At 44.5% G+C, this 72089-nt stretch overlaps 1 protein-coding gene and 1 pseudogene across 1 annotated transcript; one reads left to right on the top strand and one right to left on the bottom strand.

Moving 5' to 3' along the window:
• Positions 1-15301: 15301 nt before the first annotated feature.
• LOC120836855 lies at positions 15302-40706 on the bottom strand (annotated as a pseudogene).
• Positions 40707-40948: 242 nt separating this feature from the next.
• On the top strand, positions 40949-56645 carry LOC115314366 (gastrula zinc finger protein XlCGF71.1). Its single transcript, XM_042294468.1, has 3 exons — positions 40949-41064; positions 49117-49232; positions 54861-56645. Exons 2-3 carry the CDS (start codon positions 49205-49207, stop codon positions 55664-55666), a joined length of 834 nt encoding a protein of 277 aa, XP_042150402.1. The 5' UTR covers positions 40949-41064; positions 49117-49204; the 3' UTR covers positions 55667-56645.
• Positions 56646-72089: the final 15444 nt, after the last annotated feature.

The following is a 72089-nucleotide window of genomic DNA, read 5'->3' as shown; positions in this document are numbered from 1 at the left end:
CGCTCATTTTTCGCCGAAAGGTAGAGCTAGAGGTCACAACCAGATGCCAAAGTTTCAGCCCGATCCGATACGTTATTAAAAAGTTATAAGTGATTTTCTGAAAATTTCAATGGGAAAATGGAGCCCATTTTTGCCCGTTGTCGGTTTTTGGTACCATAGAGTTCCATGTATTGGAAAACTCCATCGGCGCCATTTTCCCATTGAAATTTTCAGAAGATAACTTATAACTTTTGATTAAGTTATCGGATCGGGCTGAAACTTTGGTATCTGGTTGTGACTTCTAGCGCTACCTTTGGGCGGAGAATGAGCGTCGGGATGCCTAGTTTATTTTTGCAATAAAAAAAAATACCTGTAATTTTTTTTTTTTTTTGTGACACCCTGTATATCGAGATATAGCTCTAGGCTTCTACAATGAAATATAAAGATATAGAAAGGTACCTTTTTAAATGTAAGACATTGTTGTTTTTTTCCGGACAGTCGGACGTGATTTGGCGTAGCGCTTTTGAGCAGGCTAGCGGCATGACGAAAAAAACAACGAGCGAACGCATTTGAAGTGAAGAGCATAATACTACGAATCGTAGCGAGCACCAATTACAAGTCATTTTATTGATGTTTACAACATCAACAGTGATGCGTTACAATAATAAAACCTTTACCGTTCATTTTCGCTCGGTAAAGTAGACTGAGGATCCGATGGGAGCACCAGCTGGTATTCCGCATACCGAAACTAAATTTTTAAGAATTTCTTAGGACATAATTGGTCTTAACAGTCCCAAGGCGAATAGAATGTAAAGAAAAGTGTTCCCAGGCTTTATTTAAATTAATGCACGCCACGAGTAACAAAGACTTGCAGGTAGAGGAATTTGTTTACGAAAGGGCAAGCTAAATTTTTAGCAGACATCAGTTCTTGGATGTCTGATAAAAATGGGAGCGAGGAAACGTGCATCTTTCAAAAGAATCACTGTCAAGTGAAATGCGAGGAAGAAAACACGCATCATTCAAAAGCACTGTAAAGTGAAAAAATATTGATCTTGATTTTAACAAGATGCCACGGTCAAACAGATGTGCTGATCCGTTTCGTTTACACAAGAAGTTCTGTTGTAGAATGAGTGTGATCCCCCAAAAGTTGCATCCGCAGTTCACTATTTGAAGCTAATAGGTGGAAACTACCTATGCGTGAAATGCAACGTAAGTGTGCACAACGAAATAAAGAACATTCAGGCTCCAAGTGCACAGCTCTCACTAGGTCAGATGAGTGAACACGAGGAGAACTTTTCTACAGATGGAACGCTGCCTGAGCCCGATGTAAACTTTGAATCTTTGAATACTTCGTTGTCTACCGTATGGGGCAAACAACGGAAAAGCTATGACGATAATGCGGTTAAATGCAAAGGTGCAAGTGAACTGGACAAGAATGACGAAAATGATCCCTGGAGAAGGATAACAAGGGGGACAAAGGACAAACACAAATCTCCAAACACAGCTAGCTGAGTGGTGCGTTTGGAGATTTGTGTTCGTCCCCCTTGCTCCCCTTCTCCAGGGATTATTTTCGGCAGAGCTGCGCGAAGAAAAAGCTAAAAAGCGTGCAAAATACTTTTTCTGTAAAGCTGTACAGAAGCTTAAAGGCGCCCTTCAATCGCATTTCAGCGTCTGACTTTTTTGCGGTTTCCACGTCTCTTGGGGTTCGGGCAAGTCAACGAGCACGGAGATATACTAAGTATCAGTTCGTAATATTTTAACAGGATGACGCGGAAACCTCCACGTACAAGGGCGACCCGCGGTGCCGAAAGCGCGCGAAATGCGAGGTCCTGGACTTACTACTGGTCAGAGCCGCTAAAAGCTTCTTTTTAGTCGAAATTAGGGATGCCGCGAACTTTTTTCGAACCGAAGTTTTGATGATCGAATCAAGCGGTTCGAAAGGTTCCAAAGATGTATCTACGGGCAATCATGCCCTAAACTTGGTATTTTTTTTTCGTCTAAGTTGTTTGAGGTATCGCATTTAAATTAACACTACAGACAGTACATATCATTGCCATCTGCAGAATACAAAATAATGTATTTGTTTTTGTTTTTTTTTTTCACGTTAAGGAATAGATTAACTTATGGGAGAAAATATCTAATATTGTTCAAGTTCAGCACGTCATTAAAAAAAACATTTGTTTTTCCGCTTCACGTTTTTTGGGACGTGTTTCTTTTCGCCTGTACACATTTTGGTAGGAGAAACTTGTTTCGAAGTTCTGAGCCTTTGAATACGCAAGAATACAACACTTCCGGCGAATTCTTGATTGTTTTTTTTTTCTCCGGCTTTTTATCCCCACATTTATTGTTGTGTTTATTTTTATTTATGTAATTTTTTTTTTATATCAATGGCACAGTTATTTACGTCGAAAAGGCATAGCTTTGAACTTCCTGACAACGAGTTTCCGACAATAACCATATCTACGCGATCGCCCGCCCGCCCGCCCGCTTTTCACCTCTCGCTTCTTTTGATCGGTGACGTCAAAAATCATGAAATTTAGAAGCTTCCTAGGCGTCAATCGTAAAACATGTCTTTTTTAACGCAATTGCGAACGCACTACGGCCCCTCTTTTTGAAGCATCAAAAATTAGAGTCCGGTGTGATGTCGCTTCCTGGATTTGTATCCTCCCTCGGAAAACTTGGCGGCGCTCGAGAAGAGGATGATCGGTGAGTCGGAGGAAAAAACCGGTTTTTTCCCGGTCCGCCGGCGCTTCGGGTCGCGGTGGCAATGGCGTTTTGCTTTGTAGTGCGGAGCGGAGGTCCGAGAGAAAGTCGACTCGTAGGAGACCGCAAAATTTGACATTACTGCACTGGCGCGGATCGCGCGGGAACTATAAATTCGGCATTTGGAAATTGTTTTTTTACTTCACAAATACTGAATTCCCAATTTTCGAATTTTGAGGGTAATGTCTCGGTAATGTTTTCAATCGTTTCGGATAATAAAAAAAAATGATTTTGATGTGTCAGTGCCCCTTTAAAGGGGTAGTGAAACGAAATTTTAGCGCCGATCTTGTTGCATAAATATGGGCTAGGGACAGGCACCACCTCGGAAATATAAATATTGCGCTGTAAAAAAAAGGAGAACTAATTTTAAACATAATTAAACGATTTCAAATTCTCATCTGGTGGATGGGGGGAAGTTCTCGTGACATCACTTGTGCCAAAATAGCAGCGCCGTTCTGCGGCAATACGGCGTGCCGGCAGAATTCGCCTAGGCCTGAACGCGTTCGCAAAGCCTTGGCGGAGAAAGCCAAAGCGTAGTTGGCCACAGTGAGCTCGTTCTCGTTGCGGCTCTTTGCACGACACGGCCCGAGCATGCTTCTGGCACGGCCGTTATTAGTTGCTGCGAGTCGCGAGCTGCAAGCCGACGTTAAAAAGGATATGTTTGAACTACGAGGGTGTCAGCAAGAGCCACGCAAATGCCAAATACCTGTTCACACTCGGAGCGGACACGTGCGTTTGATCGAAGTGGTGGATTCGCTCTGTTAGACCGCGTTTCGGTAAGTGCTTCTGGACCGATCTTTTACGATTGCAACTCGATACTGACATGACACTCGGCAAAGAAAGGTTAGACCGACATCGCGTAGCTCAGAATAAAAATGGCATACTAATAACAGAGTGTACATACCGAGTTGCCAAGGTAATCCGTATGGCGTTTATTTGAGCTCTATATCACACAAAACAAGGAGATATAATCAATGAGAGTCCCTTTTCGACGACAGCGTTCGTCACCGCTGTCTCGGAAAACAAGGAGATCGAGATGACAAGGGGGAAATATTGACCTCTGAAATTTAGTTCAGGGATCAAACTACTCATCCGGTAAGGGTCCACAAGGGTCGCGCGGGCATATTACATTCAGCAGGCCAGCCGGTCATGGACAGACGGTTTTGGCCAAGGACCGCCGGAGCAACGGTGCGCCGAGTCGATGTTGCTGCTAGGCCTACTATATTCTGCCGAGCTCGCTCGGTCGGCAGAATCGTGGCTGTTGTAGCTCTTCTCGTGTGTTTGTGGATCCTGCGTTCTTGATCGTGGTCTGTTTTAAGTACTCCTTCCTTTTTTCTTGCTGGTTGAAGTCGGGACGCGCGAGAAGAGCACGAAGAAAAATAAATGTTCGTTAGTGGCCGATACCAAGTAACTGAGCGACGCTGTCGGCCTTGTTGATTTGATCGTAAAAAGCGCGTAAGACAGCTTCGGAGCTGTCGTAGGATTCTGTCATAACCTGCGCAAAGGTTACGACAATTTCGTTTCGAGAGCACGGGTTTTCTCTCAAATTTGTCGTACGCACTTTTTTCGTCGTGAATTCGCTTTGAGAATCCGGCCTCAGAGCTGGTTTTGTGAGTGCTGCCGTGGTTGCCGACTTGCCGTGGTCCCGTGGTGCAGCGTGCGTGCAGCCCTTGCATATCTCAAACGGCCACGTTGTCACAGTCGTAAATCGTCGACGCGCCACCAAGTGGCAACGCTCGTAACCACAACATTCACGCCGTAGCCTTTCCCGACCGGCACAAGTGACGTCACGAATGCGCCCAATATCCCAAGACGCATCGCGCTCTCCGATGGCCGATTTTTGAGCGCGCGCCCAATCGGGCCCATCAGGGTGAAAAATATAGCCATCCGTTCAAAATACAAACGCGCGATTATGATTTATGATTATCATTGACCATATTGAACCTATTTCTGACCATAATAAATGTATTTCAAGTTTCGCTTCAGTATCCCTTTAAAGTTTTAAAATAAAGTAAAATTCGAAGAAAGAAAAGTTTCATTAAGTTACTACGTTCAGTGCGCTCAGGTTCGGTGCAAATTAAGAACCAGCAGAAAAGTCCTTGCAGGGCCCCTTTGAACGTTCGTGTCCCAAGTACAACTTATGCTGAGACCCTTTTAGGACGACTACCTAGGTCTTCTCTGCGAGTTGAAACAAAATTCAGGAATGAAACCTCAAGGGCTAAAAATATATATATTTTGACGTTAGTACCGGCATCATGGAGTATGTTGCAAGTGGCCCGATTTCTTTGGTGCAACAAAATGGATGGTGCGCGAAGCTAGGAAGCTCGCAAGAATGGCGGAGTACTTTCTGAACCGGACGCCAAAAACATACCGCGTCTTCTAAAGAGCATTAAGTCCTCCATTAAAAAGTTATTTGAGGACGACACAGTAAGCTAATGCATGCCAGGAAAAAAAAAGATGTCATTTGCGGAAAACAAAAACGGTTAATGCCAATTAGCCTGAAGGAGGCTTTTCCACAGTGCGGATTTTCCAGTTTCTCCTCGTTGCAACCACGGTGGTGGTTGTTAGCAAGAGCACCCGGCACGCACACAGTTTGCGTTTGCTCCTATCACCAGAACATAAAGCTCCTACTAAACGCTGCAGGAGTAAACATCACCTTCAAGGAGCTACTACGTTCTGCTGTATGCAGTATGGAGAACGAAGACTGCATGTTTGGCAGATGCCTTTCCTGTCCAGGCGTGGAAAGACTTAGAACTTCATTGGGTGACAACCTTCGTAGACTGCAAGCCGCCGGCACCATAACATTGAAAAGGTGGATCTCCAGAAACCGTGCTACACTTGACGCGGTGGAGCTTCCATCTGAAGAGTTTGTGGACAACCTCACCAGTCATGCTGTCTCTAAAGCCGCATCACTTCGTTGCCATAGAGCAGTAGAGTTCTTTTACGGAAATAGAAGAAGAATTTACTCGAAAATTAAGCTATCATTCTAAAGAATTTTGCTGAAAATTACAACTTTCTTGTGCAAGATTCTCCCCAGTCCTACTGGAGAGAAACTCAAACGACCATTGACCCCGTCGTTGTATATTACCGGGCGCAAGGCGAAAAGAAAATTCGGCACCAAACCTTCAGAATACTTTCTGATGACTAGCACACGATAATGCAGCCATGCATCTGTTTCAAAGGAAGGTGATTGAACTCCTCCAATGCACTCAGAAAGAACTAACGAAAATTCATTACTTCACAGATGGTGCAGCTGCACAGTACAATAGTTAGAAAAAGTTCATCAATCTCTGCCTCCACCTTGAAGATTTTGGCATCGAGGCAGTGTGGCATTTCCGTGCCACATCAGATGGAAAGGGTCTATGCGATGGGGGTAAGAGGAACCTGAAAGAGACTGGTTGCCAAAGCAAGCCTCCAATGCCCCTTCGATACCAGACTTGCACGCCCCGAGAGTTGTACGCATGGCCAGTGGGAAGCCTTTGCAGCGGTGGCCTAGTCAAACTGGCTGATGAGATCGGTCTATCGGCAGGGGTGACATCATCAGCGAGAAACAAACTATAATATTTTGTGAACGAAATATGAGTCCCGTCTAACTCAAGATCCTGACGTGTGTTAATGATGATGAATGTCTGAAGGAGAAATAAACGAAATGTAACCTACAACATGGAAAGTGTCAAAGACCAAAAGCGGCGGTGCACGAGGTGCGAGAGAGAGAATAAACATCTTTATTGAGCAAAAGAAGCTTCGGGAGGCGTCCTTAGTCCAGGATGCCTCGAGCTCGGGCCGCGTCTTGGGCCCTCGCGACCAATCGTAGCTGATCGTCGAGGTCGGAGCTGGCCAAGGCTCTCTCCCAAAGCTCGGTGGTGGGGAAGAGGATGAGGGGGTGTAGTGATGTTTGGGAGCAGTCTCCTACGATATGTCGGAGGGACCCGGGTTCTCCGCAGAAGCGGCATTGCGGAGAAAAGTCAATGGGGTCTAGGAGGTGATTTCTGGTGGGGCGGGGGAAAGTATTAACCTGTAGCGCACGGAGTATTCTTTCCTGTTCTCTAGGTAGTGATTTGTGTGCAGGAGGGTAAGTTCTACGGGTTAGCCTGTAATGCTGCGTGATCTCTTGGTAGGAGACGAGAGGGCGCATGCGCTCCGGTTCGGCTTCCTCGGCGTCGGCTCGGCGGGTCAAATCTCGAGCCACGAGGTTAGCAATCTCGTTGCCGGGAATGCCTTGGTGGGCGGGCGCCCAGACAATTCTGACTTGTCTAGCTCGTTGGAGGGTTCTGGTTGATGAGTCGTAGCGTGTAGGCATGGATGCGTCCACTAGCGAAGTTGCGATATGCCTGCTGAGAGTCGGTGACGATGACTTCGGCTTCGGTTTGAGTGAGAGCGAAGGCTATCGCCGCCTCCTCGGCTTGAAGGGGGTCGTTTCGGGGGAGTGATATGCTACTCCGAGGTTTGTTGTTCATGATAACGGTAGCTGTTGTGGCTGCTCTGCCGGGGTATGACGCCGCATCCGTGTAGGCTGTGGAGGGTTGACACCCGTACTGCTTGTGAATAGCCCGTGCCCGGGCCTCCCTTCGCTGCGCGTGGTGCACGGGGTGCATGTTGCGAGGAAGGGGAGGAACTATAATGTTGCTCCGGATGGCATTGGGTAGGCTTGAAATCTGAGGAGGCGGGTGATGGAGCGGGGCCGAGAGCCCCAGGCGTGAGAGGATGGACCTCCCCGTTTCCGTGACCACCAATCTCGCTCGCTGGTTGGAGAGGTGTGCCTCAATCAGCTCCTCAGCCGTATTGTGTACTCCCAGCCGGAGGAGGCGTTCGGTGGAGGTGCTTGTCGGGAGGCCCATGGCTTGCTTATACGCTTTCCTGATCATTATGTCTAGTGTTTTTAGTTCCGTCGGGTTGAGTAAAGCGTAGGGGATAGCGTAAGTGATCCGAGACACGACGAAGGCCTGGACAAGCCGAAGCGTATCCTTCTCCCCCATGCCTCTTGTCTTGGTCGCGATTCGTCGAATCATGTACTTGGTCTATAGTAGTCTCGACCCTCTTCACCGATATAGAGTTGTTGCGATCCGCCTGGAAAATCATTCCCAGTATCTTCACGCTCCGGGATGGGGCGATGGTGTGTCCCTCCAGGTGTATGGTGATAGTGGGCGAGCCGGGAGGGTGCTGCTTTCGTGGTGAAACCAGGAGTAGCTCCGACTTCTGGGGGGCGCAGCTGAGGCCGCAAGACTTAGCATAGGCATTCACCACGTCCGCCGCGTCCTGCAGACGGCTCTCCATTGCCCCGATTGACCCTGTGGAGGACCAGATGGGAATGTCGTCCGCATATAAGCCATGCCGAATCTCTGGGATGTTGTCGAGGAGCGGCGGAAGTCCTATGAGGGCAATATTAAACAGGAGAGGGGATAGCACTGCTCCTTGTGGTGTGCCGCGTCCACCCAGTGGGAAGGGGTCCGTGGCTTGATCCCCGACCTTCAGGATGGCTTTTCTATCCGACAGGAAATCCCTTATGTAGTGCTACGTCCTGGCCCCACATCCCAGGGTGTTCAGCCCTTGTAGGATCGCCGAGTGCTTGACGTTATCGAACGCCCCTTTAACATCCTGGGCGAGGAGGGCGGTGGGAGAGTTGCGCGTCGCTGGTGCCATATTACCTCCTCTTTTATTTGAAGTAAGACGTCCTGGGTTGAGAGGTGCGGGCGGAATCCTACCATTGTTGGCGGAAGTTTGCCCGAGTCTTCCAGGTACGGTTGTAACCTGTTGAGAACGATGTGCTCCAGGAGTTTTCCAACGCAAGAAGTTAAGGAGATGGGGCGTAGGTTCTCAATGGCTCGAGGTGCGAGGCAGGTGGTGCGCGGCAGAAGAACGACGACAGCGGGGCTGCGGAGCATTACGAAAAGACCAGAGGAGACCCCACCGCGGACGACCCGATTACGGAACATCGGGGAAGCCCGGGCCAGCCTGAGACCTAAAGTAAAATGCTTACCCGGTTTGGTCCGATCGTGTGACTTCTTGGGAGAGTGGGCGGAGCAGAGACCAATCGGGTGGCGGTGATTCTAATAAATTCTTAAAAATTTAGTTTCGGTAGCTGGCGCTCCCATCGGATCCACCGTCTGCTTTACGAACGGTAAAGGTTTTATTCTGTTGGGGTTCTGAAGATCAATAAAATAACTTGTAATGGGTGCTCGCTACGATCCGTTGTATTATTGTCTTCGCCACTTAAAATGCGTTCGCACTTTTTTTTTTTTTTGTCGTTATTCAGTTAGTTTGTTTAAAACAGCCACGCCAGATTACGTCCGACCATGAAATGATTTTAAAATCGAATTTCGTCCACCGCACGTCGTAAAAGGTGTGAAAAGAAACACAAAAACACAAAACTAGGGAGCCAAAAAAAATTATTTGCTATAGAACTTTTAAAAGAAAACTGGACTCTTTTGCGACTTCTTTCCTTCGAAAGCTCTGCCTTTTCACTACGATGCATCCGCAGAAATGGAGCACGTCAGCCGAATCCACGTCGCCTATTGGGTAAGAGCTTACCTCACCAGCACCGCGATCGTAAACAATAAATAGCCGGCGAATGTTTCCTAAAAGTTTTGTTAAATAATATTCAGACCCACATTTTGTAGCATAATGAGAGATGTGTGGCGAAAATTGCCAAATTTGATAATGCTTAGGGTGCCTGCATGTCTGTCTGTCTCAGGGTGAAGACATCCATTGTTGCACTGAATGTGCCAGCGCGTGACGCTCTCGCGCACTCGGTGCATGACTTGGGCGGTAAAATGGCGTCTATGCATTAGCCAAAGCTACGCGCTCGAGCTGCGTGACACCGGATTGCGCGCACTTCAAAAGGCATGAAAAACAATTGAGCGGAAAAATGGCTGAGATGTCACCACTCAAGCAAAAGCGCGTGTGTATGAAGGCACTCTAATAATGCTGAGAGCCAAGCGCCATCTATCGTGTGGTAAACGAAGCAACTACTGCGCGTGCGCAGTAGGGCAGGGCTGGCAGGGTCGACTGCTTCAGAACGGTTATTTCCTTTGGTTTCCTTCCTCTCAAAACTCTGACTGACTGAACGTTTATTTTTCTACGTGTTCATCTCGCGCGTGCCGACTTCAAGCAGCAAGAAAAAAATGTACTTAAAACAGACCACGACGAACAAGAACGCTGGATCCACAGACACCCGAGAAGAGCGACAACAGCCGCGAATCGCGCTCCGACGAAGTTCTCAGAATATAGGCCTAGCAGGCACTCCGACTCGGCGCAGCGTTGCTTCGTCGCAAGACCGTCTGTCTGCCTGCGACCGGCTGGCGTGCTGAATAGAATATGCCCGCGCTACCCTTGTGGGGTACCCTTGTGGACCCTTCCCGTATAATAGTTTGATCGCTGACCTCAATTTTACGTTAAGAGGTGAGGTCAATCTCTTCCCCTTGTTTTCCGAGGCAGTGTTGACGAACACTCGTCGAAAAGGGACCCTCGTCGATTCTCTCTTCTTGTTTTGTGTGATATAGAGCTGAAATAAACGCTGTATGGATTACCTTCGTTACACGGTATGTACACTTTGTTATTGGTATGCCATTTTTATCCTGACAGACTGCACGTCACTGTCGAGCTGTAACAGTTCGTGAGAGGTATACGTGCAATACCGGTCCAACCTTTCTTTGCCGAGTGTCGCGTCAGTATCGAGTTGCAATCGTAAAAGATCGGTCCCGAAGCGCTTACCAACAGCGCGAATACAGCACTTCCATCAAACGCGCGCGTCCGCTCCGAGTGTTAACAGGTATTTACGTGGCTCTTGCTGACACTCGTAGTTCAAACGTATCTTGTTTAACGTCGGCTCGCTCCTGCATCTCCGAGACCGCGAAAAACGCCGCGGCAATTTGTTTCCATCTACGTCGCTTTGCAAACGACTGACACTGGCCGCCTTTTGCCAACAATGACAGTTGGGTTGACTTCTGGAGTCTTCACCGGAAGACTCGCTGCACTTCCCAACAGGCATACCGGTGTATGGTCTGTAGCGCAACATATCTCGTTGAATTTCGCTCAGCTGCGATGCGGCGATGAGAGGCGCCGATTCAGAAAATACATCGGTGACATCGGCGCAGTAAAACCTACCGGCGCACCCCAACTCGTCGCCGCTAATGCTCCCATCTCCTACTGCCGAGAGAAGTTCCGGTTCCGGAAATAGCGTACGTCACGGCTTGTTTTGCGGTCAAGAAAAAGTCGATATTTCATTAATTTTTTGTGTAGAAGTTAATAAACCGAGACGAAAACGGATGCCTGTTCGGCATTCAGTGAACATTGACGGTTTAATGTAAAAGTTATCTGGAAAAAGTAAAAAAGTCATTTCATGGTCCCTTTAAAAACATGAATAAAAAAAAAACTACCTTTCTATATTTCATTGTAGAAGCTCCTGCGCCCTTCCCCGGAAGTGGAACGACTTCCACCTTCGCATCTTTAGAATCTCCCACCAACAGCACCCGTCTCTGGTATTCTGGGCTGCGATGTCCTGTGCCTTCAATTCCCTCTGTTGGGTTGTGTCCAGTGGCTCCAGTCCCCATGTGCCCTTCGGTTGTCTGGTTGTCAGTTCTGCAACAACGTTTGTACTTCGCGCAAATACCGCTTAGAATGGATCCCTGACCTATGAGACACACATTTGTTTTTCACCCCACGAAATAGAAGTCCCAGAAAAAAAAAAAAAAATAAAGAAAAACGAGCAGCGTTCACCCCTGCAACTCGCAGCCAGAACAAGTGGCCACGTGATCTGGAGCCGATTATATGCCGCCAATGTTGATCATAGCCACGCGCTGGAATTGGCAAAGCACAGGACACGCGCTGAGTTCCAGACATTGTTATGGCTCGGCTATTGTCGTCGTTGCAGCGATTGGACACGGGCCAGTACCCGAATGCTTTTCGAGCTAGTAATTATCACAAGCCCAAATCGAGTGCCCACGCAATGCTCCGGTCCAATCTATGAACATGTTACGTCATCAAATTTTGCAAAGGAAAGATTGAATGAAAATGATCGCTTTTGTTCTTGGAATTTCAACGCACCAAAGGAGTATCTTGGCCAGTGGCGTTGCGTGCGAATATCCTTGAGTCCCACTAGTGCCAGCAAGCTCGTGTAAAGTGAAAAACATTCCAATTGAATATCGTTAATACTTCTAAGATGTAGTAATTTTTTAACACATAAAATGGAAACTTGTTCATAAAAAGGTTTCAAAGCATTGTCTAAAATTTAAATTGACTTAATTCTATGAATATGGTATGATGTTCGTTAACTTTCTTAGGCCTAAAACTATTTTAAAATATTTTTATTTTGTTATGCTAATAAAAGTACATAAGAGGCATTATAATTCAAGTCTTACGATATAATATTTTGTCGTATTTTTACTTATTTACACGAAAGTTGAAATGTCCTATAGTAAAAACGCTTTTCTCAAAATTTAGAAAGTGGCCACCACAAAACAAACAAATATTTAGAAGACATATTTTGTCCGATTACTTTGGGGAAACTGACAACCACTGCGATTTTTTTGGTGAAGATCTGAGGAGGTTGAGCCACCTCGTTTGGCGTGGAATGACCCAGATATAAGCGATTCTCTAAAAATTTCAATGGGAAAATGGTGCCCATTTTAGCTCGTTTTAGGTGACTGGCACCATTCAGCTTCATGTATTGATTGCCATTTTCCAATGAAAACTTCAGAAATTCACTTACAACTTTTCAATAAGATAACGGCTAGATCTAAAACTTTTCTATGTGGTTCGGACCGCTAGGTCATTTGGGTGGAGAGTGAGCTTCACCTATGCATACCCTAAAATCCAGTCTTGAGTAGTAACGCGTTACTGTAACTTTGTTACTTTTTTGGTAACTTGTAACTGTAACGAGTTTTTTTTTTTTTTTTTTATAATGTAATTTGTAACTGTAGTTCTATTACTTTTTCTCAGGTAACGATGAAAGTAACGACGTCACTTTTGTTGTTACTTTCCTGTTTTTTTATGAATAATATATCATTGAACAAGTACAATCTAGCTATTTCTTGCGCTTTCCAAATTTTCTGTTCCGACATTTCGAGTGTAAACTTCGAGCTGGCCTTGCAGAAACTTGTAAATACGTTCTTTCTCGCGAGTCAGGACCCAAATATAGCCATGTTTAATGTGATGAAAACAAATATAGTTATCTTTATGCACGCGCTTATACTTTGTGACTGAACACTTACATCTTAGTGTCTTGAAGCACTATCTAGGTTGCCGCTGTTCTTTTTTCTGAGCAAACGCTTTTTAATCGCGCGAATCAACCGTGAAATAACAACACACACGGAGGGCATTGCGAAAGTTTCGTATTTTGAGTAGCGCCACTGATCTGCACTGCACACGCTTTCTTTTATTTGTGCCACTACTTCGGCGTGGTGTCAACAGTCGAGGCAAAATTTACTGCTGTTTGCACGGGGTTTGCTCGTTGCTCTGGTTGTGCGGGGTCTGTTCAGCAAGGGCAAAGACATGTTCGCCGTCAAACGAGGGAAACTTTCAGACATCAATTTAGAAAAGGAACTGCAGCTAAGTTACACTATGAAGTAAAAAGCAGACTTTTTAATTTTATGCAATAAAACTTGGTGAGGGTCGTTTTATAGTTTTTTCTAAATCTTTTGTGTTACAGAAAAGTAACTGAAAAGCAATGTCGTTACTTTTTAAAAGTGAAGCGTGAGACAAATGCGCGAAAAATCCATCCGATCCGACGTCCGATCCGGCAGTACGACTGCCTGATCCGAAAAATTTGGTCGCTTCAGACGTCGGATCGGCGATCTGACGTGCGTCCAGATAGTTTCGCACGGCGGACGGATTGTCGGATGCGTCCAGCCAATGACAGCACAGCTAGCGCGAACGACATGATGACGGATTGGGTCTGGCGGGACGAATAAGAAAACGGGACGGGCGACGGGAAGCCGGACGCGTGGAGATCCCACTGACCCATTCGAAATAGATGGCCCCGGCAGAGAATGCACGCGCCAGCGAGAACGAGCTCCTAAGTTCGCTCGTGCAAGCTAAACCGTCAATCTGGGACCAGATGTCTATGAACGCGAACCTCCGCTGGAGTGCTTGGATCTCCTGGGCGGAGCCGAACGGATTGTCGTGTCGCATGCAAGGTTGGAAGCGTGTGTCTCAAACTGTCGCGTGCGGCGATTCGGAGCGGCGTTCGGACTGTCGGATCGGACGATTCTGCCGTCCATGTGTCTCACGCTTAACTAACTGTAACACGTTACTTTTTGTTCCGGTAACTGTAACGGTAACTTTGCTACTTTTTTCTGAAAGTAACTAACTCTATAGCGAATTACTTTTTTAAAAATAACTTACCCAGGACTGGTAAAAACCCGCAAGGGCGCCCTCCCCCGAGAGATCGCCCATCCCGTTTGTCTGGCTAAGTATCTGTAACATAAAAATTCCGAAACATCGCCCATCCCTTGATTCCCGTAAGACGTCGAGCGATGTCCGACAGGAATCGCGCATCAACGGCGCGATCTGCGGTACCGGCGCGTCCGAGAAGAGAGTTCATAGCGGGTTCCCCTGCTTCTGTCTGCGATCTGCACGCATGATATCGGCTCCCGTAACACGCGAGTTGTTCCAGCGTGTACGCATTGTGAAATGCGAATCTGCCGAGTTAGCGATTTGCGGTATCCGTTAACCAAGTTCGTAGCGGATTCCCGTGTTGTTGTCCGCTATCTGCGCGCGCGATATCGAAAGCGCGAATTGTTCCCGCGTGTATATTGCATCGTGGAATGAGATTCTGGTGGTTCCGCGATCTGCGGTACTTGTTTCCGTGACATGCGAGTTTGTAGTGTTTCCCCGCGTTTTTGTCTGCGATCTGCGCGCGCGATATGGGTTTCCGTGACAGGCAAGACTGTAGCGGGTTCCCGCGTCTTTATTACACCATGAAACTTGAATCTGCAGCGTCCGCGACCTGCGGTACCTGTTCCCGTGAGATGCGAGTTCTCGGCGGGTTTCCGCGAGTCCTTCGCACCGTCAAATGCGAATCTGCTGCGTCGGCCACTTGCGGTATCCTTTGCCGTGACACAAGAGTTTGTAGCGAATTCCCGCGCGTTTATCGCATCATCAAACGCGAATTTGCCGTGTCCGCGATCTGCGGTATCAGTTCCCGCCTCACGTGGTTTGTAGCGGGTGCCCTGGCGCTTATCATTAATTTTTTATAAAGTTTTGCTGCGGCATCCTCTAAGATAGCCCACCCCATGTATATCACCATTTATCTCTACATTTTGGGTTGGCGTTATTACGGGATTTTACGGTAGTTTACTTTAATAGTAAAAAAAATGTGATTTTTTTTTTTGTTTGGGGGGGGGGGGGGTGGGGAGGCAGGGTTGCGGGACAGAGCATGAACTCTATTCACCTTAAACAAAGGGAATGGCCACCACAATACAATCCAAAGCTATGTTATGTGGTATGCACATCCACTCGCCAGTCAATTTCATGACAACGAAACTGCCACAGTGAGGTCCCAGCATGGCACAGGATGACAAATTAAAAACTTTCCAGAGGGCTGCTCTGCCAATGGCATTCCTTCAGCTAAGACTGTCTAGCTTTATTTGTGAGGAACATTGATAAAGAAGTCTGACTACACATTTATCATCTGCAGAATTTATTCGAGACAAACGAGAGTAAGAAAAAAAAAATCCACACTGAAGATATATACAAATGCATTACAGAATGCAAAACTAAGCGCACATTGACCAATAATACAGAGGATGCAGTAAACCAAGCAAAATAATGGACGTATTAGTACACAAAAACATTGTCTGGCATACGTGACACATATGGTCTGAGAATTCCGACATACAGGTCCAGGCAACACAAACCATCAGGAACAAGAATACAGAGCAACGGAAAATTGTGATCACCTAAACACAAGAGCGATATTTCAAAGCAGGTGTCATATACTAAATACAATCGCCCTTAGGTTCGTGATCCAGTGCTTTGGCACATGCCCCACGAGGTAGACACATTAAAAAATTTACAGGAACATTGCTGTCATTTGCAAGACACTGAATTCCTGCCACTTTAGGGCACTGCATGCATTTATATATAAAAAATTTACAGGAACATTGCTGTCATTTGCAGGACACTGAATTCCTGCCACTTTAGGGCACTGCATGTATTTATATATTTCAACTGAAATGGTGTATACCTCTGCAAGAGTCAAATGATTCCACATGTTACAAAGCATGGAAGGCTAAACTCGAAGCTGATTCATAAACCTTTCGATGTAAATGCACTCGATTGTGGCAGATCAAAATCTGTCATTTTCGCCCGTGTGCACTCGATTACGGAGCAATACAAAAATTCAGAGATAAGCTTGTACTTGTATATCCTTTCAACTACGGTCGATCAGATTTCAATTCTGAATTAAGACTGGAAAACAGGCTTCTGGCCTGTGTGCCTTTGAATATGGTGGCCCAGATGAGAATTCAAAGCAAAGGTTGGGGAACAAAACTTGTACTTGTATATCTTTTCACCGGTGAGTGCACTGGTGTGGTTCATAAAATTACAATTCCGAGCAGTCATGGGAACACAGCTCACACTATAAGGTTTTTCATAGCTGTGTATGTTTATGCTGGAAAAGATTGGAATGAGCCAAGGCTTGAGGACACAGCTTAAACATGTATGGCTTTTCAGAACTGTGTGTCCAATTATTGCAGATCAGATCACAACTATGAGAAAGGGCCTCGGGGGTACATCTTGCACTAAAATTGCTTTCCATTAGTGTGTTCAATTATTGTGTCTCAGATGTGAATTCCATGTAAAAGCTCGTGGGCAAAGCTAGCACTTAAATGGATTTTCACCACTGTGTTTTATTATGGCAGCTCAGTTCAGAATAGTGAGCAAACACTTGGGAACAAAACTTACACTTGTATGGTTTTTCACCTGTAAGGTTCCAATTATGGCAGATCAGAATAGAATTCCAAGAAAAGGCTTGAGGACAGATATTGCACTTAAATGGCTTTTTACCCGACTGTATTCGAGTATGCCAGATCAGATTGCCCCCGAGAAAAGGCTTGGGGATACACCTTGTGTGTTAGATTATGCCTGCTTAAATTAGAATTCTGAGCAAAGGCTCGGGGGCACAGCTTGCACTTAAATGGCTTTTCACCTGAGTGTGTTCGATTATGGCAGATCAGGTCGCCACTATGAGAAAAGGCTTGGGGGCACAGCTTGCACTTAAATGGCTTTTCGCCTGTGTGGGTTCTATTATGGGAGATCAGAGTGGAATTCCGTAAAAAGGCTTGGGGGCACAGCTTGCACTTAAATGGCTTTTCACCTGCATGTATTCGGTTATGACAGATCAGATAGCCATTCCGTGTAAAGGCTCGGGGGCAAAGCTTGCACTTAAATGGCTTTTCACCACTGTGTGCTCGGTTATGGCAGATCAGGCTGGAATTGTGAGCAAATACTTGGGAACAAAACTCACACTTGTATGGCTTTTCACCTGTATGGGTTCGATTATGGCAGACCAGACTGAAATTCTGAGAAAAGGCTTGGGGGCACAGCTTGCACTTAAATGGCTTTTCCCCACTGTGTGTTCGATTATGGTAGATCAGCTCAGAATTCTGTAAAAAGGTAATGGGGCACATCTTGCACTTGAATAACTTATCACTTTTCTGATTTTGAGTGTTGCTGGGCACTTGGGATCTAGAGGCTGGTGACATGGGAGGGTGCTGGTACTTGTATTGTTCATCACCATGGGCAACCAGGTGGTTTACGATCCCATGCTGATCTCTGGTGACATAGGTGCAAGAACAGCACCCAAACCAGATATCCTCCGTGGCTTTCAATGGGCAGCTGGTCTCTCCCAAAAGTGCAGCCTCCTCTCCTATAAGGCGCATGTGTATTAGGACACACTAGGAAAGCACAATAAAGATAGCCACATGTTTTAGAAATAAGCAGCCATTATTTTAGTTTTGTATCAGCTCAGTGGTTGAATTAATCTTTTTCCAAAGCATTAAAATAGAGTTGGCTGTATTAACTGTTTCATTGGGGTGTGCCAGATAAACCACTTTAAATGGGCCGAAAAACTAATTTTAAGTTGGGATAAAAAGTTAGATTGGCATTTTACTAATAGCATATCATTTCATAGGCCAAAAAAAGATAGAAAGTCAAAAGCCTGCTTTTCAGTACGAAAATCTGTAAACATAGCAGACTATCTCGTACCTTCCTGTCCTTTGACAGATCTCCGCCTTTCATTGTGATAGAACTACGGTACCCAAAACATGTCACCCGGACCCGAATCCGCAAAGCATGTCACACGACACTCGACCTCAATACATACCGTTCACCCCTAAGCGATTCGTCGCCAAAAAGTATACCTACTTGAAAGTTTCTTTGCATGCCATGTTGCCTGGCTCATTTTCTCAATGGCAGTTTGGCAAAATATTTTTTGGAAGTACATAATCAAGTGCGACATGGTCGCCAATATGGTAATGAAAAAAATGAGCTTAAAGCACCAGTCACATTCGTCAAAGCACGGCCCTGCAAGCGGGAAGAGTAGATTTTAAGCATAACTTTGAATCTCAAGATGGATGAATGCACAACTCTGCTCCCGTGGGAACGTATATACAGGAACCCTAGCCCACACTAACATCATTGCACCCTGTCAGTGATCTACCCTAAAGTTCAACCCAAGAAAAATGAATATGGTCAAGCAAAATAATGGTGCGGAAAGTATGTGCTCAGCAGCATAACAAAATTTGTATAAAGAATCCAATGAACTGGCTGCCATGAAAGTTTTCACAAAGTTGTCTTGAGGTGGGGCTTTAATTATATTCAAATTTCATGGGTGTAGATTTTAACTAAGCTAAGACGTAATCTTTTTGCGGAAGTACACAGAACAAAAAGGTTAGAATCACCTGGTTGGAACTACCACTCAAAGAGGGTACCACACACTCAATCTGCTGGGTTTGCTTTTGAATGTTCATCTCAAAGAAACATCCATGTCTTTGCTTTATGTTGTGCCATCTGTCAAAAAGGCATCAACCAGAAGGTTTTGACTCTGTACATAAGAATTTTTCAGCCTACATTTTTTCTCCAAAACCTACACTCACCAAGTAATGCACCACCAAAAGACAGTACAATGTTTTAGCCCTGAATACCCAAGGAGACACCCTCTATATATTCACGTAAATTTAAAAAGAAAATGCCTTGCATGATAGTGTGCAGATTCCAAGCACTTTGGTGACACTGTTGCTGCTTGCTTTCAGAAAGGTATCTGCAAGGCTTACGGAAATGCACACGAGTTTCAGACAACTGAGGCAAAGTTTGCAACCTTGATTTCAAGCAAGATTACCACACAAGATAGTTATTAAGCAGGCGGGCTACTTAACATTACGCAATTTTAAACCGTAGACCAACGGACAACAAGGAGGCGAACGCACATCTCAATGGAACTCTGAAATTGCAAGACACGTGGAAGAGGCAATAATTGTTTGCCTGTATGGGAAACACTGCTAACTAAAGAGAAAAATTTTACAAAGAGGATTTAAGCACAGACCATTAGGATTGGCTCTCTAGGAAATTGTATTCTCACCATCAATCGAACTGGATGGGCAATGCGAAGGTTTTTGACTTTGTAAGGGGTAGGAAAGGGGAAAGAGAAGCATTGTATAAAACATTGTGGTCTTACTTGGCCTTGACAGGGCTTTTGTTAGAGAAGTCCAAATTTTGTACCATTCACAATGTTATGAATGGCATGGTGCTGGCCATGTGCAGTGCCAGATTAAGACTTACAAAGGCCTGGTTCAAGAAGATTAAGGGCAGCCTCCTTTACTTTGTAGCTCGCCACTATCTTGTATTTATGTCGGTGAAAAAAGCACAAATTATTCTTCATGCTGAATTTCTAGTCATTATATTTCATCATTCACAAGATGATGCTAACATAAAGATTTCTGTAAACCTTACCTACTTTTCTATAGCGAAATACTACCACAAATATACCAGAAGTTTTAATTACCCATTGCACTCGGCACGAGAAGCGGCATATTTTTATAGGCAAAAATATATCTTGCTGAGCAGCATTTTCCTTTAAAAAAATGCAATGTACTTATGCTTTTCGCTAGCTCAAGCGCTTTGTATTAGTTTGTCAGATACCTGTAATTATTTTACTAGATAACTGCGAAAATCTTCTTTTCTTCGGAACTCCTTTGCTAATAAAATAATAACATTCAAAATGGTGACATTGTTGTTTGACACTGTGTGCCAGACAATACATTGCCTATTAGACAAAGTATGAAATTAAAAGCTACTGTCAATATTCTAAAATATGCAACCTCGACACCCTACAAAGAGTGCAAGGGTCCGTTAGTGTGGATTAACATATTCACGTTTGATGAATACATCAATTTCCCAAAGAAAACTAGGACCCTACAAACCAAGTTCAGTTTAATCCGACTGCCCAAAAGACGCGCAGCGGTTAAGGGCACAAGGTAAGTCCTATACTCCCCATGCATTTGAGGCCATGTTGAGGAACAGTTTTCTCGGTGACTATTAGGAGTATTTCTGTCATGCATATATCATTTTGTTCGAAATATTGTGTTTTATCCACTGAACTAGAATTATTTGAACCAATCTAAAATAAGTTTTTTTAATATTTTTTTTATTCTGGTACTGAAATTTGTTTTTTTCATCTATTAAAAACTTTATAACTCAAAAACTGCTAGGTGCACATTTTTAATTTTAGTTCAGTATTTTTGAACACCCACGTATGTGGTAGGAATAAAAAATCAACCCTCTATAATGTCAGGTTAAGGAAAAAATGGTACCTATGTTCTAAAAAACACTGTTTTGAGATAATTGAGTTTAAAGTAAAAAAACTGGTGAATAACAAATTTCTATTGGCACCAACAGCCTTACAGTCATTTTTTCAATAGCCGCCAGCTTGAAAGGCATTGCTAAAGTCATATCTTCGCCTTTAGGCTTATCGCATTGCTTGCCGGGCCTCTTTTGTGACCTGCCATGTCGCTTGGTTCGTAAAGTATATTAGAGTGATGTCAACTTCCCTCAGCCACTTGATGGCTTTCCAAACAGGGTTCCATCCACAAAACTTCAAAACATTGGCTTGTGCAATGCTGCCACCATTGAATAAAGGAACAGCATTCAATGGCACCATTTTGTCGTTATGAAAACACAAACACTTGAATGTACACACGTTACACACCTGGGAAAAACGTGCACAGCGTCTCGTGATTGTCTTGGTTGAAAAAAAGCTATGCAATAGTTGCGAAATAATTTTTTTAGATTATCTGTTACTGGACAAGCTTTTAGGTCTTGTGTTGATTTTGTTTTGTTGGAGAATTCATCGATAAACAGGGAGTGTATCCCAAAAGGAGGCATAGTCACCTGCTACTTGCTTTCGGAAGAAGTGATTTTCAGCCCGAAATATAGCTTTCCAAAAACACTGGGACAATGGAAAACGTGCAGAAAGAGCTAAACTTTTCAAATTGCGAAAAAAACTAAAATGATTTTTTTTTTCAATTTTACCTCACCATGTGCCCTTAAATAGCTTAGGTCATAGCCCTATAGGGTAAAAAAACACGTTGAGTCCATTTACTCCCAAGTCACTCCAAGGCGCATAATATGGGGAGATCCACAGCCTTGACACTGTACCACTCAGATCGTGTCAATATAGTAGCAGGGTTTACCGTAAACAAGCTTCTGGCTAGTTGCGTCTAGACGATCGCCACTGCCCCTTTCTCAATGATGTCTATGCTGGCTTGACTCATCAAAACAATGAGCCCTGTGAACAAGCAAGCCATGTGCTACACACGTCACTCCCAATTGCTCAACTAAGTGCATGTGCACTTATTTTAAACATTGTGTTTACTACGACGCGCTGTCTATGAAAAATCTATTCCAATATATTTGCTGACATGATGATCCCTACATAGCCCAAAAACCTATTAGAAACTGAATTTTGTTAACACAGATATATAGTCATATATTTGCTGCCAGCACGTAAAAATTAACTTTACGATGCTCTAAGCCCTTCTACACCACTGTTTGGTCTACAAGGTGATGCAGTGAAGTGCCACTCATGAGTAACACTTTGAGCACCACGCACGCAAATAAAGTAAAAACCATTTCGGCCCATGCGGCAAGCTCTGCCTCTTTATCGCAGTGGCCATCATCCTATGATGGCAGTGTATGTTGTCCTTAGTGTAACGGCTGGTATTAACATTTGGTGAGGGCTACCCAGAGTTTTTGCAGGTGTCAGAAGAAAACAGTTGGAAATGGAAGGCAGCCTTCTGGAAACCAGAAAGACGGCATTGCGCGAAATTTAGATATAAAGATACTTGGCTCGACAATTTTTTAATTCTGGATGGATAGATGGATGAATTAGGTTACGGCACTTGATTTGAGTGAAGACTTGAACACACAATGTCTTTTCTTCAATAGTCTCCTTGGGCCTTTCCCACCAGTCTTACAGCATTCATTAGTTTGCTTCAACCTTTCCGAGATCTGTTCCTTTATTAAATCCTCCCATTCCAAAGCAAGCTTAGGTACGTCGCTTAGGTAGGTATAACACCCCCTAATTTAGCCAAAAAATAAACTTGGAAAAAGCAGAATCCTAGTTAGGTTACATATTAGGTGCCAGTGCACAAAAATAAACTTTACAATGGTCCAAGCCCCTCTACACCATTGTTGGGTCCACACAGTGATGCACTTAAGTGCCACTCATGCAAAACACAGTATATCTGCTTCATTTTGATCCTTTAAACCTGGAACCACTTTGGCCTATTCCTCCTAGAGGTGGCAAGCTTTGCTTTTCTTAAAGTAATGGCCATTACCCCACATTGGCAGTTTACTGTTCTCCCCCGGGAAAAAGTTACCATTATCATTTCGTCGTACTATCCATAGTTTTTGCTAGTCTCAGAGGAAAACGGATGGAAATGGAAGGCAGCCTTCTGGCAATCAGACAGACAACATTGTCTGGAACTTAGATGTAAAGATTCTTGGCTCAAAAATATTTTTTATCCTGGACGGACTGATGAATTGGGGCATGGTACTTTGATTTGAGCAAACCTTTGAGGAACTCTGCCCAAAGTATAACTAAACTTCCTCCTTGGTTTTGTATTCTTTTCTTTAATTGCCCCCTTCAGCCTGTCCCACTATTCTTCCAGCCTTCTCTTAGTTTGCTTAACCCTTTGGAGATCCCCTATTCCTTCATCAGCCCCTCCCATCCCAAAGCAATACAGAAGTCCACCTCGGTTTAGGTATGTACCGGACTTGCCATGCTCACATGCTCTGCTGTTACTTCTGCCTATACCCAGAGTGTCTCCTATCTCTACCTATAACTCATGGTGTTTAGTGCGCCCGTCTTTACCTCAAACGACAAACAACTTCATTTTGAACTGTTAAAAAAGTTCTCCTTTCTCCATCTTAACTTTTATGCGCAGTAGGCTGGTAACAAGAGTTTCGTTCATGCTTTACGTTATGGGCCAAAAAACTGAACCACAAGTCTGGCTTATGCTTGAGTTTGAGAGCTTATTTGTGCACTTTCCAACAGATGGCACTATTCAGAATTTTTTGTAGCTTGTTTCATATTTATCACTAAGCTGCAGTCCCCCCCCCACACACACACACACAACCCCCCGAAAAATCAGATGTCAACAACATGAGAAAAGGTGGCGTGGCCTCAATGCGCATGCTTTTAGCCGATGAAATACTCAAACTATGAAGGTTGCTTACAACCTTCCGTAACATTGAATTAGAGCGCAGCTCTGAGGAGGCAGAGGGAAGGGTACTGAGGAGAGTGTATACCCCTCCTTTTCCCTCCGAGCGGCGTCGCCGTCGGCATAATTGTGACGTCACGTGACGTCATGTGACCCTCGTGACCTCACGGGGGTCATGTGACGTTACCGGGGTCACGCGACCTCACGGGGGTCATGCAACGTCAATGGGGTCACGGGACTCACGGGGGTCGCGTGACGTCACCGGGGTCATGCGACGTCATGGATACGCCGACGCCGCTCATGACGAAAACGAACGCCTAAGAGCTGCGCTCTAATTGTCTGTAAGTGCTTGAAATTCCCCCCCCCCCCCCCCCCCCCGATACCCCTGAACACTTTATTTAAGATCAGAGTTTGCACAAAAATTAAAGGAAACATTCACTTGGTGTTCAGATGCAGTGTGTTGCTCTCTATCTCCCTGAATGTTTTCAACACTACGACATGCTCAACGGCTACTAAATGGACGCACCAGATGGCCAAGAATATATAATGCGAGTGACAAATAACATCAGGAAGACAAGTGAATGTTTTCTCTAATGTTTCCACAAATTATAGATTTTCAATAAAACTTTGTGGTATGTTTTGCGAAGAAAACAAATAGGAAGCAATGGCTGACTTTCTACACTGCTCATTGTTTCCCAATGTTATCCTGGTACCTGGCCAGAAAACCCGCCTCCTCTGTCTCATCTTCACCTTCCCGTATATAGGAACTTTATAATTTACCTTGCCTCATACTCTTTTCCCACTGCCATGAACTTCCCCTAAACTTCAATCCTAGTGCTTGCTTCCCTCCCCTCGAAGCATAATCCTTATCACTCTGCACATTTTTATCTGAGCTCCGAGCACCACCGAGGACGCTTCCCTAGAGGAGGACTTCCAAATCGGCACGGACTGGTAGGAATCTGTGGACACCTGTACAAGAAGTGCTGCTTTGGGCTATAACCAGCTGTCGTCTAAACACAGCCACTGGCCTCTCTTTATGAAAGAGGTTGAAAAGAAAAACTTACCAAGACTTAAGGACTGGACCGGTTCCATTCGAATTGCTGGCTGTGATCAGGCTCGTAAGTAGGCACAGACGATCACGAAGGAGGCACGGGACCACTTGAGATGACTAGGACCAAATGCAGAAAGCAATCACCGTAAGAAAAAAAAGCAGGCACACCCTCCAAGCACATCTAGTTAGCCAGACAGCTATGAGGATAACACACAAGAGACACCCATTCACAATTTTGCCATTTGGAGATAACAGTGACAAATTAATATGAGAAAACGGAATGATGGGTACTTAGCAATGGGTGGTCTCTTGCGGATGTTAATACAATCCATTTCCTTTCTTTCTGCCAAATTGCCATTACAGAAAAGTTCTTATCAGTTAAAGGGGAGACTGGCAAAAGATAAAATCTGAGATAACTATGCCACTGGAACCCATTAGTTTTCCCTATATATTTGCTAAATTTGTTTTGTAGAGAGCGAATTCAGTTTTCTAGCTAAATCGGACTAAACCTTGGGACCCTCAGATCCACCCACACATCTTTCCAAAAAACGTTTCGGGTGGTGCTTAATGCTCAAAATTACGAGCATTCGCACACTACAAAGTTACAAAAATTCCTTTAAATTGGGTTGTTAATATATATATTTTTCGGGAACAAACTGGCAGTTACAGCAAATGTCAAAAATGACAGAAACAAACAAACAAAACAAAAAACTACCATAAAGTACTGGGCAAGCGCCCACCTTATTTTTACTGAAAGTTTAGTTAAAGGGCAACTCCACCCCATTTTTACGATTTTTGGGTTATGATCTGTTTAGCCGAAGTCGGCGACCCTGAATCACAAGATATAATTTGTTTTTTGGCAGTGTGTATAGCTTCGTAGATATCGCGTATCAGAGTTTCGTTCCGGCGGCACGACGAAACCGAAACTACCGGCTCGAGCACTTTGGCAACGCTGATAATCAGCTGCGCGTCGACGACATGATGTAGATCTCGTCTTGCGCTCCTGAGCGGACGCACCAACACGGCCGGCTGAGTCGCACGTAGAGTTTCAAAACAAAAGGTAAGTTGCACGTCTTTTTTAACGCTGCACTTTGTAAATATGCACCAAATGTAGTAAGTGTTAGCATGTACTTATACATTTACCGGCCAAAAAGCGAATCCGACTGCAATAAATAATATGACGCGGTCAGTGCCCACGCAGCATGACTGTATTTGTCTTTTGCTCACAGACCAAGAGAAAAAGAAATAATTGGAGACCGATGGAATCCACAAGCAGTCTAAGTCGTTAAAGCTAAGGTGGCTTTATGTGCACGCTAGTTAGAGCTGCTGCAACCTGCAATTGAGCGGCGACTGCTTGATATCATCTGCGCTTCTCATACTTCAAGACCTCTTAATAGCTGCTCCGGAGTTATGTATACTACGCTCAAGGTATAGAGAACTGCAAACATGGTCTTACGCCAGCAGGGAAGAAGGCAGATGTTGCAGTTTTCGAATGTATGGTTCAAGAATTGATAGACGAGTGTTAAACAGTTACGAAGTTGAAATGCGAACTGCACAGAGCCTGATCGTTGCAGCTAGTTACTGTGGCATTACACATTGCTTGGACTAGAGATCCTACAGGCAGCCAGAGTTGCTTGTCCGTCTTCTACTGAAACCGGGCAACTCGTCACAATCCAACTCGTCACTCGACAACTTGTAAGAACTGGTCACACCGGCCTTCTCGACCTATTTCACCTCATCATAGGAATACTCAGCGCAGGTGGCCGCTTGCCACCGGAAAACTGTTCGCACTCATCTTTGTTTTGGCAGAAGCAGGATGAGCCTTGCTTTACACAAAATAATAGCAATGCTCGAAATTATTGCTACAATGTTTTTACTAACAAGTGGAATTTGAATCGGACTTAGAAATACGCTCAGGATGCTCGTATTTGGTAAGACTACCGTAATATCCCGAGTCATCGCCCACCCCCCTGCCGCCTGAAATTCATTAAAAAAGTGGGGTGGGCCATGTCTCGGTGGGTGAGCACAAACACTTGAAAAAAAAGCGGAAAAAACCGCCTATTTTTCTCTGTGTATCTAGCGCTGATGCACAAGAGATACATCAAACTCAGAACTCTATTTAGTTTCGTTGTTTTATAGAAAAAAATGCTCACGAAAGAATATCTTACTATAGCGAAGTCCGTTGCTTGCATACGCGCTAGAAACACCGCCGATCTGCATATAGCGCGAACGTTTGTTCCGTGAAAGAATGTCACCACTATGTTCTCCTAGTTAGTAAAAAAAAAAAGAAAGAAAAGTCTACAAGAAAATAGAAAATCCCGACCAGGCGCAACGAGCGAGCGAGCGAGCTAGCGAGCGGACCAAAGAAGCGACCAAAAGCAATGCTGGGAAAGCGGGAAAGCCGGCGTCGCATTGGCAAATACTTTGGCGTCGGGCCAAGTCGGGCGCCTTGTCAATTGCAAGCTCTTGCACAACTTTCTTGTTTGGTGCGTACATACGTGCGTCCGTGCACGGCGGGCTATCAATGCACGGTTGGGACGCTCTGCAAACGTCTGTGTAGGGCGTTCCAGCAAAGCTTTATTTACGCGTTGGCTTTGCCTAAAATATTGCACAACCGAGGTCGCGACGGGCGGGAAGAAGGAGCGGGTTCGCGGTGACCTTACTTCGGCGTAGACAGACTTTGGCCTAACACTCCGCGGTTACATTAACAAACTCTTATTTTGTTATCTGCATCGTTTTCTTTTCGCACGGATACACGACCACTCTGGGGTCGCTCACGGAGGAAATGCGTAAACAAAAAGAAGTGTCTTTCCCTCTTTCGTTTTACTTTGTCACGGACGTCCTCCAACTGTAAGGTCCGCGGCCGCGTTATTCGGGTAGGATGAGTGTTTGCCGATCGCCGGGTTCGCGCTGGGGTATTTGAAGGGGTGGGCGATGACTCGGTGTTTTTTCGGAAATCGATATTGGCCCAAAAAATGGGGTGGGCGATGGCTCGGGGATGGGCGATGACTCGGGATATTACGGTACATTTATTAGAGTGTGGAACTAGCGAACACTCAACGTATAGGACTTTGATGGTATCATACCAAAACTGTTTGTGCCATTGTACCAAAAATTCTTATACACAACCAGCGGAAAGTGCAGTTCTGGAATTCCCTCAGTATGTAGGGATACAAACTACTGCAAAGCAATAAATAATGTTTTATGAGTCTGTTAGTACTGAACAAAATACTTTTCTCGGCACCAAATAGACAGCCCTACTAAAATACAACAGAGCATCGAAAAAAAGAAAAGAAAAACGGTAAGATTTTTGTTAGGCTGGAGAGTGAGTGCGTTCTTCGTTTACTTGCCATGTTTCCACTTATCTCCTCATCTAATTTTTGCCTGCCTTTTTTTTTCAGTTAGGAAGAATTGAGGGACCTTCTGCATCAAATCCTACTTGATGCTGGATTCATATTTAAAATCGTTTCTGCAATCAGTACACTTCTGACTTTTGCAAAAAATGTCCAGTTAACTATCTGACATATTTGTAAACCTGAACAAGAGAAAAAAAATTTCGTTGCTTGATTTTTATAGTGTATACTCATATGTAATGTCCTCAGGATTTGGTATGCCAATTCTTAAAACTGCTATGATAATCATTTATTCAACATAAAAATAGCCACACGGTGTGCCATGTGTTTTGAGAGTCAAAGGACTCTCAAACACAAGACACTTGAAAGACACTTGCCATGCAAGGGTTCCCTGCCAAAGGTGCATCATTAGCCTATGGCCTTTGTTTAGCAGCATATTAATAAATGTATGACCATGAGTACATGTATTCATTTTCAGTTTTATTTTGAGACAACGAAATATTCTCGGGAATATATGCCATAATTATGAAACTTGCAGCTCAAATTGTGAATGGTAAATCACTATTTCAGGTACTGAGTAATCCTAATACAAAACCAAAGTAAATGATTTTTTTTTTGCAGGAGAAGGTAACTCGCTACATACAAAAAATCAAGTCCTAGTATGAGGGCTCTGTGACGTGTATTCCGGCATTATGAGAATTCCTTGCAGGAGATGCCCCGTAATAAGCTGGACTACTGGATGAGTTCATCTATGACAAATTGGCCTGTGATGACTGTGCGTGTGACAGGTTGTCCGGGACCTGTTTCCCATGCGCCGCTATTCACCGAATTCGGTCACTTGACAAAAAAAAATCTAGTACTGTGCAGGAAAGCCGCTACTATGGCCACCCTGCAGCTCAGTTCTGCACTAGCCGCTAACCAGCCACTAGCCAACTGTGCTCCTGTCCTTTGATTTTGCATGGGCTAATACAGTTCCTCCAAAGTTGGTCATTGTCTAAATAAAAAAAATGTCTGCAATAAAGATCTAAGAGCACTTCTGCCTGCAGCACCTGATGTAGTTAGCATACGAACACAAACACGGAGAAAACAATGACCACATAAAGAAAGCACTCGGACAAACTGGGTTGCTTTTCACTTCCGGTGCCATTATATTATAGAACTATGGTATCCCAGCTAATTTATTGCAATAAATATGTTTTCTTTGGATTGGTGGGAAAGCTTGTTTCTAAGCGTTCATAATTTCATTGATTCTTTAATCGAATAAACCAGGCAACCAAAGTTCTTTTTTTTTTTTTTCAAGTGCTGGTTTACTGGCATGTAACTTTTTTTAAAGTAGATGACCAGTAACATGTTTCCATATATTCGAATCACAGTTTGTTGTTCACATTAAATTGCAAATTAGCTAGCATTCAATATGCTCAATGTCGCACCCCGACAGGCGGAATTAGTGCACATACTGTTAGAATCACCTGGTTGGAACAGCCACTCAATCATGGTACCACACACTCCGATCTGCTCGATTCACTTTTGAGAGTTCACCTCATAAAAAAACTCCCATGTATTTGCTTTATGTTCTGCCATCTGTGAAAAAGAGTGTCGACCAAACGGTTTTTCACAAGTGTGTAAGAATTTTTCATCTTTAAGCATGAGAAGTGGCAGATTTTTGATAGGCAATTTAAGGAGAAAATAGGCTCTACATGAAAGCTTGAAAATATATTTTGCTGAGCAGCATTTGCCATTAGAGAAATGCAATGTACATACGTTTTCTGATAACTTAAGTGCTTTGTATTTGTTTGTCACATACCTGTAATTATTTTACTAACAAACTGCAAAAATCTGATTTTTTTTGCAACTCCTACTCTAATAAAATAAAAACATTCAAAATGGTAACACTTTTGTTTGATGCTGTATGTGCCAGACAAGACAATTATTTTTTTAAAAGATTATAAAATTATACGACTAAGGCTACTGCAAATATTCTAAAATATCCTACTTGGATATCCCACGGAGAGTGCAAGGGGCCATTAGTGTAGATTAACATTTCCATATTTGATTAATGCAACGATATCCCCCCCCCCCCCAAAAAAAAAAACAACTAGGACCCTACAAATAAAATTTAGTTCAATCCAACTGCCCACAACACGTTGCGCAGCGGTTGAATAGCATAGGTCATGGCCCTAAAGAATACAAAAATATGTCCAGTTATCTTACTACCATGTCACTCCGAGGTGCATAGTATTGGGGGATGCACAGCCCCAACACTCCACCACTCACATCGTCCTGATATTATTGAAGGACCTACCGTCAACGAGCTACTAGCTAGATGAGCCTTGATGATCGCCACAGCCCCTTTCCTGATGATGAGATCGTCTCTGCTGGCTTGACTCATCAAAACAGGGAACCTCGCAAACAAGTAAGCCACGTGCTACGCACGTCGTAGCGACAGAGCCCCGGGAACTACAGAAGCAAGTACCCTGAATTCAGCTGGTCGATGTTAATGACCTCTCTTGACTGCACAAGTTCTCGCGTCAGCGCAGTGTGTATGGCCTTCACCAAATGATCACCAAACCAACAGATAATGAGGCTTCATTAGATTTATTTCTAACCCCTAATTCGGAATGTGTTAATATTATGGAGAGCATAAGTGATCATGCTTTATTCATGTCAAAACGTCACAAAAACTAAACCGCTCAACCAATATTCCGAAGCAAATATTTGCTTTTTCATGTACAAACATTGAAGGCATGATGTCAGCAATAAAAGATTTCCAAAGGTATTACACGTCATCTTATGATCCGCAAGTAAAAACAGGGTTCTCATCGAAAACTGATGAGTTGTCTGCTTGGTCATCATATCGCTCATATTCAAAATTGTGCTAATGCAAAGTAAAAAAAGGCAAAAGTGATATTTTTTTTTCGTCATTTTACTAGCTATTCTTTCTCCAGATCCCAAAAGATTCTGGAAGATAGTAAATCCTTAAGAAACCAAAAATAGCACCGTGTTTGTAAATGATCAAAACGAAACCCTTAGTGATGACCAGGCTACCAACTAATTAAATCTATTCAATTCCTGCGTCTTTACCCACAAAATGTTTCCACTCCCCTCCTACTCTTCTACTTTTTAGGAGATGCCAACATCTGCTAGGACGTCACTTGAAAATGAAAAAGTAAATGCATCGCTAAATGAGTTCATCTTTGATAATGACTGAAGGCTCCTCTGATCCTGGAGCATATCACATATTTCCTTTTCTAATACAAATAGAAAGGAAGCCAAAAGAACAAATGTTCCTTTGGCACCCTTTCGTTCTACCACTCGTCTCTTCCTCCAACGTTTTGTCTTAGGGCACAGATTGTTCTTTTTAAAAATAAGGCTCTAGGCAGAGAAGGTTCCATTTACAACGGGTACTCAAAATTGATGAAAAATTAATCAGAGCGCAACACTTGTTGGTATAAAGCTTCTCTCCCTCGCGCTTTGACAGCCGGTAGTTTATTTAGTATGTAAATATAATTTCTGTAAAATACCTGCAAAAACCAGCCTGTCTATAAACAAAAATGTGTTCTTAACACTTTATGAACCTACCAAACTCGACTTTAATGTCATAAACTGCCAAAACCACCACCCCCAAATATTATAAAAACCTACACTTGTGGAAGTGACACTGCTCCCTAGCAGCGTTGGAACCAGACAGTAGTGAAAGTTTGCCGTTCTTTTAAATGACAGCTACAAAGGAACGACCTCCACTACAATTTATTCAAATTTAGACCCACATTTTTTTTTTCTCGGCGCAGATATTGGAAATCACTCTACCACCAAAACACAACAAAAAAGTGAACCTGGAATAGTACTGGGCATAATTACCGAGCCTATCACGCCAGTCCATGCGCTCACCCATGTCAGCCGCTGCACCTAGCACTCCGGTGCAAAGCGGTGAAGCTCGACACGCGCCGGCTGGTGAGGCGGCATGCAAAAGGCAATAATTAAGTGATCTCGTCGGGAGTACAAGAGCCTGGTTCTGTCTTGTTACAGTAGCCACCACCCTACAAGTTGGCAACGCTTTCTCGCAACTTTCAGCTCCTGACATCGCCGACGTTGTCTGGAAATTTAGACGACGCTGGCAATCGGTTCGACAGCGGATCAACCAACCAGTGCGCTTGACAAGCAATCACGACATTCCGTTTCACCTTAATTTAGAGCCTAGCCGCCGCTATGAGCTAAAGGGACCAACCAGCGTCAATACGCGGCATTATGGCATTCGTCAGTCTTGCTGTGCTGCATATGTCCCGTGACTTGCGCTTTTAGTATGTGTTTCAGGTTGTACGTGTTCGAGCCTTCGACTGTACTCTTACCTAAAATCAAACAAACCATGTGGTGAGTAGAGATGCTCTGAAATACAAATTTGTGCCATTTTCCTTTCCTCCTACTTCTCTAAATAATAATCAACCAATAATGTTTCTTTTTTTTCTTTGCATGGCCACATTAGATGCAGGTGTGGTGCAACTTTGAGCAAAAATGGCACTTTGGCACAAGAGGTAGCAGATTTTCGTTCATGGTGCAATTTGGTGCAAACAGCGCAGCACTTCTATCACTGGAACATGGGACGCACACTTTCGTGCAAAGCTGGCGTCAAGTGACTCAAATATAAAAACATGCGTATTTACAATAATATTGTTGCCTCTTCCGGCGAATGATTAGCAGCCGTTGCATTCACTTTCGCGCATGCAACGACAACTTGCAGAGGAAGTGAGATCACATTGTTGCCGCCTTTATTTCAACAATGTACACACTTGCAGGCTTACGCTGACGAGGTCTCAAAAACCAAAACTCGCGTACCGTGACCCTCGTCCGCCACTGCCCAACCTCGTTGTCCCACCACTCGTGCAAAACGTCACTGTAAAATTGCCACTAAACACAAAAATGGCACCGATTCAATTAACTTGTAGAATGTCACCTTATTTAGTAATAACTGCGTCAATATGCATTAAAGAAAAAGAAAAGAAACTAAAAACTTTTTTCCTCAGAAAAACTAAATACAAGCTTTTACGTCTGGCAACTATGTATTTGTACTGAATCTTTAAATATGATGAACAAAACGTCGGCTTTGCTGGACTGAGAGATTTGGCAAAAGTTTGGCCCATCACTACTAATTAACTAGATAATTAACTAAAATTAACTCATCATTTTTCAATTAGTGAAAATAAACACAGTTCTAGTGAGAAACTTGCTAAGCATCTTAATCAACCGTGAAATCAACTCTTTTTAGAAAGATAAAAGGCAGAGGCAGCATTTTACGGCGTTCTAAGCAAACGCTCCGTTTGAAGACGTTTCTAGGTTTCGTTTTTTTGTCGGAGCGCATCTCAGCACCCACGGTAGTGCACCCGAGCGGCCAAGACACGCAACGCAGATGAGCCATTCTTCCCTCCATCCTAGGAAAGGGGCGAGGCGGCGGCTTCATCCTGCGACTGGACTGAAACCTAGAAACTGAAACCTAGAAACTGAAACCTAGAAACGCGTTCAAACCGAGAGTTTTCTCAGAACGCCGTAAAATAGTGCGCCTGCCCTATATTTTTCCAAAAAGGATTCATTTAGTGGTTTTCGATGATCCTTAGCAAGTTTCACGGTGGAACCATACATTTATTTTCCTCATTAAAAAATATTTCATAAATTTTAGTTGCTGACCCTGCTAATTAGTATCTTTTGCAATCCTTGACGTCCGTCACAGCTGGTAGTTTGTTCCCGCAAAGAGCTTCTTTTTATCTTGAACAGCCTATTTTTAGGGATATTTGAAAGCTTGTAGAAACACCCTGCATAGGTGTCGTGTGTTTGGGGGTGCACAAAAGGAACAGCAGTTTTCAATTTACAATGTAAACTTCCTTTTCGGCGCACAATATTTCCCGCAATAAGCCCTTGTCAATTTACTATTTATTGGCCATGTTCAGGTTCACTCACTTAGAACATGTAGGCCTCAGCATACCTCAATGAGGCAGAGGTGGCAAATGAAAAAGCGCCGAAGCTAGCTGAAACGCTGCACGCCCTTTGAACCTGGAGATAACTGCAAAAACTTTGAGCACATCATTAAGATTTGCTGCTTGGTAGAACTCTTCCCCAAGATTTTGGAGAATACAGAGGCAAACAATGCGCCCGGCTTAGCCCTTGCATAATATGTATGCCTAACAAAATTCTATCTGTAAACCACATAAAACTGTTACTGATGGCCTTGCATGTTTTCACGTGTTGACTAGCCAAAACCCAATTTGTGTGCAGTTAATTTTTTTAGAAAATAGTGGTTTCACAGCTCAGGATGAGCAGATAGCACATTTAGGGGCCTCTTTTACAGCCTGTCTTATTTGTCAGAATAAATGCTTTAAAAGTACCTTCTAGATTTCGCTCCTAATAGACTAGGAAGAGAACGGTCAATCCATGAAAGCTTTACCAAAGAAATCTCACAAAAAAGAAGCACCAGTGAAGTCAAAAGATATCCATATGTTCTTTTTTCCAAGACTTTGGAGCTTCTGCTCAGACTGAAAATAAGGAGGCGTCAAAAGTTGCGAGCTGTGCGAATGGGTGGTGGAATGCGATTCGTTTCACCTTTCAACCAGACCAACAGCTTTGGTGTAACAGTGAAATACTGACGCGCTCACCTTTTAAAGTGTAGTTTTCTGTTTGTGGTTCAGGATCCGTGTTGAAGTAATAACGTGCGTGGTCGTCCATCCCATGATCTCAAAAAACTTGTCTAGCAAGGTGCTGAAAGCAGTAAAAAAGGACATACTATATATGAGACACCCAACAATTTAACTAATAGTCTTTCTTGCTTCCCATCATAGAGTTAATTCCGGGCTGAAATTTAGCCAAGTGTTGTGTTTTGAAAACAAAATTACCATAGACACCTTTCCTTTCTTTCTTTCTTTTTTTTTTTTTAGCATATTGGGGTTGGTGGTCTTCCTCCCACATTATTGTTGGGGAGGGCCCAGTTCATTTGACACTTCAAACCCTGTAAAATCTTGCCCAGGCTGTGTGAACTGCACAAACTTGGTGGAGGTAGTATGAGAAGGTGGCATCTAAAGCACCATGGGGGAATAAAAGCTATTCAGCTGAAGTAAAGTTGACATTTGGGCCAGTTGGTAGTTTAACATATTGAGGTATTTAGTGCAGAAAAGAACAGGAGATAAAAGGGTGCCACTCAGAAGTATGTTTACATCTTGGGGAAGGACAAAGACAAATTGACCCGTGAGGTACTGGAGGCCTTCCATATTCTCAGCGAGGACAAGAATCGTGTTAGTGTGGAGTCCGTTACGCTGTCAAACAAGGAAAAAGAATTCCTTCAACAGATAATGAAGGGCCCACACGAGCGTGGATGAACGAGCGAGCCACTATCATTCACGGGGCTGGTGTTAGGTGCACGAGTCCGCAGCAGATCATTTGGGTTTTCTTTCTCTTTCTTTACCTGTCAGTAACCATAGCTGTGAGTGGCACTCTTTTCTCTCCTGTTCTTCTCTCTACTTTGTGCACTAAATACCTCAATATGCTATTCAGCTGAGTTTGAGATGTGTGTCAGTTTCCTTGTCGTTCATTTGTCTCCACTTTAGAATCATGCGTAAGACCGCAGGCAAGGCATTTAGGATGCGAAGGTTAAATCGTGGTGCCGTGCCACACAGCTCACCACCGAGCCAAAATCACAAAAGGTACTCAAAGTCTGTGGCAAACATTTGCAGCCAATGTCATGCGAGCGACGCAGAGTATGTTGAGTCTTGCGAATAGAAGTTATTATCACAGTCACTGAATAGACGAGAACGGCAAGGCGTCTCTTTCGTATGCTCGGCCCCCAGCAGCGCTGGCTGCCTTTCACCGTGCTTCACCTGCGTGCATATGCTTGAGGCTCCCGAAGCACCAAAGTGTGATCGAAGAGCAAAGGCAGGACCATTGAAGGCCTGCCCTGCTGTTCTCGTCTTGACAGCGACTACCGTAAAGTTCTAAGAGAACATCCACCAAAAATGGAGATAAATGGTGCAAAACATGGGGTGGGCTATCTTTGAAAATGCCACAGCAAAACATTATAAAAAAAATTATTGATAAACACCGGAGCACCCGCTACAAACAACGCATGTGACGCGAGAACTGATACTCCAGATCGCGGACACTGCAAATTTGCGTTTCACGATGCGAGAAACACACGGGAATTTGCTACGAATTCCTGTATAGTGGGAAAGGATACTGCACGTTGTGGACGCAGCAGATTCACGTTTTATTGTGCAAAGGACCCGCGGAAACCCGCCAAGAACTCTCATCTTACGGGAATGAATAATGCAAATCGCAGACGCAGCAGATTCAAGTTTTACGGTGCAATAAGCACGCGGGAACCCGTTACAAACTTGCCTGTCAAGGGAACCGATATCGCGTGCGCAGATTGCGGACGAAAACGCGGGAATCCGCTACAAACTCACTTGTTAGGGGAATAAACCCCACAGATCCTGGACGCAGCACTACCATATTTCACGATGCAATACACACGCGGGCCCAACTCGGGTGTTACAGGAATCGATACTGCATGCGCAGGTCGCAGACAAAAACGTGGGAGCCCTCTCTAAACATGCTTATCATACATACCGGTACAACAGTTTGTGCGGTGGATGCGATTCCCGTCGGACATCACATGACGTTCAAGGAGGAATAGGGGGGTGGGGGGGTGGGTGCAATGTTTCGGAATTATGTTACAGATATTTAGTCAGAAAATTGGGATGGGCTGTCTCTGAGGCAGGCATTCTCTTGGAACTTTAGGCACATTTATGTCTTTGTTTACCTGAGAGTAATTAAAAATTTTGATTTGACCATTTTTTGTTCGTACAGGTAGAGATTGGAATTTGTTGCCATCCTCGTCATTTCCTGTGACGTATTCGCCAAGTATATTTTATACCCGCTTATGTAACCCTCTCCTTGCTATAATGCACTAACAGGCGCAGCAGGACCCAATGCAAATAAATAAATAAATTTGATATCCCAAACAAAGTCGGCCAACCTAGAGGTTTTTTGCGCAACACAAGGGACAATCACAAGCGAGTAGACACTGACAAGCGTCCCTTGTGTCGCGCAAAAAACCTCTAGACTGCATCATGAACCAACTAGGCCAACAAGTTTTAACTAAAGTCAGGCAAGCACGCCCTGTTTTCGCAGATTCAAGTGACACGAAACAATGCTATACTTTAGAGGGGAGTACGTTGCTTCCTGATGGCTATTGTTTTTGAGGACCTGCAGTGACTAGGGCATGTCTTAAAAGTCTCACCGCCGAGGACCAACTCCAGGACCACCTGAAATTTACTTACACGGGATCAACACACCTTCCCCACCCCTTGGATGAGAAGAAAAAGTGGTTGTTCTTCAAAGAAATTACAAATCTACCGAAGGTATCGTGGGCACATCTTCATGACCACCTATTCGAGCCACCCGGTCCATATACCGGAGAATGACTGAAAACTTACAAGTCCTTAAAAGCGTTCAACTACTTCGTGAACGGCAAAGCATCGGCAACGGGCACCCACCTCCCCCAAGCGCCGAAGATATGCGCCGAGTTTCCCCGCGGGGGTAGCCAAGCTGGGTCTTGGTTCTAGCCGACGATCTTCCTAAAGTTTTCATTACGCTTCGTTCGGCATGAGGCGAGCCTCTGGAATGCAAAATTTTCTAATGCTTTGACTTGCCTGCTTTCATATTAAAAGTTTCTTTCCTAGTGCAGTGTGTCACCTTGCATTTATGAGCTGCAATAGCCCGGTCAGCATGTATCGTTCTACAGAGATAGATGGTCAGTTGAGGCGCTGTTGGCGCATCCTCGCATTGCATCATTTGTCATCAGCAGCTCAAAGTAAACGAACACAGTCTGCTATGCTGCTGTCCTGCAGTCACCCGGGATCGCCGGTGGCAGCGGCGTCCCTCGTCTCAATTAATCGAAGGAACTTCACTTGTGATATTTTCTTCCTGCTGGTACACGTCGGCCACTCAGAAGTGCAACACACGGACATTCCTAGAGCGTAGCTATCATGCAATTGCTCGCTAAAGAACCCAGAGCCGTTGCGCACTCACCCAAACACCAGGTAAACACAAGAGAACCGGAAGCAATGCGGAGAGCAAGTTCGTCTGCTATTTTCTTTGCAGGGGTTGTGGTGGCGTCAGAACGCAGAGCTCTGGTTGGCTCCGATTGAAGGATAGTGGGTAGACCCAACACCTCCTAGAGAAGAAGGCCAGAGCGCTCTGAGAGGTTACGTCACAATGGCGGAGGAAGGAAGTCCATGGCGCAACTACGTGAGAATACGCTATCGACGTGAAAAAAATGCACCTCAGCGCGGTGGTGTTCATGCGCGTTTATCCGGCATTAATATACGTTTCAAAGGCGCAGTCTTGTACAATTTATTATATATATAATATAAACATATTATATAACGCGTTACCAAGGTTGAGAGTACCAAATTTATATTTATGAGTATCCCCGTAACCACGGGACTACCTGCAGTTCCGCAGCACCCCACACTTTTCGAAAGGACCGGCTGCGATGCTGCCGATGCCACATGGCTCCGATTCTGGTAAATTTACGTTGTGTGTGAGCTGCTGACTGTCTGAAAAGGAACGCTGAGACATCTCAGAAGGGAAGGAAACCGAAAAGAAATCCAGTCATTGTCGCAGGGAGCGCACACCAGCAAGAGATGGGTCGACAACGTTAAGCCTTTCGTCGCCGCTGCTCTCGTGTGTGGTACTTTTGAGACTTGTTTCCCGTCGTATTTCTGTCATCACCGTAGTCTCAGGTAGTTTTTTTTGTGTTCGCTTGATACTACGGCATTTACGTGGATTTGTGAAACAAGTCCTGCTTCGGTTTGAGTGACATGTGTAACAACTAGCCAACGAAGACTGGTCGATTAATCGATAGACCTCTCTCGACAGAGACAGGCTTCTTGGAGTTTGCGTTCAAATGTGTACGTCACGGATATTGTGGGACGTATGGATACGATCGACAGGTGAGAAACAACTTATTTACGGGCTTTCTTGGTCATGTAGGACGCAAGTAAGATGCTGCAATCGTTTTTTTTTTTTTAATCGCATGATAGATTCCAATTTTGTTCTTTGTCATGATTCGCGTGCAGTTTCGTCGACATTTGTAAATATGCGCGCTAATCTTGTTTTCACTGGAAGGTGAAAAACAAGTTTGTGTGATTATTGAAAGTGCATTTGTTCGTGGTTTTGTGTTTATTTATACTAAAGTTATTGTATTGCCTTTTCCGCGTTTTTACTAGAATCTTAACTGTATTAAGGTAATAGTATTATTATATACAAAATAAGTTAGGTGTTGTTCTAAGGCAGCTCGAGCCCCATAGGAAGAAGTAAATTAGTGGACTAAGTAGTAAGTTTAGTACCCCTGCCACACGGAAAAGTTAATATATTTTCATTCAGTGATATAGGATTTAATTAGCTCGCGGTCTTGAGTGGTTATACGAGCGCCGCAAGCGGATTTATCGACCCCACAATGTCATTCGATCGAAATTGCATTAATTTTGCCATGTGGCTGGGGTATGATGCAAGAATTCAGTGACTGCACGCAATAACGTCGCTTACATGATCGTGAGAAACACTTGTCTTGCCTTGTCCGCGTTGACCACGTCTACCTGATTTTTAACTGTTCTGTTTTGCTGTTTCCAAATCACTGCGTGTCTCGCCATTTTGTCGAAGTATTTCTGTATAAAATATGCATTCCTACAACAATAATTGCATGACTCAATGTTTTCGACTTAAAACAATCACATTTTTCTATAGACGTCTTGTACGCATACCTCGTGCCATTTCGTACCGATTATTTAGCGGTGTAATATTTTGCTCGTGTAATAAAATGTTTTCTAGGCCTGTTGCTATGTGCAGCTTTCATTTGAGCTAATATGACACGCGTATGTGACTAAAAACGCGTTACGACGGTCGATCTACGCGTGTTGCATTCGCTTCGACGCGCGCCCCCGATGGCCTTCCTTTGAGACGTCACGAGGAGAGCGCTACGGCCTTGTCTTCTAGGAGGTGTTGGTAGACCTCAAGGCAGCTTGCTTTGAGGTCTACCAACTTTCTTTAATTACAGCCAATCAGAGCTGGGCGTTCTTACATCACCACAACCCCAGCAAAAGAAGCAGACAAGCTTGCACTCCGCATACTCTAGCCGTCATGGCGGCTCGCAATTGGCACAAACACCCCCAACCTGTCAGGGGGGTAAAGAGGAGAGTAGAATGCGGCAAAACCTGGGCGCTGACATTGGCAGTTCCGAAAGAAAGAACAATAAAAAGAGTGACAGAAGAGCGGAGAAACCAGACTGAAGGTTGAGCGTGTTCGTTTTGTTACAACGAGGTGAAATTGCTTGCGCGCTTGTCAACCTTACTTAGTTTTATGCAGTGCGCGATTCTCGTGTTTTGCTGCAAAGTAAGCTAGAAAAGAACGTCTGTCACCCGATATGAGCCCATCAGCACAGCCGATCTCCACGTCCATGCCCCGCCCGTCGTTCCCAAGCGGCCCTAATGCACGAGACCTTTCCCTCTAAATTACTATATTACCTCTGCGCACCCTGTGTACTTTTGTGCACATAATCCAAAGTTTCTAAAACAAAGCGCGAACAGCTGACGCTGTCAGTCACACAAAGCCACGGCCGTAAGCAGGGCCTTGTGAAGTTGATTTCAAAGCTCTGCGTCTCCTCCTCTGCCTAAGTTTCGGCTTATTGGATAACGCATCTAACGAGGACAGTACCTGTTGGTTGAATTGGTCGAGAAACCTCTCGGCGTGAAACGAAGTGCGAACCGCTGCGACTGCTGCCCTCGGTTCTGGCGTTTCTTGCTGCTCAAACTTGTGATACCCCCCAGACATTTGAGTAGCGCCGAAATCCTCAGCCGTGGTGAGGGGCCCTCATTACTTGAAAGAGCCAACATATTATTCTATATTTGATATAGTATAAAATCACATGAGCAACTACGCATGCTAATAATAAAATACATACACGACTGACTTTTCAAAACGACTTTTTTCTAACACGTTTGGTGTGTAGTAGCCCACTTTAAAGCCGTTTCTATGCCAAGCCATAAAACATCCAACATGGCGCTCCCCAATTTTTGTCGTGAGTACGGTGGCTCGTGTGCAACTATAGCCTTGGTCGTGAGCCCCGGAGGGTGCGCTTGAGCACTTGTACAGCGACCTTTTGGAGGTGAGGTCGATTTTACGTTCCGGGACTTCTAGACTTCTCCTTATTCAACAAGCGGGTGCCTTTCTTAGCAAGATCAAACAGGGAAGAGCACCGGCACTTCGTGTCTGTGCCAGTCTGTGCTCTTCTTGTTCCTTGTCTTTCTTTCTTTTTTGCGTCGTTTTATTTTGTTAGATGATCCAGTAACCTCGCTGGGGTCAACGGCACCCGTTGCCGTTGTTTGATTTAAATTGCAATTTAAATCGGGCCTGTTTTGCCATGGTGGCCCAAATGAGACCTTTCGTGCAAATTAATTATTACCGAGAAGCGAGAGTCTCCGAGAACAACAAAGCTTTCGAACGACGTTTCAACGATCGCGCCAGTAATTAACCGCTTCCACTCAACACATTGTCCTGGCTTTAGCACCTGCCACGGACTCGCGGGTAGATGGAGCGTAAAGTTGTCTTCGCGGAGACCTCTTGCCATTTGGGTCACCCTTTTCGGATGGCGCGTGTATCACTGGAGAGCCAGAGCCGCATATAAGGAGAGTTTGGCCAGTCTAGGATCTCGCTGCCGTAACGCCCCCCTCCCGAGTGAGCCAAGCAGCCCGCGGCGCACAGCGAGAGGCGTGAGCGCATGCGCGTGAATTCCCGGCTGCTCTCAGCCGAGCGGGGAGGGCCGCCATTTTCATTAATTCGTCCGGCGGAATGCATGGGATCGACATCCAAATTTCGGCTCTTTCCTTTTATTTGGCAGGCTCTGGCAAGAAAATTATACACCAACTCATGTTTACAAACAAACCGGAGCGCCCCAAGCGGACGCCACAGGCGCCGCACATGCGCAATAGGGGTGTGGGCAAGAAGCTCGCCGTCGCCCATAAACAAACCATTGAAATGCGATGTTATCGCCGTCGGTGTGAGTCCCTCTGCCCTTTTTCGCGTTTGAATTGTTGATTCTACGTCTTCCTGGCGATCTCTGACTACTTCAGCGGCCTCAGCAAAATTACCGAGGCTCGTAACACTGCAAAACTTTGCGTGAATAATGCGACATGCGGCGATTCATTCCGCGTGGACGCCGCATAATGTATACGCTAAAGCCTGATTCGCATGATGATATTTCGCTTGCAATTTTCAGTCGGGACGTCGATCGGCCTGCAAAAGCGTGAACCGTAGCTGAGATGGTTGACGTCGATGCTGAAAATCTTAAGCAGAAACGGACCAAGTGAATCAGGCGTAACAAGTTGGTGATGGCCACTGGTAACAATTATCAATACATCCTTGTATCTACTGTTTACATAGAGCCTGCTTACCAACCTTCAAGCTTGAGTCTTTTGAGGCCTGCACTTTCTTCTTATCGCAAGTACCGGGCCCATGTTTGGTCTACGGGCCGGTGTCGTCTAAAAGAGCAGACGACAAGCAGAAACGTTTGAAAGAGCAGACGACAGTTCGAACAGTTAAGCGGCCGTTTGAACTTGAAGACGCACTTGTAGTCCGCAGGTGGTCCGTACAACTTCGCGGTTTTCCGCCGTTCATGTTGGAACAGAACAAATAAATCTAATGACCAGAAGTATCCGTGAATTCAATCCAAAGTGCTTCCCGCCCAAGCAATCGCTGTCCGACGGCATCTGGTTTTCCCTTTCCACAGCACATATCCACTTTCTCGGACGAACCGAGCACATGAAAACTGACCTTCTAAACTTTCTCTATTCTTCTGGTACAGCGCCAGTCGCGGCGTTTTGACGAGAAGGCAGGTTTTTGTCTGGTTCCTTTCAAAACAACGCAGGAATACACGTCTCGCATGGGGACTTCTGCCCACAGCCCCAGACCGGAAGTGTGACCGACGCGCCACCACCGCGCGGTGACGTGACAGAGATGAGTTTCTGTATATAGTGTTATTTTTGGGTGGCTTAAAAAGCTAACGAATGAAGTTTCTCCCCATCTGAACGCAAACTATTATTCAGGCGAAAAGGAAATAAGCCCGTAGCAGACGACGCATAGCCTCAACAGTGCTCAGCACCTTCAGCGTTGCGTCAAAATGGCGGTCGTCTCCTCTTTGCTTCCTTCTTTCTCTCTCGTTCCTTCGGCACTCTCCTCCCTTTCCCTCACTTTTCTCCTCTCTGGTGCCTTCGTTGCCACACCCATTGGCCAAACTCTCCCCATATTCAGCACTGTTGGGAGTGTGTTAAGCCAACCCCCGCCTGCATTCACGCCGCCGCGTGGCGACAGTCTGTGGTTGTTTATTACAAAACTATTGAAGGAGCCCTGCAAGGACTTTCTTTATTGGTTTTTAATTTGCACCGAACCTGAGCACACTGAACATAGTAACTTAATAAAACTTTTCTTTTCTTCAATTTCGCTTTATTCTAAAAGTTATAGGCAAATTAAAATTACAAAAACAAGCAAAAAATAATCTTCATGACGTCTTTGATCACTTTAATGGCCGTGAACTAGAGGAGGGGTAATGAGCTCGGCGAGCGTTCACGGCTGCCATACTCAGTGTCGACGGCTCGAGAGGGTGCCACTGAAGCATGTTCTGGATAGGCTGTATGAAGGAGGCAGCCAGGGCGGCTTGCATTGCATTTGCTGCACGATTAAACACTAAATCAGCATGACACTTCATTGACCACGAACAGCGGCAAGCACAAGGTAAAGATCAGTTCAGAACAGGAGACACTTGGCGGTGCCGTAACGCCAAACGGCCAAACTGCAAGCCATACCTGCTCGCCGAAGGCCTTTGGAACGCTCGGAACCGGTCGGATCCTCGAGCCTGTATACGACCGCAGCGCCACCGCATACATCCGGGACCTTTCTACGCTCGCCGCTCGTCGGTGCCTGATCCTACTACACCTTTCTAGTATATGCCGCCTTTTCCACCGCTTGGTGGCGGGTATGTCGACGGGTTATATCTTCTTTCCGTAATTTATAAACTGCATATGTTTCTTTTCTGATCTAAAATACTGAACAAAATCTACTTTTATAAATAATTGAAGCAGTTTGCGCCACTTATATTTTGTATTTCAATTAAAAAGAAGCTTTTAGCAGCTCTGACCAGTAGTAAGCCCAGGACCAAAGACTTCGCATACCGCACACTTTCGGTACCGCGGGTCACCCTTGTCGGTGGAGGAGGTTTCCGCATCGTCCGGTTAAAATATGACTCACCGATATTTAGTTATTAGTTACTCTCTGCATGCCCGCTGGCTTCCCCGAACCCCAAGAGACGTGGAAACCGCAAAAAAGGTAGATGCTTAAATATGATTGCAGGGCCCCTTTAACCCGCTTGGCCACATGCCACTTCGCGGCATACAGCCGTCAACCCCAGCCCTGCCGTCCCCCATCGCACCTCCGGAAAGGGAGTCCCATACCATTTAGTTCAACGAAAGTTTGTCAACAACCTTCGTTTTTTTTAATGTTAATTTTAAAAAAAAATATATATTTCCAAATGCTCAACAAAAAAAAAATTAATTTAAGGACAAAAAAAAAAAAAAAAAAAAAACTAGGCCCACTTTGTAGATTGAAACGGGCTCTGCTGCGTATGAAGCGGACACCTTACGACTAAGCTACGCTACCGCTTTGGAAACTCATTGTAACCATTATTTTTGTATGAGTTTTGCGTCGTGCGTATAGCCATTTCCTGTTGTGGTGCTCGAGCTCGTGCATATAGCTTTACCCTTCAGAGCAGACGACTGTTGGCTAGCTGACGACAGCCGCTCCGACACTCTTTTTGGGTCACAGGGCCCTAGCCTCCACAGTTCGCCAAATTATCATGAAACGGAGATTATGTAGGTGGTGGTGGCTGCACCCGCGGTGGTGCCCCCCCCCCCCCCCTTCCCCCCCCAGTGACACCACTGATGATCAACAGACTCGCCCAACTTTTTGCCTTGTTGAACCTTTGTTAGTACGTCTTGTGGATGACATTAACTAGAAGCGGGATCATAAGGTGATAGCTTATAAATAAACTTCAAGCTACTCTGCTCCCCTCCGTGGCTTTAGCTGATTGAAGTCCAATCCGCAGCTGCGGTTTTTGAGCACCGCAGCCTCCACCATGCTTTTTTTGCCGCATGAGCAACTTTGCGAGTGAAATCGCACAACGGGTTTATCGTCGATTTTTCGCGGCTTTATTTCTCCTCTCCCTCATTTCAAAGGCTGTTTAACACGGTGAGAGGATTAATAAACGGTGTGCGTGTAAGCTCCATCGCCCGAAGTCGTAAAAACCAAGCACTCGTATTCCAATTATTTTTAAAGAGTCTCGCAGTAAAATCCTGACAATTTCTGCCTGCAGTCGAAGTACGGCATTTGCCGCCGATTTTGGGCTTGCTTAATGTGGTCGGCCAGGTGGCACGGCATCCGACTTCTCGGATGTCCTTAAACTGACGTCTCTCTTGTTGTCTTCTCGCTAAAAATGAAGGCTGCAAATGACTTCGGTCGTTGAAACCCATGGCTGTTTTCCTGGGCCTAGCAAATACTTTTCTGGATGCAGGCAGTGACAGCATGTAAACCAAATACTAAGAATTTGAAGTCTACCGGACATGCAATTGTTTATTGCTATTATTAGTATCGCCATGTGCACGGCTTGCATTGACGTCGTAGCTGCCATTGTGGTGTCCTTGCCACTGAGCGCATGACCACCAACGATGATGTCACGTGCAAGCCCCGTATATTGCCACAATAGACCTTTTGCTTAACTACCCAGGCACCAAGGAGCTTGCTACGAGTGTAGTTACACGCACTGCACATGCTGGCATCTGCAGCAATGGCTGTTTTAATGCAAAAGCCTAAAACATATATTACCTTGTACCCACGTTTGTCAATGCCTTATTATGATTATTTACTTCAAATCTTTTATACGGGGAAGGCAAGTGCATGCAGCGCGTTGACATGCATTCCCAGTATTCTCTTTAATGCTTGGGTAAGGGAATAGGAAAACACACCAAGAGAAGAAAAAGAGAATGTCTCAAACACAGCTAAAATGTTTGTGCGGACAGAACCCTTTATATAAGGGTTGAAGGAACAAACAATACCTGGCTTGTGCTGCGTTGTCAAGGCCAGCATAACTTCCGCATTGTTCCGATTCTTTCAAAGCTGGTTGCGCATGCAAGAGGAAGCTACGGGCTCACGCAACGCTGCATAGTTGCTGCACTGTCGAAGCTACGCTACGCTCAACTGCATATCCGGAATGGGCAACGAGAAAATAAAATACTTGAACCTGCAAATCGTTAAAAAATAAAGGTGAGACAAAACGAGAATAGGTGATGGTTACGCTTATGTACTAAATGTATTCGATTGGCATAGCAACGTCAAAACAATGTTTTTGCCGATACTGGAACTGACAATATTTCAAGATGGTGGCACCCTTGTGAAATAGGTCTATAGCTGCAACGATAAGGTCTCATAGATGTTGAGCACTCAACTGTCAAAAGTCATGTCACTCCATAGTGAACTACATGCTTGTACCGTAGAAAGGGTTCAGCAGCGCTTGAAGCATTTGCAAGGAGGACAAACCAGTAGCTAGCAAACCTAACTCGACAGCAGATATTGCATTAAATTTACCTAGGACGACAACATTACTCCGACTGGTATGTCTCTGTTTACTTTCCAGTGAGTTGCACATCTGATTCTTTTTTTGTGTGTGTTTGTTGCTTACTTTCAGCTTGGCAAAAAATATTCCTCATCCACTGGTTCTAAACTCGGTTTCAAGAGTGGAGGGGGGTCGGTGACCAGACGTGTTAACACGCTGCAGCTCTGATGACGTGGATGGAAGCTCATGCTGCAGAACCCAGGGATCTGATGTTTAATCCGTGCCCCTGCCAGTTTTGATCTGGATGAGCATTGTACAGGCGCGCGGTCGTGTGTCGCCACCGCCTGATGCACGTTAAAAAGGCAATGCAACAATTTTAGCGTCAAAAAAATTTTGCAGTTTCAAGTTTTTACTTTTGTTTACCTTACCAGGATGAATGGAGGAATCGCCTCAGTCTTTTGAAATAGCATGATTCCGCTGCGAAATAGCAAAAAAAAAAAAAAGAACGGAGTATTTTGCGATTTGCAGCCGCGAATTAAGGCGTGACGCGCAATGGGTACAATGTAATAAGTTGGTAAGATGTGCCATTAAGTGCTCAACCTAATGCTATATTGAGTAAATCTATCAAAAACCTCATATCGTCGACAACGTTGTTTTATAGTGGCGCCATCTGCCCAAGGTGAAGAAACTATTTCTCCCGTGAGCCTCACCTCGTTGTGCTACTACGTTAGTTGAACTTCCTTACGGAAACGCAAACTTTACTCCCTCTCTCCCCTCCCTCTCCCCCCCCCCCTCCACATCGCTTAGACCAACCTTCAAGGTCGCCTATGTGAATCGCAAGCGGAAACCGCGTTGGAGGCTCTGAAAGAGAACCCATCGAGATGCTCCCTATTTGCATTACACGTCCCTGCATACATGACTTGAAAAAAACCTTGAAAGGAAAAATATTTTTTTTTTAAACAGTCTGGTTGGGACACACAAGTCAAAAAATTATTTTACTCGAAAAAAAAAAAAAATTTTCTAGAGCATGATTGACGGCGCGAGACGCGATTTGGTCGGTAGTCACCTCCTTTCCACTTGTTTTCTCTCTCTGCATTTCGGGCGCGTGGAGGAGGCGTGGATCAGCTTCACCTTCACGTTGAGGTGGATAGAGCGAATTACCATCCCTTTGAGCGAATGACCATTCCGTGACATCATAGACTCTGCACGCAGAATTTCAAATAAATCTCGCCGTCCATATTGCTCTAAAAAGAAAATTTTAGCGTAAAATTTATTTCTTGACACACGTGTCCCGACCAGACTATTTAAAAGAAACGGTTTTTTTCTTTTCAGGGCCCCTTTAAAGGGACAATGAAGACGATTTTATTTAATTTTTTTAAATGGTGTTTTTATGCTTGTTGGGAACATCACATGCTGCCCAATTTTTTGTAGCCATTTGTGACGCATATTTTTGTGCCTACGAAAGAAGTAAAGAAACCGAAACTGAACAATCTCCATTTTCGTTTCTGGGCCTCCAAAAACGGAGGTGACGCAGGAGTGACGTCAAGTGTGAATAGTCGGTATCGGTAGTATTTAGGAGATCGAGATTTGGTTACCGCGGTGGGTTATAGCGGCGCGGTCGTTTCGTCGAATCTGTCAACATGGACGGCAATGCCGCTCTCGCGAGCGAGTTCTAGCTTCCGTTCAGTAACCCAACACACACGGAACGGGAGTACGTGTGTGGCGGCCTCCGCCGTCACTCGAGGGAGACCGCCCAGCCGGTAACGACGGTAACGAGCGGCCCGCATGCCGAAGTGCCCATAGTTGCTCGTTGGCCGTTTCGCGTGCAGCGTAGCAAAGAAAAAAACAATTATGCCGCTTTATTTACGGGTTAGTAATCCTTTCCGGTCCGATTTATACTTTTCATGGTTATTCAAGCGGAAATTAGAACAGTATTCCTAAAAACCGAGAACCAAAACGTGACCGAGGGCGCGTCTCTCGTTTCGACCAATCGATGAGGCGTCTCTTGTGACGTCTCGCTTCTTGGCCTCGCATCGGTCACGTGAGCTCCGCTTCTCCTGGCTTCTCCCGCAACTCTCGGGGCATCGCCCCAGTCGATTCCGGTACGATTATTACCGCGACTGTTTAATTGATTTGCGCGGCACACAAGCGCCGGTTTCGGCTGAAATTTGGGCAACGTAGCCTGAGACGTGCCTGGAACTCAATTCAATCGCCAAAAAGATGTCCGAAATTGCCTTCATTGTCCCTTTAAGTGACTCGGAAGGTGTACGAGTTGAGGGTAGTTTGGAGGCAGCCAAAACGTCAATCGTTTTACTTTTTTTTTCTCTAAAGAACTAACATGGCGACTAGGCAAAATTTGTTTTTAGTTCTTTCATCCAGACGTGACGGGGAACAACTACCACAGTTATTTGACCAAAGTCGAAGCATTGTTGCATAGCTTCTTTAGGGACCCAGGCTAGCGGTCGTACTGCACTGGCAGAATTTCTTATTTACTGTGGAGATGCAAGATGCCCATTGGGGCCCACTAACCGCCCGCTGTCTAAACACGCAACACAATTACAGTTACGAGAGCCTTGTGGAAGACAGCTTGGCCTCAATGAGACAGCATTTGGCGAGTGTCCTTGGAGCCTGACCACATCCCAGAATTCGTATGGAACCGAGTCAGCCTTCAAGTAACGGTAAGTGCATCCTTTCCTCCCTCTTTTATAAACATTGGGCGGTGGCGGTGTCTAGACTATGGCCAATCGTAGTCTAGATGTACAGCTGTCTGGATTCCTAGGAGTCCTTGCTATTTCGGAGATGCTCCGCCAAGGAGGTGTCCTTAGTAGAGTCTAAAACCCCCAAAAAAGGTGTGCATGGTCGCGCACCTTTTTTGCAGAAATTGTTTTTTCTGGGTGAACCTTAAGGGTGGACAAAGCATAGATGGCTGCTGCTCAAACTCTGGGTGGATGAAAAGATGGATATTAATGGCTGTACCCTCTATAACGGGCATTAGCTTGCACCACCTAGCCTAAAAACAAAAAAACGCAATTCCTCCCCTTTTAAACCAATGCATTTCTGTAAATATCACCGGGCCGTGGGGGTGAACGCCGGGGTGACCTTTAAGGGAACACTGGCAGGGTATTTATGCTCATCGAGGTTTTTAATTAGAACATGACATATAAGGGCCCAACAACCCACACCACGACTTGTAGCTTGAAATTCGTTTTCTTTCCGCCCGAAAACTGCCGGTCAAGAATAGGCCGGTTTCAATCGCGCTCACTCTCTTTTTCACGAATATGAACCCCATTTTTGTGGCCTTCAAAAAGCTACAAATATATTCCTCCAAAAAAAAAAAAAAAAAAGTTGCACAGATCGCAGCAAGTCTGTGTAGACGTTATTCTCAATATGGTGTGGGCGAGACGACGCAATGGCGGCGCACAACAGACCAACATTGCGACGGACGCAGGGCCACTACTTGGGAACTGTTGTTTATGGTACCAGACAATCTATCTTCAAGCGCACAACATTGAGTGCAAGATATTAAAATGGAAAACAATCACACGACAAACGGTACTTCGTTGTTGTCGTTGTCTGGACCACACACCAAAAAAGCAGAGAGAGAGAGAAAAATTTGACAGCGATAATGAAATGCATTATAGGGAATTGGTGCTACGTGACGTGGGTTTTCCCCGCTAGATTTAGCGGGTAACTGAATTGGTGTATTGGTCACGTCACATCAATTTCCCGCTAAATTTAGGGGGAACTGAATATGTCTATGTGCCGCGACGTCAGGTCCCGTGACATAAATTTTCCGGATAAATTTAGCCTAAGAACTGAGTTTGTGTATAGGTCTTGTGCAATCAATTTCTCTGCTAAATTTAGCAAAGAGTGCACGAATGGACGCACAAAGCATTTCATGCTTTGGACGCATTAACGCATAAAGCGTTTCATGCTTTTAAAAAAGAGTCCATATGACTTCTGGCTATGAGCTTCCATGCTTGTGTGTCGTTCTCGAGCAGTTGAGGTTTTTGGCTTTATTAAAGATATATGTGACTTTGCAGGAAAATATTGATTGGGTAGTCTCCTGAACTTTAAATCACTTATTTTTTTTTTTTGGGGGGGGGGGGGTTTCGGTGCCCTTTTAAAAGGTTGGGGAAAAAAAACTAATAACCCGCACCCCCCTTCCTCTTTTCCCCGTCGAGGGAGCCGCCATTTTTCTGTTGGCATCACCCTAACACCAGACCCACTAGGGTACAGGGTTGAGACCTTGGGCAAGAGCCAGAGGAGGAGTCCCAATTTTCGTCCTGTCAACCAGCTGTGCCACTTAGTTGCTGTTTATTCAATTTTTCGTAGATAATTTTCACCAGCACTCTAGCCTCCTATCTGTTGCATCTATTTTACTATAATCCACCCTCCATTTTCTTCAGCAAAACCCACGCATAAGGAGAGAAGGAAAGCTTACACATTTGGCTGGAAAGCCTCGATAAATTGAACCATTGTTCGGTGCCCAGGTCTTCTGCCTTTTGAAGGAAGGGCAATCAACGGCAGACAGTAGTGAAAGTTTCGGTGGACTCTGTAACCCAAGGTCTCAGCTTATCTTCTTTTTTTTTGTGTTATTGGACCTCTTGTGTCCATGATAATGTCACAAACCTGCATGTACTTACCCGGTTTGTTCCCAAAACTGGCTCTCCGTAGTCTGGACTGTGGCTTTAATATTCACGATGCAGAATTGCATGGTAATGAAGTAATGAACTGGGCCAGTTGGTTGACATTACACATGATGGCAAAAACAGCTAAAAAAATGTGGACTACGAACAGGAACAAACACAACAGGACAGTGCTGTACTCGCTCGCAACTGAAGAATTGTAATAGGGGAAACAGATAAAAAAACATACACAGTATCTTAAAAAGGTAGTGCAACAATTTTAATGTTGAAAGAATTTGCAGTTTGTATTTTTTATATTGTTTATTCAAGCAGAATGACCAAAAACACCCTGAGAAACTGCTATTCTACTGCGTAATCGCAAAGAGAAAAAAAAAATAATTATTTGCCGATCTGCAGCCGTGCGTCGGTTACGGGAGCTATGGTGACAGCGTCTCTGGGGGATACGCGGAAGTCAGCAAAAACCTGTCCCCCTCTGCTGCTACACATCGCCGTCAGTCTCATGGCAGACCGTCTTTCATGTCGATCATTTGCCGCGACCTTCGACGATGCTAATCCTTTAAAAGTCAAATATCGCAGAGGAAGTGGCTGAGGTTTCTGAAAAAAGGACCCAAGGGGAGACCACATGATCCCACAGAGTACGTCACTCGAAAGGCAACTGGGAGAGTTGAAAGGCACTTTGACCTTCGGTTTGTTTCATTTTTTAAATAAAAACTAGAGCTCGAAGAAAATACGGTTTTTTGTTGCTCGTTCCATACGTGACACATTGATTTCCACAGTTTAACTGGCTAAAGTCTGAAAATCGTTGCACCAACACTTTAAAAGATTGCACAATAACAAAGGGCCGCACTAGCCAACTGAGAGCGTGTCAATACTCTACATTTCTTACCCGTTCACTGTGTGACTCATTTTTTCCCGCAGGAAGGACATCTCTTCCTGACAGCGCCAACGAAAGTTCACTAACACATGAATGCCCATGGCATGCAGTGTGGAAGGCCTCTATAATCTCTCGTCATGCTGTCCCTGCGTATGCCCAGAATGGTGACCCTGCCAAAATAAGGCCGACATTTGCTATCTCTGCAATGAGCTGGCAAAAGCCCCCCAACCATGGCTTTGAGCAAATATGAATGTTTTCGTAAGTGGGGCCATGGACCTAAATTTCCAATATATTTTTAAAAGATCATTTTTATATATTTAGGTTCTTGGCTTTAGGGACTAATTATACACCCTTACACTGAATTCGATAACCATACGCAAGATACTTACGTTCAATAAAATATTTTCAGCACATTGTGAGGCGATAACAAAGTAAAGGAGTTCAATGTTCAATGCATTTTTCCCAGTTCCACCTTTTGCTGCAATTTCACACAAACATATCTTTTGTTTGAAGGTAAAAGTATTCTGATATCACAATCGAGACATTTCTGAACTGAAATTTACTGGGGAATTGGGCTATCTACTTTAAAAAAATTGACATTTGACAGATATGCATCTAATTTTTTTAGGTAATAACTCTTCCTCACATTTGAGTTTGAAACTAGATCCCACATCCCCCTCTTTATATTCAAGCTGTCAAAATGGTGCTTAATAGCTTCATTTGCATATTATAGATTTTTTTACTGAAGAGTGACACATCTTATGCAGGTATGTAAAATTGTCCTAGAGAGTTGGAAGTTTCCACAATACACTTACAACTGATGTCAAGCCTCCCCTGAAAATTTCATTTTGATCAATTTGAATAATTCAGAAGTTAAATCTCTAGCCAGTGTCCCAACTTAATCTATCATTCAAGGAAACATACAACAAAGGGATCTTATACACTATACACAAAGCACAAGCGACAGAAACATTTTCTGTGCACCTTGGTACATTTTCAGGGGTGGAACGGCTGCGCCATTTGTGCCATTTTGCGCCAGACGCATTTGTCTGTGCCATCCTACGCCATGTTTCGGAAACTGCGCCACAGCCAATACCTCGCACCATTATGCACCAAATCGCAAAACGTGCGCCAAAACAAGTTGTATTTTGTTTTGGTTTCGGTTTCTATTGACTCGATTGGCAACAATGATCGCGTTTAGCTTTGTCGGCTTTGCTTTATTCTTTTTATTCTCCCTGTGTATCCCGAGTCGGAAGTGTGCGAAAAAAACTCGGGTGTCGGATTCCAAGCGCTACACTACCTGCCACTGGATTGTTATTCTTCAACCATCAGCGGTTAAGCAAGTCGGCCAAGGTGAGGTCAAGTCGTTAAGCGTCAGATTGACTGAGGCTCTGCGGCCCGGGATCCGGACGTCAGTCAGTTGAAAACAAATGAGCAAACGATTCCTTTTACCACTTCATTGTTAGAAGTTGGAAATGCATTCCCACAAGATAAATCGTGATTTGACTGAACTGAAACGCGGTCCGATCCGAAACTTTGCCGGCCAGCAGCTCTCATGCGAGTGGTAGATCTGCTCGGCGTACTTTAACCTTGCTCCTGCTTATCGCTTCGAATACGATAACTTCGTTAATCATAGTCTGCTGCTTTCATATTTAGTTGCACAATAGGATAAACCCGAATTTTGTTGCGATTTTGAGTTGCACAATATGAGAAACTCTAAATTTTTTACCCTGTTCCTCTGCGCAACTGCACGTCCGTTGCTTGCGCATGTCACGTGGTTCGCACATATAATCACTATCGAGCACGTGTGTGCTGTGCAATAAGCAGTGCTGGTTTGCATTTTGAGCAGCAGAAAGCCTTTCAGAAAATATCAAGGCTCACAAAGTTCCAAGTTTTCGCACCTGTTACACTGTTATCCCATCTGCCTAGGTCCCTAACGACTCATGTTTATCTGTGCTGCTAAGCACAGTTGAAATTGCCCCCGTGCTTGTCTAAGACACAAGCTAAAGTGCAATGAAAACTGATCTGAGCTGCTCCTAGCCTGCTCCAGAACATAGTTTTAGCTGCTCCCAACCTGCTCCAAAACAGCTGTTTGAGCTGCTCCCGTGGCTGCTCCCAAGTACATTTCAGGAGTTCCACCCCTGATTTTAGGGCCTTCCAGATTCTGTGTTATGGGCATTCGTGTGTTAGTGAACCTTCATTAGCACTCTCAGGAAGAGATATCCTTCCTGCGGAAAAAAATGAGCCACGTAGTTAACGGGTAAGAAATGTAAATTACGAACACTCTTTTCGGTTGGTGAGTGTTGCCCTTTTTTGTGTGCAATCTTTTAAGATACTGAGTGTGTTTTTCTTTATCTGTTTCCTCTATCGAAATTCCTTAGTTGCGAGTACAGCATTATCCTCTCGTGTTTGTTCTTTTTCATAGTCTGCATTTTCTGAGCTCTTTTCCACATCATGCACTGTGATGAAAACATTTTTTTGTGACAAAAAAAATCCTAAGAAAGCAGGAAAGCTTTCTAAGGTGAGAAGGTATGTGAAGTGTAATTTAGAGATGATGAAAATAGAATGCGTAATATTGTTTTTCTAGGATTTACCCTATTAAAGACTAGGGACTACACTTAATGGTGCTAGTTGCATTTGAGTGCTTCCATGAACCGAATTCCAAAGTGCAACAACATGCTAAAGTGCTCAGCTGCAGCAAAACTGCATTGATAACTACTCTTTTCCAAACTAAGTGGTTGAGCTTTTTTTCATGTCATAATATGCATGTTCTTTTCTTCTAGGTGATGGAGCAGCATTGTTGGGGGAGACCAACAGCGCACTGAAAGTCACCGAAGACATTTGGTTCGGATGCTGTTCCTGCATTTATGCCACCAGAGATCAGCGTAGAATTGTGAGCCACCTGCTTGCCCATGAAGATGAACAATTCAAGTGCCAGCATCTTCCCACATCTAGCTCTAGGTCCCAAGTGCTCAGCAACACTCAAAAGTGCAAAAGTGATAAGTTATTTGAGTGCATGTTTTGCCCCCGAGCCTTTGCTCAAAATTCTCATCTACAAAGCCATAATCGAATACACACTGGTGAAAAGCCATTTAAGTGCAAGCTCTGCCCCAAAGCCTTTGCTCAAAGTGGCAGTCTGATTTACCACAATCACACCCACTCAGGTGAAAAGCGATACAAATGCAAGCTGTGCCCCCAAGCTTTTGGTCAGAATACCTGTCTGGTTCGCCATAATCGAACACACAGTGGTGAAAAGCCATTTAAGTGCAAGCTGTGCAACCAAGCCTTTGCTCAGAACTCCAATCTAATCCGCCACAATCGAACACACAGTGATGAAAAGCCTTTTAAGTGTAAGCAGTGCCCCCAAGCCTTTGCTCAAAATTCCTATCTGATAAAGCATAATCGAACGCATACTGGTGAAAAGCCATTTAAGTGCAAACAGTGCCCCAAAACCTTTGCTCAAAGTTCCAATCTGCAAAGCCATAATCGAACGCACACAGGTGAAAAGCCATTTAAGTGCAAGCAGTGCCCCCAAGCCTTTTCTCATAATACCAGTCTGATCAACCATTATCGAATACATAGTGTTTAAAAACCTTACAAGTACAAGCAATGCCCCAGAAGCTTTGCTCAGAATAGGAGTTTATCCGCCAGAACCAGGTGTACACCTGCGGAATGCATTGTTGCTGACCCATATGTTGAGCCTGTCCTAGCTGTGTGTAATCATTTAACATGTGCAGGACTTCATCCCATTTCAATCAAACTATTCATATACCCAAGTGAAAAGTAGGTTCCGAAAATCTTTGCTCAGATTAATAGTTAAGCTCACCACACTGAGGCGCTTATGCGCAATAAGCATCACAAATTCCAGCAGTGTCCCGGTACATTTTTTAAATGGTTTTGCCTTTCCTAGCGAAAATTCCAGAGGTTTCTATCTGTATTGGGTGTATCAGGTTATGGTCCAGTAGGAATGTCATCCAATAGAATCCTATTGAAACCAATGAAGACCTATTGGTCATAATCAATAGAGGCCTATTGGTCTAGAGGAACCAATACAGGTCTGTTGGTCTCTAGGAACCAAGATACACCTATTGGTCTATAGAAAACAATAGAGATCCGGTGGACTATTGGTTGCTATAGACCAGGGGTCTCAAAAAAAATGTTTGTGACTCGCTGAGAAGCGGCCCGCAGTTAACCGGTTGCAAGTCCCAGTTTCCATGTCTCGAGCTCTAGGAATGATATGTCATAGTAATCTAATCTCGTGGATTCATTTTCGCTCAAAAAGTAGCTCTGCTATTTTAACGTATGTGCATAATTTATAGTTCTCTGTCTTCATTTGCCCTTTGTTTTGCTTTATTTCTTGCTTTCCAGCTTTTTGTAACGTACAACAATTCCACTACTAGTCTGCAACCCTGAGCTACTCGTTAAAGGATGCATGTCGGCTGTGCAAACTGTCGCTTAGCAGGAGCAAGTGCCAAAGATAAAGCTATGAGCTCGGGATCCTCACCTTCAAAAATTATCACCATTAAAAGGCATCAGAGTGTTATAATAAAAAATTGCGAGGCATTTAACAACTGTCAAATTAAAATGTTATTTTTTAAAGACATGTTGAGCCGTAAACGACGGAATATGTGCTCTCTTGTTTTATTAAAAATGGTAGGGCAGTGTAATTCTAATTTCTGTTATCACATCAGGTCACGGCATAAAGTAGTCATATAAACTAATCAAATTTAAAGATGTCACAGGCAAAACTGTGAGTTTACAAAAAGCATAGGGCACGAGGTCTCTTCTCATTAAAATCTTCTAACACCTCCCTCCCCCCCTCCCGTCTTATGTTGGCCCTCGGCCTTTCTGGTGTGGGCTATCTGGCCCCCACACTCAAATGAGTTTGAGATCACTGTTTAGACCATTAGAGGCTTTTTGCATACTGGTTCATGAATAGAATGAAAAGAGGACCAAACACTTGTTGACCTCTATTTATAATGATGGGGCCAGTGCACCAATTCCTGGTCTTTAAAGAATAGTATGGATATCACACTCGAGATTGGGGATTGCTTCATCTTCCTGCAGAATCAACAATGTCCATCTTGGAAGATGACAATCGAAATGTGTGGACAGTTGACCCAAAACCTAATCAAGCTTGGAATGACTGATGAAGAATGTTGTGAACATGTTTCCATTTCTTTTAAGCTAGTGAGGGTTTGGTGCAGTTGACTAATTAATGATATTATTAAGTGTGCAATTTTTTAGGGACATTCAGTGTCCATTTCAGAGGAGGGTAATAAACATAGCTAATCTTGAATATTTTATTTGAGCCCCTAAGTTAACAAATCAGTAACTGTTTGAAACATGAAATCAGGCATATACTGTATTTTCCGGACTATAAGTCGCACCCTCGTATAAGTCGCACATCCGTATGTTGAGCCGTTTTTGTGGAAAAGTTGATACATAAGTTGCATCTCTCTACACAGTTCATGCGATGAGTTTTTTAGTTTATGTGCATCGGTATCACGAAATTTAAGTTTCGCCAGTTGCACACAATCGGCTAAACCACACGTACCGCTCAAAGCGTAACTTTGACGGTTTGACTCGCAAGAAATGCCCATAGCACAGCGCTGTCTGGCGGCGGCGATCGAGTGTTTCGCAGCAAACGGGCATAAAATGCGCAAAATGAGAAGGTAGTCGGTTCTACTTGAGCGAACGAAAGTTTAACGAAATAGACACTCGTAAACCAAGCTTTCGACCGCTAGGCCTAACCTAGGCCAAGTCCCGGAGATGATGCGAGCATCGATGCGAAGGCCGAAAGATAAACCTTGACATAATTTTTTTCAGTGCCTCCAAAAGATAGGCTAGGCACAATCCTTCCTTTTACGCGTAGCAACACGGCGGGAGCATGGCAGAACAAAACTGCTTGTCGACCAAGAGCTAAGAAAGACGCGAGAAAATATTCTGCAATGCATGTATACCAGCCCACTTACCTTTTTAGTGTTACTGGACTGAAGCAAAAGAATACTGAACCGTAGCTGAATTAGGCAACGTGGATAACATGCCGCAGAAGCTTTATTTTCACTCTCCTGCCTATCCACATTGAGCCGCTTCGGAGAAACCATAAGATTTCTCGCTTTCCGAGTCAGTTATGAAAAGTCTAAAAGAGTGTGGCGACAGCAGCGCCTCCTGGAGGGGGCAGTACCACCAATGGCTACATTCAGAGGGCTCTACAAAAGACGGCGTGTGGCACATAAAAAAATGGCGTTGCACAGTGATTTTTTTTCTTAAAAATGCGTATAAGTCACATTATTGTATAAGACGCACCAAGAAAAATGTTTGAAAAAAAAATCGTAACTTATACACCGGAAAATACGGTAATGAGAATACACTTTTTTGCATGTTCGGCAGGTAGAGCGTGGAACGCTAACTGCAACTCCTAAAATATTATTTTTAATAAAAACTGGCCATGCACACTTGGCTTGCAAGTGACTTTAACTTTAAAATGAGAAACTAAAGCATTATTTTGAACCGGACTCAAGATTATACAACTCCTTTGACATAAAAATGACAAAATTTAATGGAATATAGAGTTTTGGCAACCTTTATTAGTGCACAAAATTTGTGGCAAGAAATTTACCAAAACTAACTGTCAACTAAACCTGTACTTTAAAAAGCAATTGAACATGGCACAACTCATTTGCCATAAAAATGACGAAAGTTGTATATTAAAAAAATATTTAACACCGTTCAACTCTGTCGGAAATAAATTGACTAGACATCTAAAATTAAAATGACTATTTTCAACAGATATGGAACATTTTACAGGTTTTGGTTTGAACTGACAACGTTGACACAAAAAGAAAAAAATGATTTTTGAAAGAAAAAAGAAATTAACAGTGCCATGGTTTTTGCTGAACTGTGTCTGGTTACAATTTTTTATATCTACAACAATATTGTCAAGTTTCTAAGCAAAGCGTTGCAAAAACGCAATGTACTTACATAGGATTCTTGTGCATGACGTTTTCAACCGCCGTCAAACTTTACATAGACGAAAATGAAAGACGAGGATAATAAAAATACTTGCGCACAGCTTCATGATCATCGAAAGTCATGCTTAGTGACTTGGGAACTAAATGTTTATGAGATGTGGCTGGAAGTTGACCCTGTGTTCAAAAGGTTGTTTTGATTGTGCTCACGGGTAACGTCAATCAAATTCTGTGACAGGTGCTTTCTAAACATTTTTTGAAGTCCGAGCAGCTTATCTTTCCATAGTTCTTTGCCCCTGGGTGTGCGTTGTTGTTGTAGGTAGTTGTCGAAAAAACTTGGGAGTTCAAAAAATATTCGGTTCTCATGCGAGCAGTTCATGAAATACATTTCTGCCGTCACTTCAGACTAATTCTTACTGGCAGTAGGTTCATCGTGAGACATTTGCTAAACAAGTGCAATGCAAACTTTTCGAAGTCTCTTTGTGCCAGGGGCAATTAACCTTAATGTAGAAGGCTCGTAAAAACTTAATATAGAAAATGGAGAACTGTTATTTTCCAGGTGCTTCTTTTAGCCCCCCCAGGAATGAAAAGACGGAATTTTTGTAAGCATTGTCAGTCGAAGACCTCACAGGCATCTATATAAACATTTTGAATTTCAGAAAGCTTACATCAATCAGTCACGGTGTCCATATTAACCTATTTTATTTGAAAAAAAATTGTGTGCTTGCTTAGCTATACTGTAAAACCCTTTATTCTTGTGGCTCCAATTTTTCACAAATCTGGCAAGCAGGACATTTTGCAAATTCAAGACGCCTAAGGAGGCGTTAATTCAGACCTCATGAAAGTTAGGGTTTTTACAGTATCATATTGAATACAATGCGAACTAGGAAAGCCACGACAGGTTTGGAGAGCAATCGATAATTGTTTCACTGAGAGGCTTCACTCCCAGTAACTTTTATGGATCTCCCCAGTGTTCTCTTCTCTGCTTGGATAATCTTCTTAGGCATATCATGTAAAGTACCCAGCATATTTTGGTTAAATCACTGCTATCAATTAGATTTACTTCGTGCACCTTAATCAGACTGCAAGCCAAATATACCCAGACCTTTTGAAGGAAAATGGACATGGCCTACCGACAAGAGCTTTTAGTTTCGCTGCATCCAGTTTGGCTTAGCAAACGCCTTTGTGGGGTTTGAAGGTCTGCCGGTTGCACTTAGGCCAAGGAGGCTCTCTGTTCTGAAGATCATAATTGAACCTTCCCAGTGAACATTCATTCCTTCTTCTGTTTGAGAACTTTCTTGCATGTAGTCTTGTTGACCTATATGCCATTACCAATGCACACCTATAAGTAAGGCATAAAGTCTAGTTCATCTTTGAAGCCAAACTATGTGCAAGAAGTCTACCAGCATCATGTACCTGTATTGGGGTTGAAAAGAGAGGTCCTATTTGTCAACAGCATGCCTTAAAATTAGTTTTGTAGGAGAAAAAATATTGCAGCAATATATACACCGCAAAACAGATTTTGAGTATGGCACAAAACCAAACCGCTGTTACTAGCAGTTATCCTTCTTGCCTCATAACTGCCAGAGTTAACAATTTGAACGACTCAACATAATCCCTCCTCTTCCTCTCCTCCCCCCCCACCCCCCCTTTCTTCAAATAAACTCTGACTGTGCCATGCCTTGACACATGTACCGGTAATTCATTCTAAACTTATCAGCACATAAAGATTATACAATATAAACTTTGCCTAGTTTCTGGACATATGAAAACCAACTCACAGCACACTTACCAATGGACTTCTTTGTACTTGTAAGGGTAGTATAACCAAAGAAAGTCTCAAATTTTAAATAAGTTTTGCGAATCGCTCTGGTAAGCACGAGAATTAAATTACAATGGCCTGTTTTATACGAGCGTCCTACAGCCCTTTCAAGGAGTCACTCACCTCGTTGGAGGAAATTTTTGGAGGAAACTTTCTGTTGCTTTCACACTGAGTTTCCACGTCGCTCAGCAATACTGAAACGACCGGCACCGACAGTTACTTTCACATATTTGTTAACTTGATGGTCTAAGAAGTCACCATTTTTAAAGTAACGAATAAAAGAGACTTTATTACGGTTAGATAAGGTTAAAACAATGACGAAGAGTACACTGAAAGATTTCAGACGCGAACGTCTTTTATCGGTGCCTGGAACCTGAGTGTCCTCTTTCCCCCTCCCGGGCAATGCCCAAAGCCCGGGATGGTCGAGGCCCCCGCAGCAGCAGACGCTCGGCAAACGATCGTCCTCCCCTCCTGTCTGAGCACTCCTCCTTGCCAGTGGTATAAACACAGCTGGCCCCCCGTCGGAGTGGCCTGGGTTGCAGTCCCGTTCTTCACGGCCACGGGGTCGGAACACATTCACAAATGAAAAATGAGACTCACTGCTGTATGTGATTTTAAAACTCGGCCATACTGGGCCTTTAACTGTCCTCAGTTATTAAAGGCCAAAATAAAAGACTACATGACACCGTAGATTACGCACATCACATCACATCACTTCACACAGACGTATAGTCCTTCAGGTAAGCAGGCAGCTTGCGAGACCTCCCACTTTTCCGTGGTAATGGTTCATTGGAGATGCCTTCTTGTTCTTCACCAGAAGAATTGTTCGAAGTTTCGCCACCTGGCCTCCTGCACAACTTCAGCTGAGTGATGTGGGCGGTGGTCGCGTAGATCCGCTTTTCTGTGCCTTTCACTTCCGACACTCTATATCTGTCGCTTGGAGGGACTTCGGTCACAAAAAGGGGAACCCTTAATCTAGCTTGCGCTTTTTTTGGCTCTTTGGTGCTCTCTGGAGGACAATGCATCACAACCAAATCTCCAAATTTTAATTTTTGAGCTGCGAAATGGCTTCTGTCAAAGTATTCGCTTGACATCTCTTGCTTGTGCTGTATAGCCTCTCGGCCTGACTCATGAAGGTTCTCCGGCTGCCCCCATTCTTGATTTTCCCTGTTGAACTAACGCAAAAGTCTGTCTTCGATTTGGGGCTGGTAACCATGCAGCATTTTGAACGGGCTAATGCCTGTCGACGCATTGTAGGCTACGTTTAGGTAGCTCTCAACTTCTTTGATCTTGAGATCCCAGTTTTTGTGGTTGGGGTCTTCAACCGTAGTTATTATCGTCGGGACTAAGGCCCTGTTGACGCGTTCGACCTGGCCATTTGCCCTTGGGTGATGAGCCGAGTTGAGGGTGTGATGGACTCCTTTCTTTTGACTGAAGCTCTCGAACTCGTCCGATGTGAAGCAAGATCCTCGATCCGAGGCGACGCGATCTGGCAGGCCAAACTCAGTGATAAAGCTCTGCAAGCATCGCAGCACGCTTTTTGTTGAAGTGTCTCGTACGGGGTACAGCTTCACAAACTTGGTCAAGTTGTCGATCAACGCCAAGATCCACTGATTGCGTCTTCCACTTCAAACAAACGGTCCAACGTGGTCAAGGTGCACCTCCTCGAACGGTCGTTTTCCTAAAGGGATTGAGTGAAGAAATCCAGGTTTCTTCTCTTCTGGAACTTTGGCAAGTAGACGTTCGAAGCAGCCTTGGATGTGCTGTTTTACATAACATTGCATTTGTGGAAACCAATACAGCTCCTTGATCCTGGCAACAGTTTGATCGGCACTGAAGTGTCCTTGCATGTCGTGAAATTTAACGCCCAGCATTTTTCTCATCGTTTTTGGCATGACGAAGAGCAACTTTCGTCCGTCCTCTTCGATGCGGAAGAGCTTGGCATCCTTGATCTTCAGTTCCTTCACTCTTCGCTTTTTTTCCTCTGTCCTTTCTGCAGTCGGTTTTCGCAAAATTCTTGCTAGCTCCGCGAAGACTGGGTCCCATCGCTGAATCATGATTACTTGATCATCGAGATTCATGGTGACGTAGACACCAACCCGAGAACTAAGAAGTTTGTCCATTGTGTCCGTTGCTGGTCCTTCCAGACTCCTACTCAGACAGTCGACGTCGGCCATCTTTTCTCCTGGCCGGTACCTCACCTCGTACGAGTATTCGTGAAAAAGATCAAACCACCTTGCGATCTGCGGCTTCAGCTTGCGGTGCATGTTCAGGTACACGGTAGCCTGGCAGTCTGTCACGAGCATGAATGGAATGCCCAAAAGTAAGGCCCTTAGGCGGTTGACGGCCCACACGATTGCCATCAGCTCTAACTTCACAGAGTGGTAGTTCTCAGCATCTGTAGTCTTTTTACTGATGCAAAATACTAGGTGCCATTTCCCATCCACATCCTGCTGCAGCAGCATGCCAGCAAGACCCTTAACACTTGCACCGGTGTGCAACTCGGAGGAGCCGTAGGGTCATACAGCCTCAACACTGGTGATGAGGTTAGTTCCTCCTTTAGCTGCTGGAATGCCTCCTGCTGCTCGTCACCCCACACACAGTCGCTGTTTTTCCGAAGCAATCTTGACAGCGGCTCTGCCATTGTCGCGTAGTGCGTGATGAACCTCCGAAAGAAGCTTGTCACCCCAAGAAACTGCCGCACGCCATGTACATCCTCTGGAGGTTTCATGTTCGCGATTGCCTCAGTCTTCTGTTCTCCAGGGAGCGGAAACCCTTCCCATATCCCGAATCCTAGATATTCGAGCTCTCTTCTTTTGAAGAAACATTTCGGCAGCTTTAGAGTAAGGCCTGCCTCTCTGATGGCGTCCAGCACTTTCTCCAGCATTTCTTCCCAATTCCTTGCAGGAATGAGGATGTTGTCAAGGTAGCACATAGCTGCATTGTTTCACAGGGCTCCCAGTACCAGTATCAATCTTTGAAACACGGCTGGGACATTTTTGAGTCCGAAAACCATCCACTCAAACTGTCCTGTTTCGTCTGGGGTTATGAATGCTGTCTTAGCCTTGGAATCCTCGCTCAGGGGACTCTGAAGATACCCGTTAGCACAGTCTCGAACGCAGAACAACTTCGCACCTGAGAGCTGCGCAAGTTTGTTATCGATGTCAGGCAGCGGAAACCTGTCTGGGATTGTCTGACTGTTCAGCCTGCAGAAGTCCACAACCAACCTGTCCTCTCCGTTCTTTTTCACCACGAGAACAGGACTAGCATATGGTGAGGACGTCTCCGTTACTAACCCGCAGTCCTTCCACACTGTAACAATTTCTCGAATTGTGTTTCGCTGTGCCAAGTTAGTGCGATAGGGCTTGCAATGCACAAGGACACTGCCATGTTTTTCAATTACAGTCATCTCAGTCAAATGGGTATCTCAGTCAAATGGGTATCTCGTCATCCGAGATTTCGACGTGCATAAACATCTCACCTTTCCAAAGATGTCTCTCAGTGGATGAGTCGTTGACAATCGGGACTTTCACCTTTCCATCTGTCAATTGGTGCAGACTCTCCTCCAACCTCGTCATGAAGAATGATAGTGGAGTCTCGTTTTTCTTTGGAGTGCGGGGTGACCCAGCACACACTGTTCTTGGGAACTGTGGTCGTCTCACTCTCTGTTAAGCTGTCTTTTGTTGGTGGCGGGGACAGCTCGATGTTGCAAAAGGGCAGGTCATCCCTATATCCAATTCGCAGCTCATTGCCAATTCGTAGATATGCGATGTGGGGCTGCTCCGTCCAGGTCCGCCCAACGAGGATGTCTACAGGTTGTACGCTGTCTGGCACGATGAGGACCTCCACACCCCTTACAGTGTCGTCAATGGAGGTGTCGATGAAAGCAGATCCAATCGATTTCACGGCGTACTCGTCGGTGCTTCCGAAGCCGTACAGTCCCTTTGATCAGCAGGTAATCTGCAGTTTGCACTTGACCGCTGCAGCGTTTCCCATCATACATTCTGAGCTTCCTGGGTCAATCATGGCAGTCAGATCTGTTGAATCCCGTTGATGGTGGCTGTCTTCAGGAACTTTGCTGGATCATTGTTATTTGGATTTACTACAAAGTTGCCGGTGGGTTTGTCTTTGTCCGGACAGTCTTTAGCTAAATAGCTGTATTTTCCACAGTCATAGCATTTTACTGTGAAAAGGTTTCGTTCCGTAATGTCACGCTTGGGAAGCGTGGCTCCTGGTATCTTTTCAGTACGTGTAGCACTGGTCTTGTCCACCTGGGTGGTAGCCGAATTAGGTTGGACTCCCTGCCGTGCCATGGTCTAGACAAGGGAGGCTTCACAAGTTGAGCTGAACTCAAAGTTCCTCCTTGCGCCCTGTCGGCAGAAGACCTCTGAATCCTTGAACCGCTGACTCTTTCTAATCTCCTTAAAGTTGCCATAAGCTCATCTTCATCCTTTTGCTGTTAGTGAAATGCAAGCATCTCTTGATCTCAGCCCAATTAAGACCTGTTCTTTGGCATCTTCAAGGCTGAGATCTAATTCCTTACAAAGTAGCATTTTCTCAAGGTAATATGCAGTGGTGGATTCACTCTTGTGCTGCGTCCGCTCTTGCATCTTCCATTACTTTTCCGCGGTACTTGTCTGGCCAAGTAAGCCAAGTTGTTGAAAGCCAGCTTAAAGTCCTCCCAGCCTGCGAGTTGAACATTGAACATTGATTTTATTTCCACCTTGAACGATGGGGGATGGCGAGGAAAAGCTGTTTGCACAGCTTGACCAGCCCTTGGCACCGCTACAAGGCAGACAGCAATGGCTACAAAGTCAAGAAATCAGATAAATAATAAGAGGTACAAAATTTTTATAGAAAATTAGATATACCCTAATTTTGGAAAACACAAGACGAAAATAATTATGCACACATTTCTACAATGTTGGATATGTCCCTTTTATTTAGTCAAGTGATGTCTAATCTCAATGATGCATTGATTTAATAATTCGGGAAGTAAATGCTTCATTCTCTGACGTCATAAATTAGTTCTTGATTTAGGAATTTGCCAAGGATGAATGAGACGAGTATAATACAATGAAATGTATGGACGAAGGTCAGACAATCTGAAAAATGTTTCATGCTTACCATGAGTTGCAACTTTGTATATTAATATTAAACGCTGAGGGTAGATATCTGATACATTAGTTATAGAATATTTTTTTCAAAAAGAGGTAGCAATGGAGACATCCAAGAGACATTCGCAATGGCTGAAAAAATACTGTTTAAATTCATCAAACCAGTTGATCCCCAGACAAGATGGGTGTACGTTAAATGTGGGTAAAAAAAGGACCTATAAAGCTGAAGTTTAACACTGGTGGGTAAAACATTTCTATATTTATTTAGCACACCTACTACTCTCGACAGTTTAATAATCATTCCAGGACATATTATAAGAAAACACTTAAGAAAATAATAAACGTCTAAAAAATTGAGGGATAGGTGGCCGAGTGGATTAACACGTCTCAGCTCGGAGCGTGGAGCGAAAGCTTGCGCTGAGAACCTCCTGTGTTCAATCCCCACCCCCCGCCCGTTTTGATCAGGATGAGTTTCGTACCGGCACGCGTTCGAGTAATCAAAACCCCAGGTTGTGCTGCACTGGCTAAATTTCTCATCTACAGCTCAGAGACCGGCCACCCGTTGAGGTGTACCAGCATCAAGGCTGTATAAACATACAAAGCAAGAAAATATTTTTTTTCCAAAAAAGGTTATAGTATCAATTAATTTTAAAATGTAAATACGAAATATATATTAAACTGATAACGAAGTATTTTTTTATTTTTTTTATCGCATTTTAAATTACATTTGCTGCAGAACGATATCGGCGCGAATTCTAAAATTTGGATTTGAGACGTCTAGGTAGTTTCGGTGCAGTGAAGTGAACTCAGCGTGTCTGTGATGCGCGCGGTGCGACCGTCAACCAAACAAAAAAGAAATACCTGGAGCCAGGCAATATAGCCAGCTTGCCAAAAGCAACAGGCCTGAGACAACACTGCATCCTGAAAAATGCCGCAACAAATCAGGGCCCTAGACCGACGTCGTCGACAGCATTTTCTGGAAACTTGGATGGCTCGGAACACAGCGAGACAGAAAATCCCTGTGAACCAAGCAGTACCAATGAAATCGGAAGCGATCGCAGTGGATAGCCAGTTAGTGAAAACACAAGTGATAAAATGGTGAAAGGCGACGGGGGATTTGAAGACAATTTCCTATCAAAGTTTCCGAAGAGGCCGCTGCCAAAGTCGAATCTAACAACGTCGGACGCCATTATAGCAACCATAACGTACGATGTTCAGCTGGCCTTAATTGGACGCAGGCTTTTCAATCTCGAAAATGTTTTTGCTGGAGTTGACATTCCTCCCGGCACCAAGTGCAAATTCCAGCAAACCTGGGCACAAATTAAAAAGAAAAAAGTGGTTTGTCACTTTCTTTCTTTTCTTTGTATGGTGTGTTATGTGTACATTTGGAAGTCAGAAGGCAAAACTAAAGGCCCAAACTGCCACAAGCGCAAGCGTGAGATGCCTTTCAAAAATGAACTTTCTTGCTCAACCTCAAAGCGCAAAGCGCTGCCTGACACCTACTGTGTGAAACAATGTGCAATCATCATTTTGGGAAATTCTTATTTTTTGTGGGTGTTTGATGTTCATTTTATGTGTTCCTTTTTTTTAAATGATGTCTCTGGTGTTACTGAATTCTTTGCTGTTATTCGGCACTACAGGATTTTTTTCTGTTAATAAAAGACATGTGCACGATAGAATATGCCCGTGATCTGCAGCCTCAGAATGTGTGCGTAACCTCAGCTAGGGCGCAAGCTACCGCACTCTAAAAAAAAATGTGAAAGCCGTTTACAAATCCCTGTAACGCCGAATTGGAGCGCAGCTCTTGAGGAGGAGGAGTGAAGGGTACTGAGGGGAGTGTAGACCCCTCCTCCTTCTCCCCCTCCTCCCCTCATTCTTTAAAATGCTCAAGGGGGGGGGGGGTCACGTGACCCCGGGGAGGCGTGACCTGGGGGTCACGTGACCTTGGGTGTCACATGGGGGTCACCTCAAGGTCACGTGACCCCAAGGTGACAATGAGATGACCTTGGGAGGGGTCACGTGACCTTGGGGAGGAGACCACGTGACCTCGGGGGTCACGTGACCTCAGAGGGGTCACGTGACCTTCAAAGGGTCACGTGGGGTCATCTTGGGGTCACGCGACCTTGAGATGACCTTGGGAGGGGTCACGTGACCTTGGGGGTCACGTGATCCCAAGATGACCCCCAAGGTCACGTGACCTTGGGGTCACGTGACCTTCAGGGAGTCACGTGACCTTGAGATGACCTTGGGGGTCACGTGACCTTGGGATGACCTTGGTTACGGCGACGCCGCTCAAGCCGGGAACGGGCCCCTAAGAGCTGCGCTCTAAAAGGTGTAAAAGGGTGTATTGTTACGCCCTTTGTCCCATAAAATACACCCCAAAACTTCAATTCGACGTGCAGCGCTCTCTAGTCAAACAGATTTGATACGTAATTTAGCTATTTAAAAAGTTACATCGCACCGTTATCAAGCCCCTCAAAAAAAGTTGGGGCCGTCTGTTCGACTATAGGGCACTGTACGTCAAAATGAAGTTTTGGGGTGTATTATATGGGACAAAAGGGTGTAATACTACACCCTTTTTTTTTGCGAGTGCGCGGTGCGATGGGGGGGGGGGGGGGGGGGGCATTCCGCACAGGATGCGCTCATAGAGGAAAATGGAAGCCTGAAGCGTCTCATTTTTGCGTTAGCCCGGCCAAAGTTATCAAGATCTGATGTCGGAAGTCACGGTGAGTTTTTGACCAGTCGTGGAAAATGATGACAGGATTTCTGAGTCAGTATTACCTGTTTTTGACCAAGTTTTACTCTGATTTTCTCGGTTTTTTTGTCCGGTTCTGGAGCGAAATTTGTATAAAATCGAGAAGGTTTCGCTCCGAAACCAAGTAAAACTGAATAAGACGGAGTAATGCCGAGTGTGAACACATGACTGAGTTGGTGCAAACTGGAGCTAGAAGTATTTCATGCTCAAAATTGTAAGTGGCTACTTTTAAAAAATTGTGTTACGCTGTTAGTGTTATTATTGTTTTGATACAGCCATGTCTCATCGGTGATTTCAGGCAGCGCGTCCCGATCTGGGTGTGCTCCAAATTTGGTGATTAAATCGCGGCGCGTCCACTTGGGAGATGGTGCTTGACATCCCGTAAACCTCTTTCCACCGTATATGTTTCGGCACCAAAATAACCGATTGAAGCCAAAATAGGGGAGTCGCAGGGGACGCTAACGGATGCGGTACTCCCGAACCAATACTAGCAGACACGCAATTCACCGAGTGGCGAGGAAAATGGCGGCGTTGCGGTCGCCATTAATTCGATTCTTGAGTATGCAGCGGTGGAAGCGCTGCGCCGATTGCGCCATTGTGCGCTAATCCACTTTTGCTGCGCCATCCTGCACCCAAGCGTATACATGTTGCGCCAAAACTAGCCAGACACTTTTTTTTAAGGCTATATTTGTTGGATTAATCTTTTTATGGGCCACGGTGGTTTACCGTGTTGTGTTTGTTTATGTAATTCCGAAAAAAAACAAAAAAAAACAATGGGCCCTCTATTACAGTAACATAGTAACATACAAACATTCAAAGACGCCATTTTGAGTCCAAATAGAAGCTCAAAAAAGAAGAGACTTTATGAGATTTTTTTTTTAGTCAATTTGGAGTTGGGTGTTAGCTACAATACTGTTTCCTTCGTTTTCATAGAACTAATAACTGAATTGCATGTGTTACATTTTCAAAGCCTCGTTTTATCGCGTTTTAGCTAAATGTTCTGATTATGGAGAAACGGTCATATTGAGAGCCAGAAAACGTAATGTGGGCCTGCAACTTTCGAAATTGCCAGAAGTTCAATTCACTTCATGTTTTAATAAAAAAAAAAGAAAAAAAAAAAAAAAGAAGTACTTTTTGTTTTTGCGGAGAAATTATTTTTTTAAAGGTGAGTCTCTCCGACCATGCCTCCAGGCGCCCGCCTCGTAAAAGACGTACGCTGGCCTTCACCAGCGAAGCGTCGACTGCGTGAGACGCCGCCGCAAGGTTTTCAACACTCTCCTGAAAACACGTTTTATTCACTTCAGTGGACATCATTCTGACTTCCGTGCATCTGTATTCTCTTTACATTACGTCATGATACTGGCGTCTTAATTTGACTCTACTTCTGCCCAGGCACTTTGCCAGGATTTTGTTTCGGAAAAGGGCCCGGGGGGGGGGGGGGGGGGCGGCGCCCGTGACAAAATGTTTTATGAGGCGGAGGGGGGAGAGGTGGCCCCAGCAAAATGCAAGATTTGAGGGGGGGGGGGGGGGGGGGGGGGGCGAGGTGGCCCCAGCAAAATGCCCCCCCCCCCCCCCCCCCCGCACACACACACACTCCTTTTGGATATGTGCCTGCTTCTGCAAGACTTCTGCCTATCTTAAATACTCTACTCAAGATGATGTATTTTAAATACTTTTGGTAGTATTTGCTATCTTACAAATACTTTTATTATAGAGTATTTCCTACTCCATCTTGATTACATTTCTCACTAACTTGTGCATGGTATCTCAAATGCGTTTTGTAACCTTAGAAAAAAAAAATTCGCCGAAAAATTACGGATTTAGGGATTTTCTAGCCGAACAGAGAACGGGAAGCAAGGCACAAGCAAAACGCAGTCTACATATGACAATAAAATACCAAATGGCTAACCCCATGTACGCCTGATGCCCCTTCTCCTCAAGCCTCACAGGGGAGCTGTGCTCACACCACCAGAGGTTAATTTCAACAAGGCTATGAGCACCGTACGTCAGGCTGCTGAAACCTCTGTGTTCTTTTTTTTTTTTTTTCGAACTGTTTGTGCTTGGATTTGGCAAAGTGCTGGTGACGTCATCCGGATTCTACTCTCCTTTTGTCTGCAGCTAGAGCGGTTCCGTCAGCGGAGGATTGTGGCGCCAAGACTCAGTACGATCACAATTAACCATTTTCGGAAATCGCCGGTTCAGGGGGTTCCAGTATGAAAATGCGCGAACACGTTTTCATGCGAGCCCAGGCACTCCCTCGGCCACAGAAGCTAGATCCTGCTGGCTTTATTGAGCTGCAGTGACCTACACTGGGCTTCCCCAAATCTCTCTGTGTGTACTATTGTGGCTGAACTTTTGCTCCGAAGCTCGTTCAAAAGCGTTTCTTTGATCTTCCGAAAGCGCGCATTGTTTCATCCTCAAAATCCTCGACACCAGTTTTCCACCAGGTGGAGTAATTTATGAACTAGTGGATTCTGATTCTGGAATCTTGACCATCCTGACCCCAATGCGTCAACAATGTTTTGAACTGATGCAGAGCGGGCAGGGGAACAGTGTTTAGAAGCGGTGTTGCGGACACTGTCACGTGTTTCCCTTTTTGACCTTCTTATCGCTTTGACTGGGCGACCCGAGTACTACAGAGGCAGTTGTCCTCGAGTCGATGTTTCTCATGAGCGTGCATGTGTCGTGCACTCGCGAAATCATCAACAAATCTGGCTGCCTAATCATTTTCTAGTTCGGCTGTTATGAATGTGCAATGTAAAGTCCCCCGAATCGTGGCGGGGCATATTACGAACTTATTGCGGAATGCACCAGGAGCCGAGTTTGCCGTCAAAATAAAGCACGCCCTAAAGTATTTCGGCGCGCAATATGTTACATACCCCGAATTATTTCCGAGTAAACTTCAATTGCAGCAGCTAAGGTGCTTCTTGAAGGTCGTAAAGTTCACAGAAAAATGTGATTTTCAGAGAAGTAATAAAAAATAGAGAACCCACTTCTCACTTTTTATTTTTATATTACCAGCTTGCAAAACTTGCCAAATATCTTGCAATGCAATTCAATTACTTTTTCAGAGTATTTGTACTCTACTCAAGATAGTTCGCACTCAAAGTAACTTGAATACTACTACTCTAAATACATTTCCAAGTGGGTATTTTAACACTGATTCTGCCAAGACAACTGCCGACGAATGCAGGCCTGCATCGTCTGCTTCCCGAGTTTGGGAATGCACTGCGCGTCTTCCTCGCCTGTCGTATACGTACAGATATCAAAACAATTCAGACCGGGCAGCTCTACACCGATGTGAAAGGGTAACGGTGATGTCGCTCCTCCCTTGAACTTAAAGGGAT

Source organism: Ixodes scapularis, unplaced genomic scaffold (assembly GCF_016920785.2).
Source record: "Ixodes scapularis isolate PalLabHiFi unplaced genomic scaffold, ASM1692078v2 PGA_scaffold6__148_contigs__length_123643588, whole genome shotgun sequence".
Classification (NCBI taxonomy): Eukaryota; Metazoa; Arthropoda; class Arachnida; order Ixodida; family Ixodidae; genus Ixodes; species Ixodes scapularis.
This window is presented reverse-complemented; position numbering and strand designations above follow the sequence as displayed.

Bases quoted from the DNA above. Each gene is read 5' to 3' on its own strand.
- LOC115314366 (XM_042294468.1), top strand. From the start codon at position 49,205: ATGGAACCGAGTCAGCCTTCAAGTAACG. The intron at 49,233-54,860 runs GTAAGTGCATCC...CTTTTCTTCTAG, and splicing joins GAGTCAGCCTTCAAGTAACG to GTGATGGAGCAGCATTGTTG.